Source organism: Vicia villosa, linkage group LG5 (assembly GCF_029867415.1).
Source record: "Vicia villosa cultivar HV-30 ecotype Madison, WI linkage group LG5, Vvil1.0, whole genome shotgun sequence".
In the NCBI taxonomy this organism is placed as follows: Eukaryota; Viridiplantae; Streptophyta; class Magnoliopsida; order Fabales; family Fabaceae; genus Vicia; species Vicia villosa.
Window position 1 is genome coordinate 22,736,191 of NC_081184.1, and position 72,089 is coordinate 22,808,279.

General features: G+C 34.8%; 2 protein-coding genes across 6 annotated transcripts; one reads left to right on the forward strand and one right to left on the reverse strand.

Moving 5' to 3' along the window:
• Positions 1-31,900: 31,900 nt before the first annotated feature.
• Positions 31,901-43,146, reverse strand: LOC131601451 (uncharacterized). Of its 5 annotated transcripts, none has more exons than XR_009283664.1 (9): positions 42,388-43,146; positions 39,188-39,307; positions 38,719-38,778; positions 38,463-38,503; positions 38,281-38,358; positions 38,108-38,192; positions 37,310-37,476; positions 34,397-34,790; positions 31,901-34,262 (listed from the first exon to the last, which is right to left on the reverse strand). XR_009283664.1 is itself a non-coding variant. In XM_058873267.1 (8 exons), exons 1-7 carry the CDS (start codon positions 43,060-43,062, stop codon positions 37,351-37,353), a joined length of 1,185 nt encoding a protein of 394 aa, XP_058729250.1. In that variant the 5' UTR covers positions 43,063-43,146; the 3' UTR covers positions 34,814-36,825; positions 37,310-37,350. The 5 variants fall into 5 exon arrangements, 1 of the variants encoding a protein (XP_058729250.1); XR_009283663.1 differs by having other exon boundaries at positions 31,903-34,262; positions 34,476-34,805; XR_009283662.1 differs by having other exon boundaries at positions 31,905-34,262; positions 34,476-34,790.
• A 20,464-nt stretch (positions 43,147-63,610) lies between these two features.
• Positions 63,611-66,016, forward strand: LOC131604356 (uncharacterized). The gene is made up of 7 exons (XM_058876801.1): positions 63,611-63,705; positions 64,703-64,718; positions 64,824-64,881; positions 64,984-65,098; positions 65,171-65,239; positions 65,451-65,502; positions 65,723-66,016. The coding sequence occupies exons 1-7, from the start codon at positions 63,611-63,613 to the stop codon at positions 65,852-65,854; spliced, it is 537 nt and encodes a 178-aa protein (XP_058732784.1). The 3' UTR covers positions 65,855-66,016.
• The last annotated feature ends 6,073 nt before the right edge of the window (positions 66,017-72,089 follow it).

Here is a 72,089-nt window from a genome sequence, read left to right on the forward strand (position 1 = left end):
AATTGCCATTCCTAGTTTATTTCCTGCTTTCCCTTTTTTTCATTTCCCAATTTAATTTCTGTACTTCAATAAACAATAAACTCTAAAGCCATGTGTCCTGCCCGAGACACATTGGTCCATTTGTAAGGGCTTGTCATTTCATAAGCATATTTTCATTCAATAAAACATTGGACGTTTCGTATTCAAATTGTGTGTTTGCTTTTATTTTTCTTTACTTTTTACTGCTATGTTTTCTCACACACACCCACATAATACACTGCAGATCCACATCCACTCTGGATCCTAATGATAACGACTCTGCTATTGCTAAATATGACTTTGAAAATCCGATCTACCAAGCTGAGGATGAAGGTGAGGAAGGTTGTGAAGTGCCTAGAGAACTTGCCAGATTACTAGAGCAAGAAGAAAAGACTATACAGCCAAACGAAGAGCCAATTGAGGTTGTGAACATAGGTACTGACGAAGAAAAGAAAGAGATAAAGATAGGGGCTGAATTAGAGGATGCTGTCAAACAAAGATTGATTCAGATGCTACGAGACAATGTTGAGATCTTTGCTTGGTCCTACGAAGATATGCCTGGGCTCGATACTGATATTGTGGTTCATCGTCTACCTATCAAAGAAAACAGTCCTCCGGTTAAACAGAAGTTACGAAGAAGCAGACCTGACATGGCTCAGAAAATCAAAGAAGAGGTCGAGAAACAATTCAATGCTGGGTTCCTGAAAGTAGTAAGCTATCCGCCATGGATTGCCAACATAGTACCCGTACCCAAGAAGGATGGAAAGGTCAGAATGTGTGTAGACTACAGAGATTTGAATCGAGCAAGCCCTAAAGATGACTTCCCACTACCCCATATTGACATTCTAGTTGATAGTACTGCGCAATGCAAGGTTTTCTCTTTCATGGATGGTTTCTCAGGTTACAATCAGATTAAGATGGCACCCGAAGACATGGAAAAGACAACTTTCACTACGCCTTGGGGCACCTTCTGTTACAAAGTCATGCCGTTTGGATTGAAGAATGCTGGGGCAATGTACCAACGTGCAATGGTAGCTCTATTCCATGACATGATCCACAAAGAAATAGAGGTCTATGTTGACGATATGATTGCAAAGTCCAACACTGAAGAAGAACATCTGGTCCATTTACAGAAGTTGTTTGATAGGTTGAAGAAGTACAAGCTGAGACTGAATCCGAACAAGTGTACCTTTGGTGTAAGGTCTGGTAAGCTGCTGGGTTTCGTTGTTAGTAGCAAAGGTATTAAAGTCGATCCTGCAAAGGTAAAAGCTATACAAGAGATGCCCGCTCCACGAAATGAGAAAGAAGTTAGAGGATTCTTGGGACGTCTGAACTACATTGCTAGATTTATCTCCCATCTGACCGCTACTTGTGAGCCAATCTTCAAGTTACTGAGGAAAGATCAAGTAGTGAAATGGAACGACCAATGTCAAGAAGCCTTTGACAAGATAAAAAAGTACCTGCAAGAACCGCCGATCATGATACCACCTGCTGAAGGAAGACCTCTAATTATGTACTTAACAGTGTTAGAGAATTCGATGGGGTGCGTACTGGGGCAACATGACGAGTCTGGTCGAAAAGAGCATGCAATATTCTACCTTAGCAAAAAGTTTACCGACTGTGAAACATGATACTCACTGCTCGAGAAAACTTGTTGTGCTTTGGCATGGGCTGCTCGCCGACTGAGACAGTATATGTTGAACCATACCACTTTGTTGATTTCTAGAATGGATCCTATCAAGTATGTGTTCGAAAAACCCGCTCTCTCTGGACGAATAGCGAGATGGCAAATGATACTAACATAATACGACATCCAATATACGACACAGAAAGCAATCAAAGGAAGTGTAGTGGCAGATCATTTGGCCCAACAAGCTGTAGACGACTATCAATCTATGAGCTTTGAGTTTCCAGATGAAGATGTTATGCTTGTTACTGACTATGAACAACCTGGCCCGGATGAAGGACCTGAACCAGGATCCCGATGGATTATGGTTTTTGATGGAGCTTCGAATGCACTTGGTAATGGTATTGGCGCTGTGATTGTCTCGCCCGCAGGTGGACACACCCCGTTCACAGCAAGACTATGTTTCAACTGCACCAACAACATGGCTGAATATGAAGCCTGTATCTTGGGACTCAGAGCTGCTATCGACCTAAGAATCAAGTTCTTGGAAGTATATGGGGATTCAGCCCTGGTAATGAGTCAAATCAAAGGAGAATGGGACACGAAGCATCCTAATCTCATGCCTTATAAAGATTTGGTGCTATCTTTAATTCCACATTTCGAAGAGATTACTTTTGAACATATTCCCTGAGAAGAGAATCAACTGGCAGACGCATTGGCTACTATGTCATCCATGTTCAAGGTCAGATGGGACAACGAGGCTCCTATAGTTATTATTGAGAGATACGACGAACCAGCATACTGTTACGAGATAGCTACTAACGAGGTTGAAGAGAAACCATGGTTTCACGAAGTAAAAAGATACCTCGAGACTCAAGAATACCCTGAAGGGGCATCCATCAACGACAAAAAATTCTTGAGAAGGTTCGCATCCAAGTTCTTTCTGAGCAATGGAACCTTATACAAGCGCAACCATGACTCAACCCTGCTTCGTTGTGTGAACAAGAAGGAAGCTGAAGAGATCATGGAAGACATGCACGATGGTACCTTTGGAACCCATTCCAGTGGACATACTATGGCTAAAAATATTCTGAGAGCGGGTTACTATTGGTCCACTATGGAAACTGACTGTCACCAACATTCCAGAACTTGCCACAAGTGTCAGATATATACCGACAAAATACATGTGTCTCCTGTTCCCCTAAACGTTCTAACTGCTCCTTGGCCTTTTGCAATGTGGGGCATTGATATGATCGGAGAAATTAAACCTACCGCTTCCAATGGACACCGTTTTATCCTAGTAGCCATCGACTATTTCACCAAATGGGTAGCGGCTGCTTCCTTTGCTTCCGTGACTAAGAATGTGGTGGCTCGGTTCATTAAACACAATCTCATCTGTCGGTATGGCATCCCCGAGAGGATTATCACGGATAATGGTACTAATTTAAATAACAAGATGATCACTGAGCTCTGCACGTAGTTCAATATCAAGCATCACAACTCTTCTCCTTATAGACCAAAGATGAATGGCGCTGTGGAGGCTGCCAACAAGAATATCAAGAAGATTGTACAGAAGATGACTGTGACTTACAAGGATTGGCATGAAATGTTACCATTTGCTCTTCATGGTTACCGTACCTCCGCGCATACATCAACTGGGGCAACCCCGTTCTCATTAGTCTATGGTATGGAAGCTGTGTTACCGATTGAAGTTCAGATTCCATCCTTAAGGATCATGAAAGATGAAGAGCTAGATGAAGACGAGTGGATTCAAACTTGACTGGATCAGATAAACCTGATCGACGAGAAAAGGCTTGCGGCTGTTTGTCATGGACAATTGTACCAGAAGCGAATGATCAAGGCATTCAACAAAAGAGTCAAACAACAAGTTTATCAGGCTGGTGACTTAGTCATAAAGAGGATTATCCTACCACAAGGTGACCCTAGGGGCAAATGGACTCCCATCTATGAGGGACCATTTGTAATCAAGAAAATTTTCTCTGGAGGAGCCATGATACTCACTACTATGGACGGAGAAGACTTTCCACAGCCGGTGAACGCAGACATAGTCAAAAAATACTACGCATAAATATGACCCGCTAGGTCGACGTACCTAGGCAAAAGTAAGGGCATCCCGGCAAACCAAAAGGGTTTGGGCAAAAGTTAGGGATATATATAAAAAAATGTACACCCGTCAAGTTGAAAACCTGAAAGGGCGACTTGGGCAAAAAAGGGTATCCTGCTAGACTGAAAACCTGAAAGGGCGGTATAGGCAAAAGTTAAGGATTAAGCGTACAACTATGTCTCGTCCACATCATTCATCAATCGGACACAATTACAACGTCAAGTTCAAAGGGCTCGGATCAATCCAATCATCTTCCTCCAACAAGCAAGGGATGAGACGCTCGAGGACATAATAGCAATAGCAAAGTTGAAACTCAATAGGATTGTTTACACATAGCTACTTTTCTTTTCTTATTATTCCGTACTTTTTCCAAAAACACACAATATGTTCTTTATTCTGCCTATTCATGGCTTTCTTAATACAAGTTACTTTCTCTTTTCCGAGTTTCCATTTGTTTCTTTTCGAATACACAAACGTCTAATGATAATATCGAATGAACATATGCATATGAACATGATTATCATTTATCTTTTCTTTTTGCAAAAATATCTATTAGTTCATTAGGTAGGAAAGGCGAAGAGACAATGTCTAAGGTAATCCACAAAGCCAGATCATATCCCCACAGAGCAATCATTAAAGAAGATATCTTCAAATCCTCTCAACAAAAGACATAGCTCCCCAACACAGAGTTACATCTTCAACACTTGCTCTTCTCCAACATGACTTACTAATATTTCTTATCCCTAGTCAGGGTACATCAAGTTACTGATCATCCCCAAGCAAGAATCATAAATTCCCAGCTGAGCATCTCCAAGAAAAGATCAAAACATCAAACTCACAATGACATAGAGATTTATCTTCTCAGTCAAGATGCTTTGAGTGACATAAATCATAGCCATACATCATATACATCACATACATATTCATACATCGCATGCGGTTATAATTCATGCACAACATACAAAGCGTCCCATTTATTTTTGAGAACTCCATCTCATTCATTACATACATCATAAATATTGCATAAAACTGACATTGTTACCAAGGGAATATTATTTGACAGGTACATTACAAAGGTTCGAATCTCAGTCAAAGCAAAGCCTAACGCACGGCCCTCCAGACATCTACGGATGCAAATCGGATTAGTCTAACACACGACTTATCCATCAACCTAACGCACGGTTTTCCAGACATCTGAGGATGCAATTGAGAATAGTCTAACGCACGATCTATTCTTCGACCTAACGCACGGTTTTCCAGACATCTGAGGATGCAATTGAGAATAGTCTAACGCACGATTTATTCTTCGACCTAACGCACGGTTTTCCAGACATCTGAGGATGCAATTGAGAATAGTCTAACGCACGATCTATTCTTCGACCTAACGCACGGTTTTCCAGACATCTGAGGATGCAATTGAGAATAGTCTAACGCACAATTTATTCTTCTACCTAACGCACGGTTTTCCAGACATCTGAGGATGCAATTGAGAATAGTCTAACGCACGATCTATTCTTCGACCTAACGCACGGTTTTCCAGACATCTGAGGATGCAATTTGGATCTGATCTAACATACGACACATTCTGACTCTCAAAGTATATCAGGTGATGGCATCTTCAAGCCCATCTCCGACAAAAGTCCCTACTGCAGCAAGGGCAAATTTCTTGGTATTCTAGTGTTCAATCACCTTCCACCTTCAGATACCGACTGGCATACAAACCACTCTACATCTTCAGGTTTAAGATAATTGAACAGGGGCAGCTGTCATACCCCAAAATTTGCCCATACATTTTCTCCTACACAAATTCTCCTACATAAAGGCTCTGAACTAGGGTTTAGTTCTTTCAAAGGAAAATCATTGAATCAATGGCTCCAAGACATTTAACATGGCTCAATATATTCTACAGCACCTCTATGACAAGTATCAGGGCCCATCTCAAAGAATTGGACACTCAATTGTTCAGAAAATCAACAATCGACTGGTTGACCTAAAAAGTCAACTGTGGTCAAAGCAAAGTCAAAACTCCTGATTTTTTTGTCAAGATCCTCATTTTGAAGTATCATCCACCATTTGATCAAGATTTGATCATGGTTCATCAAGGAAAGATCAAAAATCAACAAATCAAAAGGTTTCTAAATTAGGGTTTTGTATAGAAAAAGTCAATTGAACTTTGACCAGCCATAACTTTCACATGGTACATCCAAATTTTTTCATCCAAAGCTCAATTTGAAGGAAATTTGATTCTCTACAAAATTGTGTCTCACATGCCAGGTCTAAAAATGCTTCATTTGAGAGATATGGACTAAAACATTATAGGTCCTTTTCAAAAGTCAACAAAAAGTCACTTTTTTCAAAAGGATACACAAGGAGCATGGAAAATAATTTTGATATGAGACCAAAGACACTGGTTAGGGGACTCTTTAAGGTTTTTAAAAAGTCCTAGAACACTTCCATACCTAAAAAATTGAGAGAAATAGGCCTTGTCAAAGTTGAGCTATTTTGGAGGGAAAAATATGAAAGAACTTGAATATTTTTGCAAATGGGCCTAAGATATTTTCGTTCAAACTTGACCCACAAGCCATCTAAAGCCTCAAATCCAATTCCCACGAAATTTTGACTTTTAATTGATTTTATATGAATTTTGTATCATTTAAATATGATAATTAACTTGTATAAATCATGAAAAATCAAATATTTTCTTAAAAGACCTCTTTCCAATCAAATTCAATTTACATTTACACCAAAATATCAATCAAATTTCGTGCAAGGTAAGATTTGGACAAAAAGATTGAAATTGGCCCTAATTGGAAGTTTCAAAAATCAAGAATCAATCAAATCTCCAATAATATGATTCAACAAGATTCTTTCAGTTTTATTGACCTAATAGCTTCCTCTATAAGTACCCCAAGAAAAGCAGATCACAAGGGTTCACAAATTTTGCCTCAAGAACCATCAATCCCGAGTTCAAAAATCTTCCAAAAAAACTCAACTTCAATTCTGAGATTTAAGCCAAGTCAGGTGTTGCAAGTGATCAAGAATTGTTCCTCGAGCATCACTAGACGATTCCCAATCGTTTTCGAGTTACAAAACTACACGAATCAAGCACTGTAAGTCATTCTTAACCGATTTCTAAACCAATTCGATTCCCTGTATTCATGCATCCATTCTTAAATTCAATGGCATATTCATGTTTAGAATGATGTACTTATCGTTCCTGGAGAATTTGGTACGTTATGATGCTGTTATGAACGCATCACCATATTAGGGTTTGTACCTTCGATTTGGGGGTTTTTGATACAGGTTTTAGTAGATAAAATTGATGCCGTCATCAGGATCGTGAGAATCGGGTGAGCTTAAGGGCACTATCGCGATTTATTTCTGTGTTGGTTTGCATATATTCGCTATTTTCAGGGCAAGCATTGGTAGCGCTTTTTTACAAAAGCGCTGTAAAAAAGGGGTAGTTGCAGAAGCCCAAGGTCAGGGACGATGGCGTGTCACAAGACCATTGGTCCGTTCAAAACAGAATGGCGCGCGAAGGGTTTTAGAATCCAGGGTGATCCGGTGCATCAAGACGCACGCGAAGCCATGCTCCCTCATCCAGTCAGCCCTCTGATCATGATGTCTTCCAATCCAACGCTTCCAAATGTGAGGGTCTATCAGAAACCACCATGCATGCGCCACACCAGATCATAACGCTAAGTTTTCAAATTTTTTTTTTAATTGCATAAATCCTTATTTTATTTTTAATATATATATATATATATATATATATATATATATATATATATATATATATATATATATATATATATATATATATATATATATATAGTTTTAATATATTTTTCACCTTAATAATAATAAACTAATTATAAAAGTTTTTTTTGTTAATTATATATACTTTTTCTTTATATTTATTATATATTACTTGTATTAATTTTATTTTCTTAATCATATATTTATATGTTTATTTTAATTTATTTTAATTACATATTTATTTAATTATATATTTATTTCTTTTTTCTAATTTTAATTTATATTTAATTATTTAAATATTTTCAAAATTCATATATATATTATTTAATTCACAAAAATTCCTAAAAGGTATATTTCACACTCGATTTTATTCACGATTAAATTAATTAGGTCGCGAGACCAATAATTAATTCAAATTGTTTGTATTTTCTTTTTTAAATTCGTACCCTAATTAGGGTTTACGACGAACATGCCCTGCACTGATATATTTCTTTTCTGTGTCTTTTCAGGGTTGTCTTTTCAGGTGCCTTCCGACTATGCGTCACACCCTTCACAAAGCTAAGTATTTAATTTATTTTTAAGTATTTAATTTATTTTATTTTAAAAGCCTATTTGGTTTCCTTTTGATTTTAGGGTTTGCCCTTATATTTCTGAACCGTGCATACATTCACCTTTCTCTATTACTTGCTTTGCCATTTTTTAGGGTTAACCCCGAGGGCTCCCCGCCAACCATGTCAGATCAAATTCAAAGCTAAGTATCTACTCTTTATATTTATTATCCTTTATCCTTATATTTTTAGGGTTAAACCTAATTGCCTCCGAACCGATAATGCACTCACCCTTCTTTGTTTATTCTTTCTTTTCCAAATCTTCAGGGTTTGTCAATTGTCGAAGCTACAGTATTGGTAACCCTAAACCCTAACTTTAATATTTTCTGTTTTATTTTTTTTAATTATATCCCGCTGGTTTCAATTCCCCCTTCCTCCGCTGGTTACAATTTCCCTTCCCCGTTATTACTGTTTATATTATACTGCGTGGTTAGTAATCTTAGGGAGTGCAAGCCTTGAACTGAATTAGCATCACTAATTATAAGATTAAATTTCTGAACTAATCACGTGATTGGTGCACACACGCACACTTTTGGGGTAACCCTCTCGGTTGCCTGTTGCCTTGTTGCCTGTTGCCTTGTGTTTTTTGCAGAATAGCCATGTCCCTCGAATACGAGGATACCTCAGCCATGTTGCCTCGATAAATAAAGGTCATGCGACCCTAATGATGCTGCCTTCGATACACTAACATGACCTCGACCCTCGGAAGTTGCCTACGGAAAAGGCTGAGGTATCCTCTGGTTGCCTACGAAAAAGGCTATTCTGATCCTTCCTCTTAGACTAGCTGCCTCTTTATGGCATGGGTCAGTCTTTGAGCGAATGATAATTCGATGACCCTTCTACCTCTAAACGAAAGGCTTCCTGCCCTCTTATGGCAAGGATTGACCCTTTCATTCTGAAAGGCTAAAAAGAGACCTATCATCTGAGTTTGAGGTAATTGCCCCTAATTGCCTTGCCATGCTCTATTTTCTATATTCTTTCTCAAAATTCTTCAAAAACTGGCTACGCTCATTTTATGAGCTAAAGTCCATTTTTTCCTCTTTCATCTACATTTTCTGAAAACGAGCAAGCAAAGCAATTAAGAGCCCATGGAAAACCATGGATGCAAAGGGTGCCTTACACCTTCCCTTTGCATAAATTACCCCCCGAACTTAGATTTCTTTAAAAGGTTTTTTTCTGTTTCTTTTAGCCTTTCTGAATTTGTTTGGATAAAATAAAAGTCGGTGGCGACTCATGCTTAACCGCGACATTTCGATCGATAAAAAGTCAGTTCACCGTATTACAGCGACGATCGAATCTATCGATCAGAGTAATCAGCAATGCCCATTAAGCCGTTAACTATAATGATCAAACCTATTGATCATCGCAACTAACGCTGACATATTAAATCAGGGTTGTACGCCCAAATCTCAAAACACACTAAACCACGACGCCACAAAATTCATCTCTTCAACACTGCGATGTTCAAAACTACGATAAGGTAATTCAAAATACCTCCGAACTTCGCATTTCAAAACCTACGATAGGCCATTCAAAAAGCCTTCAAACAACCTCATACTAATTCAATGGCGTACAACCCTGTGCCCGAACTACGTTTGTTAGAACAAGATTTGTTCTGATCAATATTCTTAGTTTTGATGATAACAAGGATATGAATTTTGTATGAGATAATGTGGTACTCTAATACATTGCAATTTCCCTTTCAGGAAATATATAAAGAGTATGCACAAATCAGCGCTTAGAAGCTTCGTCTCAGAAGGTTCAGCATGCAACATCAGAACATGGTCAAGGCAGAATCAGAACATGGGTCTATGGAAGCATCAGAAGAACTTGAGATCAGAAGTAGAAGCACTAAAGTTCTCATGGTATCACGCTCAGAAGCACTTCAAGGTCAGAAGACAAGAAGATGCTATGCACCAAGCTGTATGACTCTGATGATATACAAACGTTGTCTTCACAAACATCAGATCAGAAGAAAGTACAGGTGGCAGGCTACGCTGACTGACAAAAGGAATGTTGGAAGCTATTAAAGGCAAGGTCAGTAGACACAGCATGAACAAGGCTCGAGGTAGTTGACAAAAGCGTGAAACATTAAATGCAATGCTGTACGGAATACGCAAAGCATTAAATGCTCCCAACGGTCATCTTCTCAAGCGCCTATAAATATGAAGTTCTGATGAGAAGCAAGGTTAACAATTCTGAACAAAATTATTCTGAAAAACTTGCTAAAACGCTGTTCAAATCAAAGCTCAGAAACTTCATCTTCATCAAAGCTCACTACATTGCTGTTGTAATATTTTAGTGAGATTAAGCTTAAACGTTAAGAGAAATATCACTGTTGTGATTATAGCTTTTTAGAAGCATTTGTAATACTCTTAGAATTGATTACATTAATTTGTAAGTAACTAGAGTGATCAAGAGTTGATCAGGATACTCTAGGAAGTCTTAGCTTGTGTCTAAGCAGTTGTAATTAGAGTGATCACGTGGTGGTCAGGATACTCTAAGAAAGTCTTAGCTTGTGTCTAAGCATTTGTTCCTAGAGTGATCAGGTTGTGATCAGGATACTCTAGAAGACTTAGTCGTGGGCTAAGTGGAAAACTATTGTAATCTGTTGCGATTAGTGGATTAAATCCTCAGGTGAGGTAAATCACTCCGTGGGGGTGGACTGGAGTAGTTTAGTTAACAACGAACCAGGATAAAAATAACTGTGCAAATTGTTTTTATCATTCAAGTTTTTAAACTACACTTATTCAAACCCCCCATTTCTAAGTGTTTTTCTATCCTTCAATTGGCATCAGAGCGCCGGTTCTAAGGTGCAAGCACTTAACCGTGTTTAGAAAAGATTCAGGAAGAGAAAAACGCTTCAATAAAAGATGGCTAGTGAAGTTCAAACAAATCCAACTGCATCTACATCTGACTCTGCTGAGCAATACAATGGTAACAATGGTTATACTAGACCACCAGTATTTGATGGTGAAAATTTTGAATACTGGAAAGATAAACTGGAAAGTTACTTTCTTAGTCTAGATGGTGAACTATGGGATCTTCTGATGGATGGTTACAAACATCCAGTGAAAGCTAGTGGCGTAAGGCTTACAAGGCAAGAAATGGATGATGATCAGAAGAAGCTTTTCAAGAATCATCATAAATGTAGGACTGTTTTGCTGAATGCTATCTCTCATGCTGAGTATGAGAACATATCTAACAGGGAAACTGCCCATGATATATATGAGTCATTAAAAATGACCCATGAGGGAAATGCTCAAGTCAAGGAGACTAAAGCTCTTGCTCTAATCCAGAAATATGAAGCCTTCAAGATGGAGGATGATGAAGATATTGAGAAGATGTTCTCAAGATTTTGTAGCAACCTGCCCTAAAAATTTAGCTTTTAGAGTCGCCACCTATTCTGAAGGGCGAATAGGAAACCCTACGCAGTTTAGAGATTCAGGGTAAGTTATTATAATCAGGTCGAGGGAAGGTGTTACGCACCCTCAACCCTTTCCTATTGGCTTTGAATCTAAGGTAAAGGTTTATGGCTAAAATTTAGATTTAATAGCTAAGGGAGTGAATAGGGCGAAAATTGAGATTTAGAACTGAATTGAGATTTTAAGGGGGGAGACTCGCCTTGGTTATCCAAGTGCCTACGTATCTCCTTATGGAGAATCAGAGTCAACGTAGTTCGGGCACCGGATTGTACGCCTTTGAATTGAATTTGATTTGAATGTATTCGAATTGCCTAGGATAAAAATCCGAAGTGTCGTGGTTTAGTGTATTTTGAATGTTTGTTTGGGCGTACAACCCTAATTTGATATGGCACCGTTAGATGCGGTGACCAATGGATTTGGTCAGTATAGCTAACGGGTTAAGGGCATTGCTGATTGCTCAGATCGATAGATTGATCATCGCGGGCAGCAAATTGAAAGTGTTTTAATTTGTGTATTTTTATCTCTCGTCTAAAGCGACTGATAGCTTCAGTCGGGTCGAGGAGAGAATTAATAAGAATTAATTAAATTAATTAAAATGTCACTTCTCGTCTAATGCGACCAATGGGTTTAGTCGGTTCGAGGAGAAGATTAAGCTTATTTGAATTACTAATGAGTATATTAATTCAATTAAAAAATATTATCAAAACATCAAATAATGAAATAATTAATATTTACAAATTAATTAATTGGATGTTTTATTAACAAACTGCAGGGGGGTGTATATTGTAAAGGTTAGTGATTAAAAGGGGTGTTCATAGCAACTGGGACAAGTCCAACTAAATTTAGATCTGTTTGATCGTATGTAGCGCAGGTGTATGGAGGTTGGGTGATCACTCAGAGTAGGAGCGTAGGATCTAATGTTACAGGTATCAACGACCTGCATGTGGCTGAGGCGAGGGTGCACGTTAAGAGAATGGCATGAGATCATAGTCTCATCGCCTGCCAAGTGGCTATCGCGAAGCCACTTGGCGTTGATCCAGCGCGGGTGAAGGGTTAACCCAAAAATCCCCATATTTCTTTTCATTTCCTCCGATCTCACTCTCTCTCCTCTCTTGCTTTTCTCTCATCTCCCCTTTTTTATCTTCAACAAAACCCAGAACACCACCCCCCCCCCCCCACCGCCGTGAACCACCGTGCGAACCTCCCTCCAACCCAGGTTTCTTCATCTAAAACCCAGATGAAGATGAACATTCATCTTCAATCTTCGGTCACTATCCCAAAATGCCAGAACCCTAACACCTTTTATGAACCCCAATCATGAACCCTAGCCACTTAATTAGACCCAAATTCACAGATAAACATACACAATCATGCCATCGAATACACCCTAAGCTAAGTTTAATGTTCGATTACCTTGTGTCTTGCGTTCTGGTTCGTATTGGCTTCCGATTCCAATCTAATCCCCTTCGTCTTTTGTGTTCGCAGGTGGTCGAGGATGAAGATCCAGACGTTCAAAACTTCCTCCGTGGCGGCGCCAAGACTACTCAAGTTTCCAGAATTTCTCCCCCCTTCTGTTAATTTCTTTTTTTGTTTTATAGTTAGGTTAGATGATTAGTTTTAGGAAAGATTTGATTCAATTGTAATCAATTTGATTCAATAAAATATTTCATCTATCTTTCAGTTTTTTTCAGTTTTGATTTTAGTATTAAGTTTCGATTCAGATTTGTTAAGATTAGATTGCATTTTGTTGATTGATTCTGTCCGAGATTGTGTGTTGAAGATTCAATTGCGTTTTGCTTGTGATTCTGGGCCTGGGCGTTTCGCTCTTAGATCTAGGGTTTGAGCTTGTTGCAGCGGCGTTGTGGAAGCTAGGGGATGATGAACAGTGGCCGGGTCGGTCTGACCCGGTCCACTCCTGATGCAACCTGGCCCAAAGTCCATGACCCAATACTGAGTCCCGTAACCGGTTCTCTTGGCCCACCAGAATAACAAAACGACAACACAAAAACCCAATAACTTCAATTAACCACTTAACTAATTACCTAATCAATAAAATTTAGTTAACAATATAATCCTAGTAATAACCTAATAAAGATATTAATTCTAATAATAATAATTAACATCAATTAAATTAGTACTAATAACAATGCTTGATTAATCTTAATAACCCCAATATTAATTTTAAAACTAATAATAGGAATAATAACATTAATAATACATAGTTAGTAGCAATATGAATATGCAATGGTTAAATGGTGATAAACACATGGGCCTAAATCAAATTGGATCCTAAGCATTTGCTATTCATACCTTCATTTATTTTAAATCAACCTATAAGGAAGTTTCATAGGAGAGCGGGTTTGATAATAGATGCATCAGACCCTATGGCTCCTAATTTTTAACATCCTTAATAAATTGAAACGGGAATCACATCGGGTAAATTTTGGGGTATGACAGATTTCAAACTCTAACTGCTGGACTGAGAGTTCTGGATAAAGGCTACACCAAGGCTGATCATGTAAAGAAGATCATCAGAAGCTTACCCAGAAGATGGGGTCCAATGGTGACTGCATTCAAGATTGCCAAGAATCTGAATGAAGTTTCATTGGAAGAGCTCATCAGTGCCTTGAGAAGCCATGAGATAGAGCTGGATGCAAACGAGCCTCAGAAGAAAGGTAAGTCTATTGCATTAAAATCTAATGTTAAAAAATGCACTAACGCTTTTCAGGCTAGAGAAGAAGATCCTGAAGAATCAGAATCTGAAGAAGAAGATGAACTGTCCATGATCTCCAGAAGGGTAAACCAACTCTGGAAGAGCAAGCAAAGGAATTTTAGAAGCTTCAGAAATTCAAAGAAATTTGAACGTGGAGAATCTTCTAGTGACAGAAGATCTGACAAGAAGAAGGTTGTCTGCTATAAGTGCAATGAGCCTGGACATTACAAGAACGAGTGTCCAAAACTTCAGAAGGAGAATCCCAAGAAGAAGTTTCATAAGAAGAAAGGTCTTATGGCAACATGGGATGATTCTGAATCAGAATCGGAATCAGACTTTGAAGGAGAACAAGCCAACTTCGCGCTGATGGCTACAGAAGATGATGGATCAGAATCTACATCAGAATCAGATTCTGAAGAGGTATTTTCTGAACTATCTAGAGAAGAGTTAGTTTCCAGTTTAACAGAACTTCTAGAACTCAAGGCTCATCTTAGTATCAAATACAAAAAGCTGAAGAAGCAGTTTGAATTTGAAACTAAGAAGCTGGAATTGGAAAATTCTGAACTGAAGGAAAAAGTTTTAAATCTATCCAAAGATAGTGGATCTCCTTCTGAAACAGAAAAATCCATTCCTAGCATGAATCATATTCTGAAAGAATATGACTCGAGCTTCAGAAAGTTCTTATCTAGAAGTATTGGCAGAAGTCATCTTGCTTCTATGATATATGGTGTTTCTGGAAACAGAAGGTTTGGCTTTGGCTATGAGGGTGATTCCTCACATAAATTTGAACCTATTGATGATCTGAAGATCACATACAAGCCAGTGTATGATCAGTTCAAATATGGCCATGCTCATGATATTAGGCTCACTTCACATGCACAAAAGTTTAACACTGTTCACACCAAGAAGCATATGACACATCCTAAGAAATATCATGCTGACAAACCTAAAGAATATCATGTTGTTCCTCCTGTTAAATATTTTGCTAAACCCAAGTTCAATCAGAACTTGAGGAGAACTAACAAGAAAGGACCCAAGAAATTGTGGGTACCTAAAGAGAAGATAATTTTTGTTGCAGATATCCTTGGCGGCAAAGAGGACAAAAAGCAAAATGTCATGGTACCTGGACTCTGGGTGCTCGCGACACATGACGGGAAGAAGGTCTACATTCCAAGACCTGGTGCTTAAACCAGGTGGAGAAGTCAAGTTTGGAGGAGATCAGAAGGGCAAAATCATTGAATCTGGAACCATAAGTCTTGGTAACTCTCCTTCCATAACTAATGTACTTCTTGTAGAAGGATTGACGCATAACTTATTGTCCATAAGTCATTTAAGTGACAATGGTTATGATATAATCTTCAATCAAAAGTCTTGCAAGGCTGTAAGTCAGAAGGATGGCTCAATCCTATTTACAGGAAAGAGAAAGAACAACATTTATAAGATTGATCTTTCTGATCTTGAGAAGCAGAAGGTGACTTGTCTTATGTCTGTTTCTGAAGAGCAATGGGTCTGGCACAGAAGATTAGGACATGCTAGTTTGAGAAAGATTTCTCAGATTAACAAACTAAATCTGGTCAGAGGACTCCCAAATCTGAAATACAAATCAGATGCTCTTTGTGAAGCATGTCAGAAGGGCAAGTTCTCCAGACCTGCATTCAAGTCTAAGAATGTTGTTTCTTCCTCAAGGCCGTTAGAACTCTTGCATATGGATCTGTTTGGCCCAATCAAAACAGCATCTGTCAGAGGGAAGAAATATGGATTAGTCATCGTTGATGATTATAGCCGCTGGACATGGGTAAAGTTCTTAAAACACAAGGATGAGTCTCATTCAGTGTTCTTTGAATTCTGCACTCAGATCCAATCTGAGAAAGAGTGCAAAATCATAAAGGTCAGAAGTGATCATGGTGGCGAATTTGAGAACAGATTCTTTGAGGAGTTCTTCAAAGAAAATGGTATTGCCCATGATTTCTCTTGTCCTAGAACTACACAGCAAAATGGAGTTGTAGAGCGAAAGAATAGGACTCTACAAGAAATGGCCAGAACCATGATCAATGAAACCAATATGGCTAAGCATTTCTGGGCAGAAGCAATAAACACTGCGTGTTATATTCAGAATAGAATCTCTATCAGACCTATTCTAAATAAAACTCCTTATGAATTGTGGAAGAACAGAAAGCCCAACATTTCATATTTCCATCCTTTTGGATGTGTATGTTTTATTCTGAATACTAAAGATCATCTTGGTAAGTTTGATTCTAAAGCACAAAAGTGTTTCCTTCTTGGATATTCTGAACGCTCTAAAGGCTACAGAGTATACAATACTGAAACATTGATTGTAGAAGAATCAATCAATATTAGGTTTGATGATAAGCTTGGTCTTGAAAAACCAAAGCAGTTTGAGAATTTTGCAGATTTTGATATTGATATATCAGAAGCAGTAGAACCAAGAAGCAAAGCTGCAGAAGCTGATAGTCTCAGAAAAAATGGATCAGAAGATCATGTTGCTGAATCAGTTCCTGTTGAGGAAATCCCTGCAAATGATCTATCAATGGAAGTTGCTGATCAAAATGCCATCCCATTGGATAGAAGCTGTGAAGCTTCTTCTGATGAACCTTCCCGTCTTGCAAAGACTCTGGAAGTTCTTCAGAAGAACCAGGATGAGCAAAGCTCAGTTAATGTTGAGTTTAGAGCTTTCATAGAGAAGCAAAATGAGCACAACAATGGGGTTCAAGAGATGTTGGCCAAGATCTTGTCAAGGCTAGGGTCATCCTAGATTGAGTCTTAGTTGTTTTGTTTTTTGTTTTTGCTGCATCTGTTTTGTGCCTCTTCTCTTCCTTATCTTCTTGTACTTCTGTTCTGTACTTTTGTCTGCTTGAACTTCAATGAAAATTATCCTTTTCTTCCGTGTGTTTCTTTTTGTTTTTCATCTGAATCTTTTATGTTTTTGATGTTATGACAAAAAGGGGGAGAAATATGTGATAAATGATTTGATTTAATCAGTTGCATTACTAACAGAACTTGCAAAGTTCTATGCTTTTAAGTTGTGTTGTTGCAGGAACTGAAGATCCTCTTTAAAAGATCAACATAAGAAGCAACAAGATGAGGAAAAGCAATTCTTTAGAGAATCAAGCTCTTGGATTCTTGAAGCAAGCTGAGTGCTATGAGGCTTCAGAATCAGAATCAGAAGCAAGAAGGAAGAATGTTCAGATATTCTGATGATAGAATATGATTTGAAACATTATGTCTATTTGTTCTGACACATACCATATGGGTCTGATACATATTATGTGTTATGTAACATACTCTATGATCTGACTCATTCATGCTGACTTTTGTCGTTTAGTTTTGTTTTGTAACATTTCAGGATGTAGAGATGCTCTGATGATGCTCTGGTACATTCAACAATGTTCTGATACAATCTAGCATGAAGTGATGTAAGAAGAAATTCAAGCTCTGAAGCTGTCCCGATGGAAGCAAGAATCAGAAGCTGCGAATGTTCTGAAGATCAAAGAAATTCAAGTTCTGAAGCTGTCCGATGGAAGCAGGAATCAGAAGCTGTGAATGTTCTGAGGATCTAAAGAAATTCAATGTTCTGAAGCTGTCCTATGGAAGGAGAAATCAGAAGTCATGAATGTTCTGAAGATCAAGCATATGTGAACGTCTCTACTGAAATACTCAGGGAAGTCTTTTATTTATAAAATTCTTCTAGTATTAATTTCAGGGGGAGATTATTCATCTCAGGGGGAGATTGTTAATCTCAGGGGGAGACATATTCACATGCTTATGCTATAGCTGTGTAAATTGTCTTTAGCCGTCTGCTCTTTCTGATCGCAAATTCATATCATTTATATATGTTTTTGTCATCATCTAAAAGGGGGAGATTGTTAGAACAAGATTTGTTCTGATCAATATTCTTAGTTTTGATGATAACAAGGATATGAATTTTGTATGAGATAATGTGGTACTCTAATACATTGCAATTTCCCTTTCAGGAAATATATAAAGAGTATGCACAAATCAGCGCTCAGAAGCTTCGTCTCAGAAGGTTCAGCATGCAACATCAGAACATGGTCTGGCAAGACATCAGAAGATGGTCAAGGCAGAATCAGAACATGGGTCTATGGAAGCATCAGAAGAACTTGAGATCAGAAGTAGAAGCACTAAAGTTCTCATGGTATCACGCTCAGAAGCACTTCAAGGTCAGAAGACAAGAAGATGCTATGCACCAAGCTGTATGACTCTGATTATATTCAAACGTTGTCTTCACAAACATCAGATCAGAAGAAAGTACAGGTGGCAGGCTACGCTGACTGACAAAAGGAACGTTGGAAGCTATTAAAGGCAAGGTCAGTAGACACAGCGTGAACAAGGCTCGAGGTAGTTGACAAAAGCGTGAAACATTAAATGCAATGCTGTACGGAATACGCAAAGCATTAAATGCTCCCAACGGTCATCTTCTCAAGCGCCTATAAATATGAAGTTCTGATGAGAAGCAAGGTTAACAATTCTGAACAAAATTATTCTGAAAAACTTGCTGAAACGCTGTTCAAATCAAAGCTCAGAAACTTCATCTTCATCAAAGCTCACTACATTGCTGTTGTAATATTTTAGTGAGATTAAGCTTAAACGTTAAGAGAAATATCACTGTTGTGATTATAGCTTTTTAGAAGCATTTGTAATACTCTTAGAATTGATTACATTAATTTGTAAGTAACTAGAGTGATCAAGAGTTGATCAGGATACTCTAGGAAGTCTTAGCTTGTGTCTAAGCAGTTGTAATTAGAGTGATCACGTGGTGGTCAGGATACTCTAAAAAGTCTTAGCTTGTGTCTAAGCATTTGTTCCTAGAGTGATCAGGTTGTGATCAGGATACTCTAGAAGACTTAGTCGTGGGCTAAGTGGAAAACCATTGTAATCTGTTGCGATTAGTGGATTAAATCCTCAGGTGAGGTAAATCACTCCGTGGGGGTGGACTGGAGTAGTTTAGTTAACAACGGACCAGGATAAAAATAACTGTGCAAATTGTTTTTATCATTCAAGTTTTTAAACTACACTTATTCAAACCCCCCCTTTCTAAGTGTTTTTCTATCCTTCAACGTTGACTCTAATTCTCCGTAAGGAGATACGTAGGCACTTGGATAACAAAGGCGAGTCCCCTTCCTCAAAACCTCAATTCAGTTCAAATCTCACTTTTCGCCCTATTCACTTCCTTAGCTATTAAACCTTAACTTTTAGCCATAAATCCTTACTTTGAACATAAAACCTTAGGAAAGGGTTGAGGGTGCCTAACACCTTCCCTCGACCTGATTATAATAATCTTACCCCGATCTCTTAACTGCGTAGGGTTTCCTATTCGCCCTGGTAGAATAGGTGGCGACTCTAAAACATTAATTTTTAGGGCAGGTTGCTACAGCTTGCGACTCTGCTGGGGACCACTAAAAATGGTGAATTATTATGCTCCTAGGTTTTGGCAGGGTTTAGGGTTTTGGCAAACTTTTTTAGGTATTTGGCGAACTTTTTTAGGGTTTGGCAAATTTGCCAAAATTAGGGTTTTGGAGTAGGATTTAGGTTTATTTCCTTTTTTATATTTAATATTTAAATTTTTTATATATTTATTTACAGTTTCTAAGATTCAGGGTGTTATATTTAAATATTTAAATTTTTATTTATTTACTTATTCATTTACAATCTCATCCATTTATATCAATTTATTTAAATATTTTTGAATATTTGTGTTTTATCGTATTCTGCTGGGATTATAAATTGCGTTAAAACCTAAGCGTGGGAATTATATTTAAGACCAGAGGGGAATTACATCCCTACGAGTCTTATTATAATTCCACTCAGAGTGGGTTGAATATCCGGAAATGTCTGATACGAAGCTTGACTTTGTTGAGGGCAGGACTTGGTATTTAGATGATCTCTCTGGGAACCTACCCCTAAAACTCGAACCTCATGGATAAATGAGTTGTTCTAAAATCCAAAGAGACAAAAAGTCTCGGCGGCTACGAACGACCCCATGAGACCTTCTAGAACATACCAATGGGAAGGGTAGGCACCCTAAGTCGTTACGTCGAACCTATGAACCTAGGGCTTATGTGCTTATGTGCTTATTATGTGTTTGCAATTTATATACTGCAAATGTCTTGCGTTTTAAGTTTTGCAGGTATTCCTACGCGTTCCCTGGCCCGCAGGGACTCTGTTTCTAAGACCATGTCCTTCCCACGAAGGACACCTCCATTTATGCACGTTGATTAGCCTCTCGATGGTCATGAGACTTAGTGACTGTCATGAACAGTCACCCCGCGCCTACATCTACGCACTCCCTAGCCTATAGGGAGTTTCCTTTTATATCTTTGTACTCTTACAACTATGTGTCCTTCCCATGAAGGACATCTTCGTTTACGCACGTCAATTGGCCTCTCGATGGCCATGAGATCCAGTGACTACTTTGAACAGTCACCATGTGCTTACATCTACGAGTTCCCTAGCCTGTAGGGATTATATTTCTAAAATTGCATCCTTCGTACGAAGGACATCTTTGTTAGCATACGTCAATTGGCCTCTCGATGGCCATGCGATTCAGTGACTGTCTTGAACAGTCACCCCGTGCTTACATCTACGTACTCCCTAGCCTATAGGGATTTTCTCTTTCGTCCATATATTTTTTTACAACGACGTATCCTTCCCAGAAGGACACCCTCACTAACGCACGTCGATTGGCCTCTCGAGGGCCATGAGATCTGGTGACTGTCTCGAACGGTCACCTCGTGCTTATTCTCGCGCACCTTCTAACTTGTAGGATTTGGATTTCCATCTATACATACTTCACCCCTAGCCTATAGGGATTTCACTTTGTTCGATATTGTCTTTAGACAGGTTGTGTTCCGCATAGAGAACCTTTCTACGAGGAACAACTTCAATGGTGCACGTTGAACGGCCACTCGGTGGCCATGAGACTTGGTAACTGTCTTGAACGGTCACCAGCCGCTACCTTCTACATACTCCCGAATCTAAGGGATTTCCATTGGCATGTCATAACGTTTATCTTGCAAGGATTTCATTAGGGTCAAATGTCTCCTCTAAGGCTATCCCTAGGATTATATGTCACACGTCTGCATCGCATACAAGGAGTTATAATACAGGGAGTCTTTTGCATAAGCATGCATTGGCATTTTCATGCATCCATACATTTGCATTTCCATCTTCGCCCGCGCCCTTACTTACCGTGCTAGTCGATTTCCCGAGACTCATGGAGAAAGATCAAAGGATCATAAACTATGGAGAAAGGAGGATAAAATATTGAGAATGATCTTGGTCTAACAAAGAAAAAAAGGATGTCTTTCATCATGCCAGCCGCATGTCCATCAACACAACCAAGGTTATCGTCGAGCAAGGATTAGTTCAACAAAGAAGTTCCCTCATAGATACACTCAAGGGGTATCTAGTCATAAGGGGGTTCATCTTAGAACATAGCAAGCATTACAAGGACGCTCTATGATAACTTGAGGGGCAAGGGTTTGTCCAACTGGGGCAATATCCTGAACAAAGATGCATGACTACAATGGAGGGAATGCAACATATGTTAATTCCTCATCAAGGGGCAAAGAGGTCATAGGGGTTCCCTATCAATTTACAAACTCTGAAGTTCGCGAACGGTGTGATACTATCCTTAGAAAAAGCAAAAGAGGTTCAGTCAAAGGAAACTCGTGGAGTTCCGATATGACGAAAACTCGCCGCTAACAATTCATTCCCGACAGGTTGGACGTGCCCAAGGAGAGTTCGAGGTTACCCTTTACTTCTACAAGCCCATAAACTAAGGAGTAAAACCAGGTCGACGGATTTATAAAGGAGATTGTCCCTAAGATTAATAGGTGTTTATCATGTCAAAATTTCAACCCCTACGATCGCTAAGTGTCACTCAGGATAAGAGTTGTACCTTCGGATTAGCAATTCTAATGGGATGACCATGCAGGTTTTGGAGTCAATTCATTCGCTCGCTACTACGAATTTTCACTCGCACACTTCTATTTTCAATTTTAACAAACTTAAAGGAGAATGACGAATACGAATAACTAAGTCCAGCTAAACATATGCTTTCAAGGTAAGACAAAACCGACGATGTACAGGCATTGTTTCAATTCCCAAACAGTGGAGACATATGGAGGTTAATCCCTCGTCACCCCCTCGAGCCAGGAGTTGGAGTTTGTTTCTACTTTTCAGATAAACCTTGATTTTAACCAGGGGCAGGGTAGATTTCGATTAATCCAATGGTGTATTTTGGTTGTCAAGAGAATCATTCAATTGAGCAAAGGTTCAAGCAAAGGTTCAAGCATAAGGATCAAGCAAAGCAAAGATTTAAGCATATCTTCTTCCTCGCGTTCATCCAAGATTGAGGAAGCAATGGAGATAACATTCACAACATCTTCTTCCTCAATACATCATTCAAGATCGAGGGCGTATCAAAGACGAAACTTGCAAATCAAAGTCGACATGGCAGTCACAACATGCAAAATCCAAGGATCAAAAGGAGCATTCAAAAAGGAGGAAAGCGCCCGCTAAGTCAAAATGGAAAATTCCATGAAAGAAAACAAAACGACTTAGGCAAAAATTAGGGCATCCCGATGGATCAAATTCGAAGGAATTGGTTCATGCAAAAATAAGGGATAAAAACAAAGGCGAAAAAATACGAAGGATAATCTTGTGACTGCTAAATCATCGAAGCTTCTCATCAGTGCTTGGATTTCTACTAAGGCTTCTGCTTAATATTAAAACTGAAGCGATTCTCTTGCAAACAAAGCACATTCATTGGATTAAGCGAATTTTTAGGATCTAGAGAACATCAAGGAGAAAGGGGTGGGATAAATAAATTTTTGAGCCTTATATCCATTGTTTCTTAAAACATGAACCAGGCCAAGTTACAACATTTAAAAGTCCTAATTGAGGCAAGGTTAACCACGAAAGCATATTAAGCAGGATTTTGTTATACTGACTCCTAAGTTTGTTAAAACTATTTCTAACCATTGCGCTTCTTCAAGCATTCATTTCTAATCATCCAGTCCTAATTCCTAACGGACTTTGATTCCAAAACTTGCATACACATTGCATTGGAGTTACTTCTCAAAGGGTACAACATCATCTACAAACATACACTTAGCACTTAAGGAGATCTCGAAATTGGTTAATCAAGGGCGATCACTTCTAATAAAGACTCTGGAATAGGGGGAACCACATCTAGAGGGTTCTCCTAAACAGGGGCAAAATTTCAAGGATCACAGGGGCATGCAATCAAACATCCTATTAACTAGGGGAATTCTTCCAAAGGTTCGATCGACTTGGGTCACATCTCGAAGCAATAATAAACAGGGGCATGTCAAACATGGGAAGAATTCAAATTCAAAAGGATAGAACACTATGGATAGCCCTCCATATCCTGGGGATCAAGGGTGTACCCTTCAGTCTAAACGCTGGAGTACATTGGCACGACAAGGTTATTTCTCGAAGTACTTCCTTCATGGTTATGCAATCAGGGGCATCCTTTACCACTAAACATCGGGGCATTGGATATCAAGTCCATAAGGTAAACAATTCGAAAGGGTAAAGGTGTGGAAAACCTCAAGAGGTTAAAGGAGTGGAGAACCTCAAAAGGTTAAAGGCATGGAGAAACTCAAAAAGGTTAAAGGCGTGGAGTATTCCAAAAAACCAAACTGGGGCAAGGCGCACAGCATAAGGAAAAGGCGTTCTCACACTTTACAAACATCGAACAAATCTTTCTCCTAACTACGATCTTCAAAATTAAAAAAAAGGGGGGATTGGGAAGTCGCGCTAGCATCACACCCCACCTCATCAAACAAACCTAGAACTCCAGCGAGCTATATACGCTTTGGTTATCAACAACCTATCATTGGAGCATCATAAAATACACATAAATCATGCATACATTGGTCGATACATCACACCGCACCTTTTTAGGTAGTCTTCTTTAAGATATTCTTTTTCCAAGAACCTTTTTAGGTGGTCTTCTTTAAGACAATCATCGTCCTTTCTAAGAACCTTTCTAGGTAATCTTTTTTAAGACATCTTTCAGCCTTTTCGGGTAGTCTTCTCTAAGACAAATCGCACGATCCTTTCTAGGAATCTTCTCAGGTGGTCTTTTCTAAGACAAATTGTCATCCTTTCCAGGAACCTCTCCAGATGGTCTTCTTTAAGACATCCTTTTTCTAAGAACCTTGCTAGGTAGTCTTTTCTAAGACAGTCATTGTCCTTTCCAAAAACCTTTTTAGGTAGTCTTTTTTAAGACATCTTTCAGCCTTTCCAGGTAGTCTTCTTTAAGACATTCCTTATCCTTTGATTAAAAAAAAACCTTTTCAGGTAGTCTTCTTTAAGACAAATCTTACGATCCTTTTCAAGAACCTTTTCAGGCAGTCTTCTTTAAGACAAATCTCACGATCCTTTCTAGGAGTCTCCTCAAGTAGTCTTATTCAAGACGAATTGTCATCCTTTCCAGGAACCTCTTCAGGTAGTCTTCTTTAATACATTACTTTCCTAAGAACCTTTTTAGGTAGTCTTCTTTAAGACAAACCCTACGATCCTTTCTAAGAGCCTCTTTAGGTAGTCTTCTTTAAGACAAATCTTATCTTTTCTAAAAAAAAACTTTCCAGGTAGTCTTCTCTAAGACAAATTTTATCCTTTCTAAGAACCTCTTCAGGTAGTCTTCTTTAAGACAAATTTTCATATCCATTCCAAAAAAAAAAACCTTTTCAGGTAGTCTTATAGAAGACATTACTTCGTTCCACTCATCAATCAACATATACATAAGCATTACCCGCATACATAAACATCACCAAGCCGGCATAAGCATAGCCATGGTGTAGGGGCAAACATGGATTAAACAGGTTCAATGGGTTTAAGGAGATCTTGGAATTACATCAGCATACATACATACGCATTAGCATATGCATATCATTTAATGCATTCACACATTACAAAAGCCTAGTTTCCGACCTTCAAGTCGTGAGTTTCCAACTCTCGTGTTGTGATTGGTTTATTTTCCGAGTCTCGAGTCGTGAGCTTCCAACCCTCGTATTGTGATAGGTGTATTTTTCGACCCTCGAGTCGTGACTTTCCAACCCTCGTGTTGTGATAGGTGTATTTTTCGACCCTCGAGTCGTGACTTTCCAACCCTCGTGTTGTGATAGGTGTGTTTCCCGACCCTCGAGTCGTGAATGTTTGACATGTTATTTTCTCCGACCCTCGAGTCGTGAGTCTCCAAACAGGTGAATCATTTTCATGCAGGTAAGCCTGTCAGAACCATGGCAGGCAATTCCTTTGATACAGGTAAGTTTGCTAGAACTATAGCAAATGATCTCTTCTTATGCAGGTACGCTTGTCAGAACCATGGCAGGTAATTCCTGTGGCGCAGGTAAACTTGTCCGAACAAGGGCAACTGACTCCTAATGGTGTAGGTGAAATTTATCCGAACCAGGGCAAATGATCCAAATGGTGCAGGTGAAATTTGTCCGAACCAGGGCAAATGATCCAAATGGTGTAGGTGAAATTTTTCCGAACCAGGGCAAATGATCCAAATGGTGCAGGTGAAATTTGTCTGAACCAGGGCAAATGATCCAAATGGTGTAGGTGAAATTTGTCCGAACCAGGGCAAATGATCCAAATGGTGTAGGTGAAATTTGTCCGAACCAGGGCAAATGATCCAAATGGTGGAGGTGAAATTTGTCCGAACCAGGGCAAATGATCCAAATGGTGCAGGTGAAATTTGTCCGAGTCAGGGAAAATGATCCAAATGGTGCAGGTGAAGTTTGTCCGAACCAGGGCAAATAATCCAAATGGTGCAGGTGAAATTTATCTGAACCAGGGCAAATGATCCAAATGGTGCAGGTGAATTTGTCCGAACCAGGGCAAATGATCCCAATGGTGTAGGTGAAATTTGTTCGAACCAGGGCAAATGATCCAAATGGTGCAGGTGAAATTTGTCCAAACAAGGGCAGATGATCCAAATGGTGCAGGTGAGCTTGTCAGAACTATGACAAGTAATCCTATTGGTGCAGGTGAACTTGCTAGAGCTATAGCAAGTGATCCTTTTGGGGTTCACAAACTACAGAAACTTACTAGAACTATAGTAAGTGGGGTTCACAAACTACGGAAACTTACTAGAACTATAGTAAGTGGGGTTCACAAACTACGGAAACTTACTAGAACTATAGTAAGTGGGGTTCACAAACTACAGAAGCTTGTTAGCGCTATAGCAAGTTAACTATCTTCTACACAACAAAACTGTGAGTCATCGCTATTAATAGTTACGTATACCCATCACGTTAGTTCCTCGGCAGTGATCACAGGGTTTTACGAAGGGTTCCTCAATGGGGTTTATCACGTTAGTCCCTCGGCAGTGATCTTCTTCAAGACTACAAAGGGTTTCTTCAATGGGGTTTATCACGTTAGTCCCTCGGCAGTGATCTACTTCGGAAAAAAACAAAGGGGTTTTACAAAGGGCTTCACAAAGGGTTTCTTCAATGGGGTTTATCACGTGAGTCCCTCGGCAGTGATCTACTTCGAAAAAAACAAAGGGGTTTTACAAAGGGTTTTACAATAGGGTTTTACAAAGGGGTTCCTCAAATTGGGTTTATCACGTTAGTCCCTCGGCAGTGATCTTCTCCAAAATATCATCAATAACACACAAAGGTTTTATCTTTCTTTTTCAAAGTTACTAACATACTTTAACTAACAATCATGCATCATTCAACTAACATACATCATTCATACATACATCGCTCTCATTTATTTTGAGAAGCTCACTACATCATACATTACATGCATCATAACATTGCATAAAATCAAGATTGCCTTTTTAGGCCATGCTACAATCAAAGCACCTGGTTCCTTTCAAAAGCATCTGCTTCACATCCGAAAGAGAGGGGTATTTATCTTGGGTGGCATCTTTAAGCTCATCTCCCACGGAAATTTTTCCTGACAAATGCAAATTTCAGGGAATTTCAGTGTTCAATCATCTTCTACCTTTAGATCACGATAGACAAACGTGCCTATCTGACTCTTCAGGTTTAAGATTGAACAGGGGCAGTTGGCATACCCTAAAATTTACCCAATCAAATCTATGTCCGTTAATCCATCAAGGTTCAAAATTAAGAGTCATGGGGTTCGACATTTCTATTGTCAAACCCGCTCTCTTATAAATCAGGTTGAGTTAACACAAGGGCGTAAGTAACAGATGTTTAGGACCCAAACGTTGGGCCCGACTATTACAAGGGTTTTATCATTGTTTGGGGGTATTATGGGTTTTATTAACATTTGTTTCGATTATTGTTATTATTTTTTAGCATTATAAATTTTATTATTAATATTAATATTATTAGAATTATTATTAGGTAGTATTAGAATTAATATTAGGTTTTAATTAATTGAGTTTACTATTTGTAATTAGGTTTTATTAATTATATATTATTAAAATTAGAATTAATATTATTTATTATTTAGGTTAGAATATTATTAGTATTATTATATTATTATTAATAATTGTTATTATATTAGTATTAGTATTATTGTTAACTAGGTTATTATTATTTGTTAGGAGGGGGTTTTATTAGGCTAATTATTGGGTTCATTGTTTTGATATTGGGCTGAAGAAAAAGAAAGGAATCAAATTGGCCAAGCTATGTTTTGTTCACGTTTCAGGTGAGAGGATTAGAGGTGCAGACCCCACAATATCACTCCAAAAATGGAAATAAATCTCAATCATCCTTTAACAGGATTCAATCAAGAATTAACTTTCAGAAAAAACCCTAATTGAATGATATATAACTGAACAACAATTGCAGACCAAAGGGGGGCCGCAAAAATCCTTGTTCAAGAAAAGAAAAATCGTGAGGTTTCAAGCAAATAGTAGCCAAGGATTCTGATTGATTCAAGCCAAACCGGGTCCAAGACCTTCCTTGATCTTCTCTGATTCGTTTTGGACATTCACAGATCATTCCCACGCTCAGAAACATAAGTCACGGCCACGGTTTAAGCACCCCTTGATCTAATTTCGATTTCGGATATTCATGCAAATTCAATTGGATTTGATCGTATATCCGGGTTTGTATTGATGTCCCGATGGTTTCTGGTTATTTTGATTGAAGTTCCAGTACAACAATGGGGTTTCGCCATGGATAGGGTTCCAAGCTTTGAAATATGGCTTTTTAAAATAGGCAAAATTGGACTATGTGAAGGGTACCATCGCGTTCAGAAGGGTGATTTAAGTAAAACCATGGTGTTATCTTCCATTTATTGATCGTGTTTCAGGAAGAGGGAATTGGGACGGAAAAGCTACGCGAAGAAGACAGCCATGGCTGCTGGGCGTGTTTTCCTCTATTTTAAAATTTGTTTTTTTTTGTTTATATCTCTTTTGATCGCTCCCTTTATCAGCTGAAGCAGATAGCGCAGGTGGCATAGTGGAGCACTGGGTGACCAAGGGAACGTGTGTTCGATCCCTGGTGCCCCTTGCTCATTCTTTTATTTTTCTTGAATCAACATGCTGCAGGATTTGGTGCTCTACGCTTATGAAGGATCCTCGTGCACCTGCGTACTGAAGCCATTGGATCTCATCAGCGCTTGAACGAACGTCCCTAAGGATGCGGGTACACCGCGGGCGTTCATAGAGCAGCAGCATACGATCGTAGCCAGGTTTCTCTAAATATATTTTTATTTTTATTTAATTATTTAGATTGGATAGTAATACATTATATTTAATTTTATTAATTAATTTATTGTAGGGTAAGTATAAATTAGGATTAAATTAGGATTTAGGATTTTTCCGATTATTTGACCATCTCGATTTAATTTATTCTAACCATTTTTAATTATTATAAAATCACAAAAAAACTATAAAGGTTATAAAAATTATGGTTTGTCCAATCCCACTTGCCCATTTGGCAAAAACATTCATTTTTATTCAATTGATTCGGGATTAATGTAATTTTCTCCTTGATCCGACTAAACCTATTAGTCGCATTGACGAGAAATAATTTTAATTGATCCTTGGTTTAATTCTCTTCTCGACCCGATTAAATCTATTAGTCGCATTAGACAAGAGATAAAAAATATCAAATCTAAAATACATTCAATTTGCTGCCCGCGACGATCGAATCTATCGATCAGAGTAACCAGCAATGCCCATTAATCCGTTAACTATAATGATCAAACCTATTGATCATCGCAACTAACGGTGACATATTAAATCAGGGTTGTACGCCCAAATCTCAAAACACACTAAACCACAACGCTACAAAATTTATCTCTTCAACACTGCGATGTTCAAAACTACGATAAGGTAATTCAAAATACCTTTGAACTTCGCATTTCAAAAACTACGATAGGCCATTCAAAAAGCCTTCAAACAACCTCATACTAATTCAAAGGCGTACAACCCTGTGCCCGAACTACGTTGAATCTGATTCTCCGTAAGGAGATACGTAGGCACTTGGATAACCAAGGCGAGTCCCTTTCCTCAAAACCTCAATTCAGTTCAAATCTCACTTTTCGCCCTATTCACTTCCTTAGCTATTAAACCTTAACTTTTAACCATAAATCCTTACTTTGAACATAAAACCTTAGGAAAGGGTTGAGGGTGCCTAACACCTTCCCTCGACCTGATTATAATAATCTTACCCCGATCTCTTAACTGCGTAGGGTTTCCTATTCGCCCTGGTAGAATAGGTGGCGACTCTAAAACATTAATTTTTAGGGCAGGTTGCTACACTTTTAAATCAAACTCTCTTTAATACTTTTCACCAATTGATTTGATAGGAACTAATTAGGGCTAAGATTAGTCAACCTTTAGAAGAGAAGCATGATCCCTTAGTTGATTCAGTTAGGGTTTAATTTAAAATTTTGTGAATAAAAAATAAGATGATTAGGTTTATGTGTACATACAAAATCCTAATCTTGTGATCCCTTGATTTTTTTATCCATAAGCAATACCATGTTGATATTAACTTGTTGCTATGATCTCTTTTTGTAGTCACTCGTATATATGTTTGTTAATTTACATCTTTATATATTTATACATTGTTAAACTAACCCTATATCCATGAAATATTCATCTATCATCATATCATATTCATTCATACATGAAATGATCTTGAGGTATGTCATTCTTTTATTCATCAAACTTTTACACTTGAGTTTATACATTGATGTGTTGGTTTATCTTGAACCCGCCCTTGATTGTATCCATGATACACATGTTATATCACACACACCACATGAGATATTCACCATGAATGAAAACTTCAGATGTTGCCTAAACTCCAAAGGAATGGGAATGGTATTGACTAAAATGTTGCCTAAATTCCAAAGGAATGGGAATGGTATTGACTAAAATTGTATCCAAGGTACTCACTCTCTTTTCCAACTGTTTTACTTTGTGCTTTGTATTGTTAAAGCTTAGCACTTTTCTCCTTGTTTTAAAAATGGTTTTGTGTTGTTAAAGTTCAACCTTTTTAAACTTAAACCCTTTGGATTTGTATTGTTAAAGCTCGACCAACCTCTTTTAAAATCAACCCTTGCCTTGTATTGTTAAAGCTTGACATCTTTTAAAACTTGTTAAGTATTGTTAAAGCTTAACATTTTAAAAACCCGTTGAGTATTGTTAAAGCTCAACACCCAAAAATATTTTTCCACTTGGCTCTTTATTTTCCTTTTTAGGGGAACTACAAATATTCTGACTTCCCTACTGCACTTAAGGGGTATGTAGGCACACGATGTGATGTTGTGCCGAGCACATTTTTAAAAAAAATTTTTCTCATCCTCCCACTATATTTAAACAAAAACACAAAAAAAAAAACAGTTTTATAACAATAATAACAAATATGTATTTCAAAGAGGTTCCTACGGAGTACCGTAGATGTGATGGGTGCTAATACATTCCCCTTACATAACCAACCCCCGGACCAAAGATCTCTGATAAGTTTATTAATTTTGATTTTAAAAACTTCTGTGGATTTTATTTCGCTCTTTTTCCTATTTCCTTTGGAAACACTAAAGCGTGGTGGCGACTCTACTAAAATTTCTGAGTTAAGTCAATCAATGACTCTAGTCTCAATTTTTCACCGCTACAGAAAAGTGGTGACTCTGCTGGGGACACTACATTATTCTTAAGAGGGTTGACACTATCTTTAACTGTGAAAGTTAAGGGTGTTCATGGGTACGGACCAACCCGCAAACCCACTCACCCAACCCAACCCTTACTTTTACCCAACTCAATCATGTACGAGTTTAATCTGAACCAACTCATTCAAACTCATTAGTATTTGGTTCGGGTAATGGGTTTAAAGCTTTAAACCCGCGAACCTAATTCATTGACATTTCACTATTTTTATTTTATTTATAAATTATCTAGCATAAATCTTACAATGCATTTTTTTTAATATAATTATAATTTTTATTAATCGTAAAAGTCTAAGTCTAAATTGATTCAAAAAAAAAGTCTAAATCTAAATCAAATTTGAGACCAAATTTAATTATTCGAAGAAAGATATAACTTACCTTTTAAATTATACTTTACACCATTTGTATATTTTAACTTTGTCTGAATCGTAAAAGAATTTTTATGTATTAAATAATAAATTTTATTCAAATTAAATACAAAATTTTATGATTTTTTTAATATTTTTGTAAAATAAATGTGTTAATTAAATTGATACTTTATTTAGAATTTAAAAATTATATTTAATGGGTGACCCACGAACCAACTCATTGATGAGCGGGTTAGTTTGGGTCGGATTATTTCTTTTTAGATAGAGTATATGATTTAATCAACCAAAACCAAAGACTATTTGTTAGATAGAGTATATGATTTAATCAAATTATACTCAATCCAACCCGGAATCCCCCTGGTGAAAGTTGTCTTTTTATCTTATAAATCTGGCTAGGGCATGACTCATCAGTTTAAAATTAAAGATTTTATTTTCTCTTGTAAAAACTTTTTTTATCATTTTCTAAAATGTGTTAAATTTACTTGCTGAGATATTAAGGGATATGTTGTTACTAATAATAATCCATCTGTCTCATAATAAGTGTCTCATTTGCACTTTTTTCATGTCTCAAAATAAATGTCTCTTTAGAAAACCAATGCAACATTTATTAATTTTTTCCGCTACTATACCCCTATTTATTAACTTTCACGTTTTTCAACTACTCTACTACCTAAAAGAAATAAGGGTACTTTAGTAAATGATATTAACTTTATCATTAAAATCAACACATCCAATCATTTTCTTAAAAACCGCGCAAAACTCAAATATGACACTTATTATGAGACGGAGGGAGTATTATAATAATTAAAACATCCCCACTCCTTCACTTTGGGTTCGAATAAGTGACATCATTTTCAGCATAAGTGTCACAAAATAAATGGAGATCCAGTAAACGAAACAGGGACATGTCATATTCATAAAAATAAATTTGAGTTAATAATAAGATTATTTATTCAATGAGTTGAAAGGCAACAACTATCTTAATTTCAAAATGAATTTAGACTACGAAATTGCGAAATTTAGTTAAAGTGCAAAATAAAGTTGACAACAATTGTTATGTTTTGCTGTGTTCAGAGTTTATTTTGATATGAAAATAATTACAGAAAGATAAAATATCTAGAGAAAAACATGCAATAAGATGATTGGGACTTGAGTATTAAGAGGTGCCTAAGTCCAACATCATGTAGCAAAGGGCCCTTAAGTTGTTTGATTCTTCGCTCTTGACAGTTGGCGTTAGGGCTGGAAATGAGTCGAGTCGAGTCGAACTCGCCTCAGCTCAGTTTGACTCGTTAAGAATTGGCCGAGTTCGAGTTGATGACGAATTATTTTTCCAGCTCAAACTCGACTCGTTAAGAATTGGCCGAGTTTGAGTTCGAGTTTATCTCAAACTTTTTTTTCAGATCAAACTCGACTTGTTAGAAGTTCACGAACATCTCGTTTCAGCTCGTTAGGTTTATCTTGTTAGGTTCGACTCGCTTATTTCATGGACTTAAAAGTAATTTTTTAAAGTCTACTTTTTTACATATACATTTGACATTTTAAATTAATATTTTTTAAATAAAAAATATAGAAATAAATAAAAGTTATAAGATTGAAATTTATACGATGTTTATTTGTATAATTATTTGTAGAAATATTTTGCTCACTAGAAAATATAAATTATCAATTAATACCGTTAGATTAAAATAAAATATGATACTAAGATTTAGAGCAAATATTTAAACCTACTATTAAAGATAATATAATCTATCTTATATATAATCGAGTTGACTCATGAACCTAACGAGTCGAACTATGTATAGTTCAAACTCAACTCATTTAGTTAACGAACTTAGTTTTTAGCTCATACTCAGCTCATTTGGTTCATGAACATAGTTCATCGATTTAATTTTCGAATCGAATTTCGAACTATTTTCGAGTTAGTGTGGTTCATTGCCAGCCCTAGTTGGCGTTTATGGGAAGGAATACCAAGTGTTTGGATGTTTATCATATGGTATCAGAGTTGATTATCAGTGTCGCAAAAAGGGCTACAAATATAGGAGCTGACTTGAAAAATATGAAGCATTGTAGAGTGCCGCCGCAAAACGTCGGCTCTCAAAGGTAGCATTATGGTAGGAATTTGGGCAATAAGGAGTGTCTAAATCCAGCATCATGTAGTCTATGATGCTTGTTGGAGAGTACTTGGCGCATATTTGGGTTACCACTTACCAGTGAGATTGGCAGAATCATGATGAGCCATTACCATTTTGGCAAAAGCTAAAACTTCAACACTATCACTGTGCAACAGTGATTTTACCAAATTCACCGACCATCCAGACACACACTTAAATGGCTTGATTCATTGTCCTTGTCTGCAAACTTTTAAGATAGGATTTCACGAGAAGCAGTGGTTAGGTGGTTATCAGAAGATTTCCTTCCGCGTGTCAGCTCTTCAAATCCTGAAATTATATAAATACAAAAGAGCTTAGATGTTTAGAAGAAAATGTCCAAAAGAAACTAAAGATAAAAAAATTAATAAGCAAATGACACAGAAACTGCTTCCAACTTAGTACAAAACAATAAGTATGCATACAATTGTGGTGGCATCAGCAATATGCCTTATGTTCTGAGAAACTCCACTGATGCTATTCACTAGGAATTAAAGAACTCACCGGCAGAGGACAGAGAACCAGTAATCAAGCCAGTAACAAGTTTAAAGTCCATAGATGATCCACCATACCAGAATGATAAAGTCCTAAGCTAGTTCTTGGCACCAAGTACAGTGAAAAATCTTGTAATCATCTTAGGCAGTGCCTGGAGATCAACTCATAAATATTTGCATTGTTTAAGTTTTGACCCACCCGCATGGAATGCAAGCCTTTGGATAGTGATTCAGTTTCCATCATTCCATGTATACTCCAAGTCACTAGAGTAACAACCCAATATCTTCTTGGCATGCACAACTTTGCACAAACCCAAGAACGAACCTGCCCAACAGAAAACTGAATATAATCATTCAAATTATGTGAAAGAACGTATGTATATAAATAAAAATCAATAAATCTTGAAAGCTATGGATCCATGGTAATCAATAAGTTTTCCACTTCAAAGTATATGCAGACTAGAATCATGTGAGCCAACACACATATCAAGGGCAACAATTTGTAATGTATATCATCATCATATATACCCATGTACTCCCTCCGTCCCATATTATAAGCAAATTTTACTTTTTAGGTTCATTGAATAATTAATGTATCTGATCAACACATAGCCCAAATACATTAATTATTCAATGAACCTAAAAAGTGAAATTTGCTTATATATGGGACGGAGGGAGTATATCACAATGTAAAACATAGGGAAACATTATAATAAGTCATGAACATTCCATCTGGAGACAGAAGATCAAATCATCTCATAATAACACTCTGACTTTAGGAATAACTTGATTTAGCTTGTATTTGAGTTTTCAAAGTAAGCTTCCATATAGAAGCAACAACATGATAGATGCGCTACATGCATGATTAGCACTACTGTTTTTTTATTGTATGGACACCCAGAATTTCAAAAATTGTTTTACACCAACAACGAAAAAATGTAGGTTAATGTATATCATAATATCAGGATAGTAATAGATTGCTAGCTTATTAATCAAAAATACATACTACCCAAAATAAATGTTAACCAGAATAAAACAAGCTGTGGGTGTGCAAAGATCTAATGAACTGTATCCCAAAGACGTGGGGGTGAAGATTTTTTGGTTTGCATGGGAAGGGGAGACTTCCCCTTCATTAGGGGTCTGCTTAGTCCAATAGAGAGGAGGGATTTTAATGGATTGAAGGGGAAAGGAGGTGAGAGAAGAGATGGGATTTTAAAATTGTGTTTGGTTTGCCGAGTGAGATGGAACTAAAGGGAATAACGTCATTCCCACAAATCCAACATGAAGGAATGATCCTTATTTGAAGAAAGTGATGGCTGATTTGCAATAGAAACCTACATCTCAACCGGGTTTCCAGTTGATCTAAGAGAGGCTGTTCTAGCATGGTAGGTTGGTGTTGCCTTCAGACTCTGAGTACGTACCCTTAATGTTGAAGGAATTCCATTCATCCAGTACTGGTGGCCACTCAAGTTTTTTGGTATATATTGGAGATATTAACAGGGAATCTTAACTAGATAGGAATGAGGAAGTCAGCTCAAAATTTTCTACAGAATCGTGATGTGTGCAAACGTCAAAGGTACTCTGCGTCTTCTCCGATGGGTCTGTTGCAGCCACTGCGGATTCCAGAGTTTGGGAGGTCATCTCAATGGATTTCATAACTGGTCTTCCAAAATCAAAGGGGTATGAAGCTGTTTTTTGTAGTGGTGAATAGACTATCTAAATATGGACATTTTATTCCCCCAAAACACCCAAATACAACACGAAAAGTGGCTGAGATTTTAACTGAAGAGGTGGTGGTGCATCTCCATGGTGTTCAGATTTTAACTGAAGAGCTGGTGGTGCATCTCCATGGTGTTCCATGGTCTATTGTTAGTGTTCGTGACCCCTTAATTGCAAACGTCAAAAGTACTGTGTCTTCTCCGATGGGTCTCTTGCAGCCACTTCCAATTCCGGAGAGTTTGGGAAGACTTCTCAATGGATTTCATAACTGGTCTTCCAAAATCAAAGGGGTATGAAGCTGTTTTTGTAGTAGTGGATAGACTATCTAAATGTGGATATTTTATTCCTCCAAAACACCCATATACAACATGAAAAGTGGCTGAGATTTTAACTAAAAAGGTGGTGCGTCTCCATGGTGTTCCATGGTCTATTGTTAGTGGTCGTGACCCCTTATTTGCAAACGTCAAAAGTACTCTGGGTCTTCTCCGATGGGTCTGTTAAATCCACTGCCAATTCCAGAGAGTTTGGGAGGACATCTCAATTGATTTCATAACTGGTCTTCCAAAATCAAAGGGGTATGAAGCTGTTTTTGTAGTAGTGGATAGACTATCTAAATATCGACATTTAACTTCCCAAAACATCTGTATACAACAAGAAAAGTTGTTGAGATTTTAACTAAAGAGGTGGTGCGATAGAACACACATAACTCTGATGAAAGAATATATTTTCTGTAAGTACTATCAATTTGTGCATATTTCTTTCTATAAGAAACACACATAACTCGGATGAAAGAATATATTTTATTTGTTTTCAATATATTTTTTAGTATAACTTATTCCACCGGCGACTCATTGATTCAATCAGAGGCCCATTGATCCAATGCCTAGATTGAGTCAATGACCGGTCTACGTTTTATATAATAGACTACATTCTCAACAAAAAACCAGTATCCTTAACTTCAAATAAAAAAGAAAAAGTGACAGACTGTCATACACCTCTAGTCCAGTTATTTCATTTCTAACAAAGATATTACTCTAAATTGAACATTTATTTTTGTGAGGAATGAACCAAAGCGAGTCGAAATATCATGATGATTGTCACAAGTTACTGGTGACATGAACGTACCTTTCAGACAAAACTAATCGGTCTTCATGTAACAAGAATCTTTACGATACATCAAGACTAGAGATTATTTTTGGAAGCAGTCTGTAAGATGGTTTCGAGCATGACTCGCCATCACCATTTATGAGCGTCAGTTCATTTTCAAGAACAATATAAGCTTCTGAAAATGCCTGCACCATTGTTAAAATTTATGAGCTGCAGTACCAGTAAAAACAAATTCATTAAGGCATATATCTTAAGATAAACATGGTGCAGGAATAAGATGAATTGGCAAACAACAAAAGCATAAATAACAACAAGAATCATGTGTGTTACCAAATTAGCATTTTAATTTCCTAACCGTAAGAAAAATATTTAGCATGAGAATCCTCAAAATAACATACTTCTTCCTATCACTATTATAAGCAAATTTGACTTATTCGGTTCATTGATCAGCTGATGTATCTGATCTATATAGAGACCGGATACATTAGTTTTTCAATGACTCAAAAAAATCAACTTGGCTTATAATAATGACCGGAGCAGTTTTGTCGATGGCGGTCTGTGGTGGTGGTGGAGAGCCAAAATCCCACTTTGTTGCGCCATTATAGCGAACTATGGCGGAAAACCCCGCAATATCAGTTAACTCAAAAAAGTAATAATACCACAATCCGCTAAGCATTATCATTCTCAGCATTAAGCACAAGACAGATTAGCATAAATGCCAAAGGATAATTTACACCACATGTTTCTTTTTGTCAGAGACTTAGCCAAGGAAAATTTGTAAATAATGTCTGCATTATGTTGTCTGCATTATATTACCTTAATACATTGATGGATTCTGAAGCAATTCCTTCCCACATTATTTGTTGGAAAAAGAGGATCATCTATGTGAATTGGATCAATGCTGCAAATAAGGCAATTTTCAATTAGTTGGAGAAAAGTAAATTAAAATGATGTCACACTGTACACAGATTGTTTGATTTATCTATTACCTGCAACCTCTTTCTCTTTTTATATAAAGTCCACTTCCTTGCACTGATATCCGCATTTGACGGGGATCAAACACATTCCTAGAAGAAAAATAATTGTATTGATATTTAACCAAAAATTGTTCATGATTATGCAATGCCCAATAGCAACAAGAAAAAAATAAAATTATATTTAGTTCTCTCACCCAAAAAAATAAAGAAAATCAACCATAAGACTTCCGTAATTCTGCAAGAAAATGGAAAAAAATCCATTCAGTGGCAGTAGTGTAACTGTAAGTAAAAAGGAACCGAGAAAGTAAGAACTACAACACTTTACAACCCAGTTAGGGTCACAGTCATTGATTAAAAAATAACAAATTCTGGATTGATGTTCCTTTCTACTTGGTCCTAGGTGGCTATCAACATATATAGACTTAAACAAATAAAAAGCTCAAAGTTTACTTGGTTGATCGGCCGGCCAAGATGGTGCTCATGCTGAAGAAAACGTATAATTAGTAGTACCTACATACAAAATAAAAATAAACAAGATTATAAGATACAGGCAGCCTCCTTAAATCCTGAAAGAATACTTCTCAAGAAACATAGTGGCATAGAGAAATTAAATACAACTGATGACAAAGGCAATTGATAAAGAGCATGGCACTAAGGATGACAAACACACATATAACAGATGTAGAAAGAAATTGATGACATATTTGCAGTTTGATCATATGAATAAATTATAACCACAGATTGTTGGTAACCATGTCCTAATGAGAAAATAAAATCATTACTAGTGTACAAATTAGTTACAATCAAGTAACAGAGAATGGCATTACATTAGCCGTGGCAATTTATTACTCTAACATAAAGGAGATATGAGTAATTCATTAAGGGATGAAAATTTTATGTAAAGGGAGAAAATACATACCAAACAGTAAGAACTTAAGCCACCAGAGTAGGACTGGTCAAGGCTTCGATCTGCCAAAAACTGTTTCAGCACCAAAGCAAGAGGAGTAGCAGCAGGAAATTGTTCCGTCAACTCCTTAACCTACAGGCAGAAGTATCATAATTTGCATGGTTAAGCAATGAAATTGTGAAACCAATAATACTTTCAAACTCAATATTTATGATTGAACCAAATAGGTTGGAGAACAGAATATGAAGGTGATCCTACGTGCAGCCTAGAACCTAGTCAGTCAAGCTTCACTTTAGCTCAAGGGTGGAGATTGGTTTAATGTCCACCCAAACAGAGAGCTATAATTACGGTTGTCAATCTCAAATAGAAGTGTGGAGTGTTCGATCCCAAAAGCATACACTATATACCAGGTTAACTTCTATACCAATAACTGGAGATTTTTTATACAGGACAAGTAATTTATATTTATATTATTATACACAAATGTTTTTAAAAATTCAAAATTTCAGGCATAGATGACAAGTCATTAGGATAGAGCTTAAAATTGTAAAGTACGCAAACCAGAAAACATATGTGATAATCAATAAGTCAACTGAAGTTTATATAAACAACATGTCAACAATGAGTAATTTACAATACATGCACTTAATGCTGAAAAGTTAAAGAATAAATTGAATGCATAATATTTTTTTGGCAAAATGGAAGGCATGAATGTTAACTCAATAAGATTAGTAGGCTGCTATGTGCAAAATACAAAACAGGTAAGGTAGAAAAAATAATAGAAAGAGCGGAATAAAAGAGGTCTTTTAATAAAACAGAGGACGTAAAAGACTGCAAAAACGGAGGGCGGTGAAGTTTAAATTACACAACACTACACACAAAAAAAGAACATAAGTTATGCAAATATAGAATAAAGCTCACAGACATGTGACAAGAAAAAAACAGTGGGAGAGATGGCCAACAGACCAGAACAACCAACAGACAGTAACAAACCATGTACAGAAATTGAAGTAGGCAAGAGAAATTAAATAAATATTTTTCTATGGGAACTAAACTAAATATTTGAGAGGTGATTTTATTCCTTCTTGAAAAACTGTCCATGTAGAAAGAAAAAAATGATTGAACTCTTGATGAGAAATCCTATCATGTAGAATAAGATGATGAAACGGTGAGGAAATTTATAGGCATAATCTTTGGCACATTTATATGCAGTTTCTTTCATAATTAACTCAAACTGTAGCAACAAGTTATTGTTAACCATTTACATTATTCCATTCTCATTCCATTAATTTATGGTGGAAATCACAATATAATTTAGATATTTTTCAAAAAGCTTTGCATTTGCAAATCATGATTACTGATTCTGTCATTCCTTCAAAGTGAAGGTAGATAATGGTTGTGATTTGTGATTACGGTTTGAATCGATCCAGATAGAGAGATGATGGAGAATCACAAATTTCTGTTAGAAATACACCACAAACAAAAGGTTGGGTTTGGTTGGGTTAGGATATGGACCAATCTATTAAAACCCAAATTAAAATTCACCCATTTTTCAGTACCAGCATTCCTAGTACTAAGCCTAAGCCATTAATCCTGTAGACAACGAGATAACTGAGTTGGATCGTGTTAAAAAAAGAATCAAAAGAGCGAAATATTATAAAGTGGCATATATATTTCAATCAGAATACGTGGGAACTCAAAAAAAAGCATATATATTTCAAGCAGAATATATGGGAACTCAAAAAAGGATATATAATTGTAAAATTGGAGCACACATTCAGTTTGCAAATATCACAAAGACCTAAACCTATAAAATTAAATTGATAAAACAAGATGGTGAAAACAAGAAGAAACTAGTTACTTGATCCTCCAATCGAAAGACGGCTTTCCTTGTAAAGACCGATATTAACATAACATTCCTCTCCACCACTAATACCAATCTCCTCAATTGTTTTGGTGCTCAAATCAACATAGGCAAGTTCATAATCTCTTTTTTTAAGGTATATATATCCCATCTTTCCAAATCCAATTGGGGGCCATTGGATGGAAGGGAAGGCGCCATAAGTATATAGTTTGATCCATGATTCACTCACACCGAGTTCACCCAGAATAGATATGTGAAAGACAAAGTCATCGACATAACTTGAGATTAAAGCAATCGATCCGTTTAACACTGCCAAGTGTTGTCTAGTGTATGATGCTTTCCCGATGGGTGTTGTAAGGAACATCTCAGAACTCAGGTCAAATGACAAGAGAGATATTTCAGGTTCAGGTTGATATAGGATCGACTTACTAACCAGCCAATGATAAGCTCCATCCACATAAACTTCGTGACCAGAAAATGGCCAAGGATAACACGAATGATGAGACAGAACATTGTCCATGTCGAACAATCTCCAAGAATTACTTTTCAAACTATATATCTCAAGAAAAGTTTTTGATGGCAGAGCATCGAAGTCAAATGATACACACTGAATGACCTTATAGTCATCTTTAAGTTGGTCATAACCAAACCCGTGAAAAACACGGAAATTGGGGGAAGGGCTTTTCAAGAATACGTCTGTGTCTGTATCGGGGCTAGAAGGGCTGTTCATGAATTCGTCGGTATCGTCGGTATCGGGGATAGAAGGAATGACCATGAATTTGGGGCCGGAGCCAGGGGGGCAGCTAGAATGAATGACCTTGAATTCCTCAGGCGACGAGTGGCTAGAAGGAATGACCATGAATTCCTCGGGCGAGTGGCTAGAAAGAATGACCTTGACAGTGGTAGTGGGGCTAGCAGGAATGACCCTGAATTCATCGGTAGCAGGATTCCACAATACATATTGGACATCATCAGGATCATAATTTTGCCAAAGGCAGAAAATGCCATTAACACTTGTGGAGCCCAGAATAGAAACTAAACCTTCATAGCATTGAAGTGGAGATGGTAAATTTATTTTGACTTTGACTCTGTTATCATCGAGCAAACTGATTGCAGACTGGCAACTACGAGAGTTTCTATCATAGTGATTTGTGAGAACAAATGTATGATAATCATCTTCAGAACCGTGACGAGATATGAAATGGTTGGAGTACATGGTCATGAAATCAGAATTTTCAAATAAAATGGACCATGATTTGCGTACGGATTCAAAGCGCTTCAATGATTTTATGGACAGTTTCGAAAGAATAGAGAAAGCAATTTCATCGGAAATAGAGTTTATGCTAACCTTTGATCCGGAGGACTTGGTTCCTTTATACAAGGATTTATCCATATTTGAATCGGAGGACTCGGTTCCCTTATCCACGGATTCATCCATATTTGATTCGGAGGACTTGGTTCCCTTATCCACGGGTTCATCCATATTTGATTCGGAGGACTTGGTTCCCTTATCCACGGATTCATCCATCTTTGATTCGGAAGAATTGTTTCCCTTATCCATCGGATAAGGGAGGGAGACAGCGATCGGATCAGGGAGGGAGACAGCGATGGTTTTATCATTTGCCACAAATATATCCATTTTTGATTCAGACGGATTGTTTTCCATAGTGTGGGAGTCGGAGTCGGTGGTGATGGATTGAAACCATGATGCAGTGACAGGATTGTTTTCCAAACACATCGGACCACCAGGGTGGGAGTCGGATGCAATGACGGGATTGTTTTCCATACACATCGGACCAGGGTGGGAGTCGGAGTCGGTGGTGATGGCTTCAAACCATGATGCAATGACGGGATTGTTTTCCATACACATCGGACACATCGGACCAGGGTGGGTGGTGATGGATTGAAACCATGATGCAATGACGGAATTGTTTCCCTTATCAATGATGGAGTGATCAGCGTGGGAGACGGCGGCAGAATACACGATCGACTCATCAGCGTGGGAGACGGCGGTGGAATCCATGATAGTTGAATATAGCTTCTGTTGATTTCGCTTCGTTTTGTGATGACCACGGCTTCTGCTTTATTTTCTCTACTAGTTTGTATACCCGTGCGAGGCACGGGTTTAAATTTAGTGTGTATCGTGCGAGACATATGTTTAAATTTATGAGAAAAAAATATTTTAGATTTTTTTATAATTTACAATTTAAAATGAAAAAATTTTAATTATTAATATATATAAATCTAAAATATTTTTTTAAGATGTAAAATTTAACAATTAAAACTTGTCAAAAACTTTATTATATTGTATGATATAATTTAAAAAAATAGTTCTTTGGCAAATTTATCATTTGTCAATTAATTAGATTGCTTACTATTTTAAAAACTACTATTATTAGTAATATTATTATAATTATCTTTAATTTTTATTTGACTTTTGAATTTTCTATTTCCTAATTATTATATTTTTTATTGTTAATCTAATCAAATATATGTTACTTACATTTCTATTTATTGTACCAATTAAAACCGATTCAAGTCTTTCATGCAAAACTGGATATATGCATTTCAACTTTCAATAAAAATTTAATTTTTCACTATGCTCTATGGATACTCAAAAGGCACGTTGAAAAATCGAGAATTGTTATATTATTATTATTTTTAAGTAAATATTAAAGATATTTACTTAATAATAATAATAATATAACAATTCAACAATTGTTATTTTTTTTTGTAAGATCCTTTAATTCATTTTTATTATATGAAATTAAAAAAGTACATGAAAAAGTATTTGAAAGTTACTTTATTATTATAAAATAAATATGGAACTTTATAAAAATGGTTTTAACTTTAATAACCTTATAAAAACTATTGAAAGCATAAAATTTAAAAAAATTATATTATTCAAGTAATTTGTGTAATATTTGTGATACTAAAATAAATAAAATATATTAAAATTTTGTGAGATTAATTATACACAAATATTGTTAATAACTATAAATATTTACAAATACTTTGTTGATTAAAATAAAAAATTTAATGTAGTTAGCGACCCATGAAAATAGTGAATTAAATTGTTGATTAAAATAAAAAATTTAATGTAGTTAGCGACCCATGAAAATAGTGAATTAAATTGTTGATTAAAATAAAAAATTTAATGTAGTTAGCGACCCATGAAAATAGTGAATTAAATTGACTTCACTAAAATATTTGTTACAAAACTACAAATATTATCATACATAATAAAATATTAAATATAAATTATTTATAATCATAAAAATTCATAAAAGATTAATATCATTCATTCAAACATATAATTATATTATACACAAATATTATTAATAACTATAAATATTTACAAATACTTTGTTGATTAAAATAATTGATTAATATTTGCTCATGCTTATTTCATTTATATTTATTTTCATTTAATTTAAATTTTTTAACTATATTTACTTAAAGAAATGTTAACATATTATTTATTTTATCTTTTACCCATAATATTTTTTACTTAAGAATATTAATTTAAACTCTTTATAATGTTATATTTGTCCTATGTGATTAAAACTTAAATTTGATCAACAAAAATATTTTACAAAATATATTATATACACATGATATAATCAATTATATTTTTAATCATTTTAAAAATAGTTTTATTGTGTCTTTAGCAGTGATAACCATAATCCATATGATATAATCAATTATTTTTAAATTCAAATTTTTCTATACCCTTAAATTTAGCTAAAGCTCCTAAGATTAGATCAATTATAAGTATGCAAGTCACAAAGTCACATGATAAGTAACAATGAGTTTATTTCGGTGACATGTTACCAATATCCTTTTAGTTTAATTTATACAAACTACCAAAAGTCACAAAAACATAAACTTCACTTAAAATACACACCTAGCAACTCATTTATAAAAGACTTTTAATTGACTAATTAGCATAAATTGTATAAAAGGTAAAAATAGTTTTTAAAATTTAGTAATAGATGGAATTGAAATTTGCTTGAGAGTAGTAACATTTGAAACGTCTATTAAAATTGCTTATGTATAATTATTTTTTAAAGATAGTAGAAGAATTGTGTATTATAAATTAACTAAGATTATATTAGTTTTTAATTAAATTGATAAATACTCCTTCATATTTTATTGGTCTCTAATAAATAAATAAAAAATCTCTTTTTCAAGACCTATAATAAATAGAGAATACATATTTTACTTTATTTTAAAATAAATTTTAACTTTTTTTATTAAATATCAATCACAAACACATAAAATTTATTGACTCCAAACAAATAGAAATTTATTCGGTTACTTAGTTTAGACTACACAATTATTAAATATTTCGAAATTAAAATTGTTGCAACAACCAAGTTACTTTAAAATGATTCATGATAAAAGTGATTAAGAAAGCATAGTTATCAATTCCCCCATTTTTGACATATCGGCCTTATATTCACAAAGAATACCAATTTCCAATCAATACACAGCATATCACTTTCACTTTAAGTGTTCAATAATGTGTCTCCTTTTTCTTCTTACTAAACTTTGGGAGTAATTGTATTCACTTATGCACCTCCCAAAAATGCTCAAGTGTAATCCCTGTGAGAGAATATCTATCAAAGTAGCACTTGATCATCCCTACATAGACAATTTTGACAAGTCTCAATAATAATGATGACTCTAGCTTGGAAGGTTTAGGATAAAAGTGTCTGTTAAACAAAAATGTATTTGTTGTTTAAAAAACAACAATATTAATGATGAATCTAGCTTGGAAGGTTTAGCGCAGAAGTTTACACTTTTATATATTTTTGAATGCATTTGACTGAGTTTAGAAATGGATATTGGTGGAGATTCTTCAAATGCAACTTTAACTGCATCACTAAGGACTTTATAAAATTGTGTATTTGATGACGTTTTAACATATCTATTTTTTGACAATGAAGGATAATGTCAAGAGTATGGTTTGGAAGTTTCTTGAATATACCATGAACAATTACATGATTTGTACAGAACCATCTTCTTGATTTTTCTTACACCTTGTAACAGTGCTCAATAATGATCAAAACCAACCAATATAAATGTAAAAGATTCATTTAACTGTGGAATGAGTCATTATGTTCTTGTTGTTTATAGATATGCTTTTGCTACTGCAGCTATTGCACCTGTTTCAATTGTTCTGAAGGATCTTACTAAAATTGTGTGTGCTTGGAGAAGATAGTGTAATAAGTATTTATAAATCCAAATAAACAATGTTGTTACTTTGAAGTGCTAACACAAAAGAAAAGGAGAAAAGGATAAATCAGAGAGATATGCAAGGAATACACTTACAGCTTTGAATAAGACTTTTTCCCTTGTATGGGTTGATAACTTTAAGCAATGCCTTCTATACACCTGGAGATTATCCACCTTGTGTTACTCTAAATGCCTATGAACAGAAGAAAATATGTCAAATACATAAGGTTGATATTTAATCTGGATAAACCAAAAAACATACCTTACACATGCATATAATAGAACGATATCACACAGTCAAAGGAAAATTGTAAATATTAAGATAGCACAATTCTCATCAAATTTCTAAAATATGAAATACTTTTCTTATTCCGTACAGTGTTTTTCAATAGGAATCATAATAACAATAAGTAAATCATCTAACACAATATCTACCAATTGCACAAACATATTGAAATGAAAAGAAAAAAATAGTTAAAGAAATTTGCATATAAAATCAGAACAGTAAGCAACAAATAGAAACAAAAACACACAGCAAGTTATAATATCATACCCAGAATCCATCTTCATGTGATGAGCATTGAAGATGCAATGATAGTTTCCAAATAATAGAGAAAATTTCTAAATAACAAAGAAAATAAATACCATTTTCTCCAACTAATCATCACCATTTTCCAGTAGTCTTGACTACAACAAAGTGTGTAAACTCAATGAAAACTTTATTTAACAGTGGACAGTGATATTCTCCTGCACGTTGACAAAGAAAGGTGATTTAATTCAGAGCAACAATAAACTAAATGAATATTCAGAGCAAACATAATCGAGAATTAGAAAGGGGAAAACATTCAGAGGTAACCTTATCAGAAGGGGTGTGATTAGGAATCGATGAAATTGTTCCTATTTATATATGTTAAAACATTGATACAAAATACCTGGAAAATTGGAGTGAAGAGTGACGTTTCCATTGTCCAATATCAATTGAGAGAAGAAATTAATTATGAGATGACTAGTACTTAGACCCGTGCGAGGCACGGGTTAAATATTTTTTAAGTAAAAAAAATATTTATAATTTACAAATTTTATTTATAGTAAGACCATCATTGTATAGATAAAATATTATTTTTTTGGAAATAATTGACTTTTATTTACTAAAAACAGTGAATACAAAGCGATCACAAGGATCCAGCAGCAAACCGGACAAAAAACAAACCTAACTAACCAATCATAAGGTTAGCAATCTGAGGTTTAAGGCCTTTACAATTCCAACCCCTATAAACTATTCTGTCAATAATTGTCTTAATAGTTTGAGAAGTATCATTAGGAGATCCAAAAATCTTCTTGTTACGATGAGCCCAAACACCATAGATTACTTCGGCAGCAGCTAATTTGAGAAGAGATGCCCTCTAGCCTTTGCCTTTGGTCTTGTACATAAGCCAAATAACTTCTTCATCCCATTGTTTAGGCTCACGATCTATATGTAACCATTGGAGAATGGCAAACCAAATCTTGCGAAATTCCATGCATTCCATGCATTTCTTATTTATTAATCAAAAGACCAAAAGGGGAAAGGGGCGCTCAGGTTCTAAAAAGTTTGATTATTATTTTTTTAAAAGAAAGTAAAAGACCAAATTCAAAACTATTATGATTCATTTATTTATCAATAATTAAAATTTATTAATAAAATTAAATTAAATGAATAACAATTAAATGAAATAGAAACTATCCTACAAAAGGGGAAAGAAGCACCCCATTCTTTAAAAAAAAAATTAAAATTTCTTTAACTAAATTTTTTAAAAATTTTATTTGATAAAAACAACAAATAATTTAAAAAAATATTTAATTTTTATTTTATTTAAAAATAACTAAAAAACAAACTTAACCTAAAAAAGAAACAAAGAACCGTTCATGGCAAAAAAAAAAATATTTTGACTGATTATTATTTAATTAATGAATATCTATAACTAAATAAAAAACAAATTAAAATAAATAAAAAAAACAAAAACAAAATTAAATCTACAAAAAAAAGTTAAATCTTTTAAAATAAAACCAAAAAACAAAAAAAAAACTACAAAGAACCGTCCATGGTAAATAACAATTATTTTGACTGATTATTTTTTATTTAATTGTGTCTTTTATTTATTTTTAAGTGAGACATAAAAAAAATCTATTAAAGAGTATATGAACTAAATAATTTAAAATAATATAAATTATATTCTTAACAAAACTATGAAAGAATATGTCTTTGTATTTTATAATTTTAAAATATGTACTCTTTTTAATTATTATAAAGTAATTTTTTTCACATATTTAAGAAAAGGTCGATAAATTTAATAAAATTATTTTATTTATTAATCTTTTAAAAATATCGTAGATATATTAATAGGTGTAATTTTTAATTTGTAAATTAAATTGTCTTATAGTCATAAAAGATGCATTTTAAAAGTAATTAAATATAATTTATAAAGGACAAAATTTAGGAATATTTTTATTGGAAAATAGTAAGAACCATACGTATAGAATTGTACCTAAGTTTTGTTCATTTATAAATATGATTTTTAGAAATATCATATTAAGATTCATTTTTTTTAAATAGAGCAAGGTATACATTTTTTTTTAACAAAATTGTGGAAGAGCCTGACATTTAATTTTGAAAATTTATTCACTATCTTTTAGTGATGTTTTAAATTGAAAAAAATGATAAATTTGTATTTTTTTTATTATAAGAAATTTGTGTATTCACCATTTATATCTCATATTTTTTTTAATAAAAATAAACATTTGTAGCATTTTGTAGTGTGAATACTATCATTTTATTATTTGTTAGATTTAAAATCATACTAAATTGATTGAATCAATTTTATAGAAGCAAAATGATTTTTTATTAGAAGGAGTTAAGTTAATTTAATTTTTTTCTTGTATCATATCATAATATCATATATGATTTTTCATCAAGTATATATTTTTCTTATTTAAAAATTTATTAAAAAAATCATTTTGATTGAATCAATTTTTATAGATGCAAAATGATCTAGTCAAAAGATTTCCCGTTTTAAATCAAAACAAAATTTTAAAAAATAAAATAACACCAATAAATTTCACTTATAATTACATTCATTTATAATCTTTAATGATCATTCATTTATAACCTTTAATGGTTCATAAATGACCGTATAGTGACACACATTATTTCTGAATTAATCTCATTCTAATTTTGGTAATAAATATATTTTAATTTTTTCTATTCACAATTAAATTATTTTATACTCATTATTATTATATAAACATTTTTACATGTTAATTGAAATGTAAAACAGGAATAAATAAGGTAAAAAAAAGGAATGAATTAATCGAGTTTTTTATTATCATTGCTTTGAAACATACAAAGACAATGAATATGATGCATTGAAAATTGAAAATAAGTGTACATTAAACATAAAACTATTTTATTTTTTAAAAAATAAAACATAAAGTCTCTATTATTTTTAAAAAAATAAAAAATGAAAGAAATAATAGAAGTAAATAGAGAAGTAATCCACAATCTCAAGCATCACAGCCACTTGATCTCTAGCAACAACTTTTTGATCTCCTTAATTGAATTCAGAATCTCCTTTAAATCTTTATGTCTCACTTCCATCTTCATCTCCATTACCCTTCACATATTCATCTCCATTATCCTTCACATATAATAAAAAAATATTAAAAAACTAAAATAATCAAATCTTGTCATACCGAAAAGTATCATCAAGCCTATCAGTTTTAATTCCCTTTCAAGTATTTCACCAAAATCTTAAAACAAATATTGCTTATGGATATTTTGGATTTCAATCTTCTTCATCGTTGTACCATCAAGGAACGCGTTTTTTTTTAAATGATCACATACCTTGCAAAAATCATATGAATGAGAACCTGAATCCCAAAAACAAATAATGTAAATAACAGTTAAATTAACATAATTGTAAAGTTATGTATAAAGATAGAAATACCTATGAGAGAGATTGAATTTGTCTATTTTGTATGGAGTTAGAAGAGGAATAGGATTAGATTCAACAACATAGACATTTCCTTTTGCTTGAGAATTCTGCATTTACATAGAAATTTTGACGGAAGCAGAATTAACTCAGATAACAAAAATCAAAACAGGATTGAAACACATAAGGTATGTAGAACTAAAATCAAAGAACTATCATCTTCTCCTGAAAACATGCATCCAAATTCGACTTCTAATCACCAAATTTTGATCTTAACTTGTTTTGGTTCTCTTTGAGTCAATTTTAATAAAAGTTATTCAACAAAGTAGATAAGCAAATATATATATCGGTACGACTCTTTCTCTGGCCCATTTTTTGATCAAATCCGTTCTTGCTACCCACTGTAATCATTGTAATCACCGCACCGATGTTACCATACTTGAGGGAATGAGGATGAGTCCTGCAGATAGAGTGTTCCACAACTGATTGCAAAATAATATCAAGCAGATAAAAATTAGTAAAATTTAGAAAACCATGTTATTACATTAGTAATCGATAAATAAAAATAATTCATATTGTAATGTGATTGTAAAAATCAAAGTGTGTCTAAGTAAGCACTCTTCTTTGTTAAAAAAGGTAAAAATCTACATATAACTCACCTTATTCTTCACAGATTTAATTCTTCACATATTGAAGGATTTTGATATTTTCGTAAACCCCTTCAATCAATTTCCCCTACCAAACTTCCGTACGCCCCATAATCATAATCCTGCTTACTGAAGAAAAAAACACACCAAATCAAACAAACAAAAAACGAATCACACAAACAACAAAACCCTAGAACTTCATTCACAAAACATATACAAAATCAAACAGAAATTAAAAGAAAAGAAAATCAAAATAGGTAAAAAGAAAAACAGATTATCAATTTATAGTTACCCCACTACTTGAAATCAAAAAATACTTGGAAGAATAAAAAAATTGGAAATTGTTTGAATTCATTATAGCAGAGGATGGGGAAGATGAAAGAAAGGAAATAGAATGAGACCACACATGAGTGCTTCAACTGTTTGCTTTAAAAATTGAAATGAATAGCATTCCAATGTTGTTTCCCCTTCCTTTGAGAAAATACGGTGCATTTAAAATAAGTTATTTGAAATTATTTAATGAGTGTAGAGGAATGGCAAGGGTTGTAATTCTTTTCAATAAAAATATCAAATTTCAAGGGTTTAGAGATCACGTATATGGTAACCAATATGTGAATATTTGGAATTTGGAATATAATAAATAGAAAGCAGTAAAATAGGATTTTATTATTGAGTGTATCAAGAATCCCTCCATATACTTTAATTAATAAATAAAATAAAAAAACTTAATATAAATAATTAAAAAAAATTTAAATAAAAGATTTCCTTTTTTAGAAAGTTTGTAAAACATGAGAATTGATGTGAGCATGACACTTGTCAAAATTGCCCAAAAACTCATTTTGCTTTATTATTATGTATGATTAGGGACGGTAAAAGAGAAGGAATTTGTAACAGAGTATGGATTGGGGGAAGAGAGAATTTACTTTGCTGTTGTTTTTGTTGAAGAGGCGCCGATTGGAATTCTTGGAATACAAAGCGTTTGGAATGAGTTTGCAGAATTTGATTATTTATGAGAAATAATTGAATATTGAATGGGAATGATTAGTAATGAATAACACATAAGAATTGGAAAGATTAAATTTTTTATTTTATTTAATTTAAAAAATTAAAACAATTATATTAATAGAAAGTTTCCCGTAATAGCAAAATATAAAAATAGCTAAGGGCCTTATAGCATGACATGTGTCAAATTTGCCAAAATACTCATTTTGCTTTATTATATTGTATGATGTATGATCTTACAATTAGGGTTCCAAAACCCCCCAACTTATAGGTTGGAATTCGGGCTCCAAAATCCCCCAACTTATTTGTTTCTCTTACCAAGGTCTAAGGCCCATTATCTCTAGAAAAATGCTATTTGTTAGCACAACAATTTCTTTGAAATTGTGCGAATAATATGGTTGTATATTTGATCCAAATTTCAAACTAGTTTTTTAATCTGGCTTCACCTTTATTCAGCATAGTATTAATTTGTTCCGAAATTATTTTTATTTCTAGATTAATACAAAATATCACACTAGATCAAATTATCCAATTCAACATTTTTGTTTTACTTGATTGTATTAGTATTAAGCGGTAGTTGGGTGGTTGTGTGACACGTAAATAACAGAGGATTTGCATACTCAATAGTGATAAATTACTCATTTGTTATTTTCATGCGAAAGTAAATTCGTATCATATAGCACCACTCATAGAGAAATCTAATTAATTGTTAGATTCGTTGTGAAAATAAAGAATTATGCCTCTTTTTTCTTTTAGGTTTATTTATACATAAATTCTATTCTTACACCAAATCATATGTAACACTTCATAATTTCCATTATTTAATTTAATTGAAATTTAAATTATTAATTAGATCATTTGAAGTTTTTGTGATTTATTTGAAAATTATGAAAAATAGGGTAATTGGGTCTAGTGTGATAATTAGTAAAGGGGAGGTGTAAACAAGTGGGCCTCACTAAGTTTGAGATTCCAAGTTCATGAGTCGGTTAAACGGAGGGAAGGTGTTAGACACCCTTCGTCTCCCTTGTATTTAAGGGGACCCCTTCTATGTTTAGGCTTTTATACAGACTTAAAATTGAGATACGGTAAATATACATCTACCAATATCAAAAAATGATTTGTTAGAGCTATTAAATCAAATGTTAGTGTTTTTTATAATTATACTCGCTAGGTGTCATACCCTAATTTTGACCCCCCCCCCCCCCCCCCCCTGAGATGTCACATCTCCAGAAATTTCATCAACTTAAGACAAGTACCCAAAGAAGTCACCTGCTTACCTAGTACTCAGTTAAGGGTGCTCAAGAACAAAGAAGCTCAGGCAAAGGATCAATCAATAAAGAAAATGACCTCTAATACAATCATATGACTCAAATGATTCATTTATCCATCTATGATTAATTAGACACCAGTCATCAGGACTCAGAGTTGCTCAGGCCACCAGATTAGGGGTTTTTTTAGCCCATCAAAGACTAAAATCTGGACTCACATTTGGGAAACCCTAAAAAGCTCCACGACATCACTCAAAGGGTTCAATCATCTTCAAATGATCCATATGACAATATCCACTGGACATTGTACTTCAATTCAAGATCCACAGTCATCAATTTCATCTGACCTACAAATTAGGGTTTTTGACCTAATTCACTTGGACAGTTGACTTTTAATCAGGACATGGCTCCACAAATCAAAACATGGTTCAAAAACTTCTATTACCTCAATATTTTCCCTCCATATCATTCATTTGAGGAGAAGAATTTGATTCATCTCAAAGGGCCAAGATTTCACTTCATTTGGAAAAAGTCAAATGTACAAGAACACCTTTGACTTTTAAGGTTTTGGACCAAACCATGACTTTTAAGGATCAATATCATCAATATATGATTATTAAAGTCATTTGGCCAAAGAAACTCAAGAAAATCCATCAAGGATAAAAAAGTCAACAAAAAGTCAAACTAGTGCCTTTTGACCTAGTTCATGGATCTCAAAATTTCACCTACACAACTCAAAAAACTTCCAACATGAAAGTTGTAAATCTCACCAAATAAAATAACTTCTCACACTGGAACTTTTTTCAAGAGATCAATCATTTAAGAGATATGAGCTTTGAAAGTTATAGGTCATAAACACTTAGAAAAATTATAAAGTGTTTTTTAACCTAGTTTTCTTCAAACTTTAGGCCCATTTTACACAATTTTCCCAAATGATTTTGAAGAAACTCCAAACTAATGAATTGAAGTACATATTAAGGGATTAAAGTACATATTAAGGGGTTCTTTAAACCAGAGCTTTTCCTTTGAAACTAAGCATTCAAACATCTCAAGGGGGATTAGTAAAAGTGATCCAAACACCTGGAACATTTTTGGAAGTGGAAGAACACCATCTTCACTTTAAATTTGAAACCAAACTAGTTGGAGGAGCATAGAACAATTCAGAAGGTGTCAAAGCTATTGAGGCATATCAAGACGTTCCTTAGGGTATAGTGAAGCTATTCAGATGCCTGCAGCACATCTGTAACCACATAATCACTACCCTCCATGTTCACTTGAAGCTCAAATAGAAGGTATTGAGTAGAGAAATTCTGAAGCATTCAAGTTGCACTGAGCATTCAATTAGCATCACTGAGTTACCAGGAAGCTTTTGCATTCATCCAACCATAGCCAGAAGCTCTCCACCATCATCACGGCCTCCATTTTCAGAGGTATTTTTTCAAACTATAACACTCTTATTCAAGTACTCTTTGCAATATATCTCGACACCAGTTTACTCAGCATCATCAGAGGATTAAAAACCCTCTATCATCATTCATTTATTCATCTTCATCATCATTTAATTTTTAAATTAGGGTTTATGTGTTCTTCGTGTTTTCTGAAGAATTAGATAGTTGTAGTTAATATAAATCAATATCAGTTACATATCTGGATTCGTGAAGAAATTTAGAACGAAATTCATGTTTACATCATCCCGTTTGGTTGAGAAATGAGCAAGTTCAGAAATTAAAAAATGAAGAGCTTGAGGTTGAAGATGAAGATGGTGGGTGGCGCCATTTTTTGAATTCTCAGAGGGAAGTCTCAAATATAATTAATTGGAAGTGTGTATTAAACGAATACATCGTTTAGCTCACTTGGTCACATGCGCTTCTTGCCTTTCTTGCCATAAGGTCTGGGGTTCAATCCCCCCTCAGACCTTTTTGTTATTTTTTCCCCATTTTTTCACACTTGTTTCATATATGATCAAAGGCGCGCGTATGTTATACAAACTGAGCGTGTAGCTCAGTTGGCCAGGTTTTGTGTGTTGGTCATGAGGGCGTGGGTTCAAACCATGGTGAGGCCAAAACTAATTTTTTACCACTTTTTTTCTTCATTTTCTTCACAACTTCACACAATTAATTAACCAATCAAATTAAATCATTTCCTCTTGATTTTTCACACACTTGTCATTAAACATATCTATTTTATGAATAATCAAAAAAATCACAAAAAATATTAATTATTTGATACATTTTTATTAGGTTTAAAATAACATATTTTTAAGTATTTAAAAATATTTTAAATATAGTTTTCACTTGATTTTCAAAACCTAGTATCTTTGTAAATATTTTGTGATCAAACCCTAATCATTTAGGTCTTAATTAGGTATAGATTTTGTCTTTACCTTAATTAAGTTGAATTTTTGTCAATTTTCAAACTGTTCTCTAATCTCCGATTAAACAGACGATCTAGGTTTTCAAACAACAAAACCTTGTATCTTTAAAAATCTTTCAACTATTTTTCACAAACAGTAAATAATCTCTTGGGCCTCTTGAATATTAAAGAGTGCAAGTCCCATACCTTTTTCTTTTTATAGTTTGTTTTCAAAACTGTATTTACAAAATCTTCTCCTCTGTTTTCAAAACATTCTTCTGGTATTTGAAGGGCATTATTCCCGGTGAAACTCTTCATATACCTATGTGACTCAGTGTCCATCTACAATTTTTCTGTTTTCAAAACAAAAACATTTCAAAATTGTTTTCAATGAACATTCAACTATTCATAATTAAACCTTCAACTGTTGCCAATAAATAACCAAGCTGATGGTAAGTCTTTGTACATACATCTTTCAAAGGCCTCCTCTTCATCCAGGTTAGGCTTTACCGGCTTTCAATTTACAAGATTTTCATTTAAATTACTGTCAAATATAAATTGTGTATATATATATATATATATATATATATATATATATATATATATATATATATATATATATATATATATATATATATATATATATATATATATATATATATATATATATATATATACACACAAGCTGATGGTAAGTCTTTGTACATACATCTTTCAAAGGCCTCCTCTTCATCCAGGTTAGGCTTTACCGGCTTTCAATTTACAAGATTTTCATTTAAATTACTGTCAAATATAAACTGTATATATATATATATATATATATATATATATATATATATATATATATATATATATATATATATATATATATATATATATATATATATATATATATATATATATATATATATATATATATATTATAGGACTATGGCCTAGGATTGAGAATGTCTTCCCGGTGAAGGCTCTTTCATAATTAGAGATCTTTAGTTCAAACCTCAAGATGAATTATTCCGGATGAAAAAATAGCTTTCTCTTGAAAAAATAGAAACAACTCCAACTCCCTGCTCAAGGGGGTTGTGTAACACCATTCTAAACCCCGCGGCAATTTAACAAATAAATCAGAGTTACATGCACAAGGGCGTCACAATTAATAAATAAAATAAAACAACATCCGTCATAGTCATGCATTCACTGAAGAAAACATCTTGACATAACTCATAAATCAAACTCATGTTTACACAGCAGAATAAATCATCAAAACTAGCATTACATCATCAATGCTTCAATCCTCAAATAAAATAAACAAAACAGAGTTAACGTCATAAACTTAAAAACAACGTTCCCCAGTGTTACACCTATCAGAGCATGACCCGACGCTAACAAACACATTGACTCATGAGCTAATCCTCACCGAGTCGAAGCCGCTATCCTCAATCTGAAAAATATAGTGTAAGGGTGAGTCTCATTCGCAATTAACAAATATTATTGCATTATAAATAACAGTACATCAACAGTTATACTATTCACCCAACTCATCTATATCCAGATCATCCATCAAACATACAAACACATACCATCAAAACAATACAAGAGCTTACATATAGTCATGTTATTAATTTTATGCAAATGAATGTCACTGACTCTATGCATGTGGTACCAAACATCACCAGTGGAATAATCCACCGACCGATCTATCATCATCCAGATACGGCCCTGCCAGCACAAATTCCGCACAATGGGAATTCTGCCCTTCACTGAATCCTCTCGTCATCTAGGATTCAGCCCTCATCAATGTTTATGAATGCATGCAACATATATATAACATACTTTCATCATCACCATTCTATGAGTAGTATCATCTATACTCATCTCATCATCATCATTATTAAGCATGTTCATATATACATTAGCATCATTCAATACAATCAAATTATCAGTAAACCACAAGATTACATCACAATGTTTACTAATTCTCAAACAGCACACAAAACAGGCCTACAGATCGAAAGTTACGTATCATAGAACTTTCCAGAAAAATCACAAAACAAAATTTTGCACACACAGCGACCATACGCGTATCATCTGGCCCATACGCATCTATACGCGTATCATCAGTCCTCATACGCGTATCATACGCATTTCATCAGAATCCAAAATGGCCTAAAAACCAACTCATACGCGTATCAGCCTTGCCATACGCGTATCACCAGGACCAATTTCCTCTTTCAAAATTTCCATGCGCGTATGAGCATCCTCATACGCAAATCACCAGTACAGGGTATTTGGGACAGGGCACCTGCGTATCATACGCGTATAGCCCCTTGGGAGTGTCCCTCGTACGCGTATCAGCATCATTCCATACGCGTATGGCACTGTTCATACGCGAAAAACCAAAAAACGCCCGGAATTTCTACAGTTTCGTAACAGTCCAATTCTCACTCGTTTCTACTCATACCAGTCCACGATTTTGAGTCTAAAACAGTCCAATTTCATAGTTTCATTCACAGGATTCATTCATACAAACTAATATATCATCATATATCAATCAACACATCAAAATCCCGAAATCTAACCCAATCCTTAGACCCAAAACCTATTTCTGACATACAAACAGAATTGACTCAACAACACAACTATTCATACACTATTCATCTATAATCACGATAAGAGATGATAATTGGAAGAGTCCCCCTTACCTTAGCCAAGTTCTTGAACTTTGGTCTCCTCTTCCTTGTTCCTCTTTCACGTTCTTCGTGTTCCAACTCCTCTCTTCTTTTCACGTTCTATTCTTTCTTTCCCAACTCTAATTATTTTATGAAAAATAATATTAAAAATTAACAAGGCTTTACTATACCATACCCCCTCTTCTTACTAATCTCACACATGGCCCAATTGCCATAAACCATCTTTTCCATTATTTTTCACAAAACTTTTAATAATTCTAATTATTAATTAAATATTTCAATTTAAATTAATAATAAAATTATACGGGTGTTACAGGTTGACTACGGATTATCTCCTTATTTCTCCACTATTTGGGATTTGAAACAATGCCTTACATCCTCAGCTCAGTCTTACTTTGAAAGCGTATTTTTTTGGGCAAAAATTCAGTTGTTTAAATTTCGTCATTCTCCCTCAAGTTTGTTAGTAATAGAATCGAAAAATAGAAAATCGTAGTAATGCAAGAACGAGGTGAATGAATTGATTCAAAACATGCATGATTATTTTATTGAATTACTAGTCGAAGGGTACAAAGTTACAACTTAGTGATCATAGAAGTTACAACTTGAAATGATAAAACCTATTGATCCTAGGGGCAATCTCCTTTGTTAACCCAATGACCTTGTTTTACTTCTTAATTCCGTGACTTGTAGAAGTAAAGGGTGATCCCTAACTCTCCTTGGGCATACCAATTTTGTTTGCATGACAGTTGATATCTGAGGCGTGTAGGCCTTCTTTGTGGAATTGGATAGTCCTCTTAGGGGAGTGCGCGTATATCCTATCCTTTGAAGGACCAAATCCTGAGATAAATCTTAGCGGAGGTTTTTTATCACCAGGAACTTCATGAGTTTCCTTAAACTGAACCTCTTTTGCTTTTCCTTGTTTATCCATAAGATCCTTCGTATATTCCAACGTTCGGGTCGTAGGCGTAGGTAGGTGTAATACGGTGGGAGAACTGACTTTTTGAAATGTTGCGGATAACAAGAGTTGCCACCGACTTTTATTTTATCCAATATATAGAAAGACTAAAAGAACAGAAAAAAACTTTTTTAAAAGACTTTGAGTTCGGGGGGTAAGTTATAAAAAGGGAAGGTGTAAGCACCCTTTGTATCCATGGTTATCCATGGGCTCTTAATTGCTTAGCTTACTTTTATTTTCAAAATGTTTGAAGTGTAGTGTGTGAATGGTAAAAACTTTGTTAAGGACTTTAGCTTGTAAATAAGCGTAGCCTTTTTGAAATTGATTTTGAAAAAGAAGAAGTGGGAAAAGAGTTTTGAATTTGAAAAAGAGCAAGCAATTAAAAAGCAATTACCCTTAATTTTAGAAAAATTGTTCTTTTAGACTTTAATGGAAAAAGGGCTATCCATACCATAAAGAAGACAGGTAGTTCTTTCATTGGATTTAAAAAGGGTCATCAAAATTATCGTTCGCCACAAGACTGTCCTTGCCATAAAGGGGGCAGGTAGTCTTAGGGAAGGATATAATAGTCATTTTAGGCATCATGCGAGGATACCTTAGCAATGGGGACAATCATCATTTATAAGGCAACCTCGCGGGACAAATTTGATGATGATAATGAACCGAGGGCAATATTTATTTTGCTTAGGTATCCTCGGAACCGAGGGACTTTGACTATTTTGATTAGTTATTCTAAGTTAATTCAAGGCTTGCACTTCCTAGGATTACTAACCACAGTAGTTATATTGTGCGGAAATTAAAATTCAGAAAATAAAACATACAACTATTACAAGGCTTTGGGGCAGTTACATAATAGAGGAAGAATGAAGAGCGAAAATAAAAAAAATGAACTATTACAAAAAAAACCTTTTGCAAACCTATACATATTTTCTAGAATTTAAATGGCAGAAAAATAAATAATTAAATAAATAGCATAAAATAAAGGCAAATATAAAAGCAGAAATTAAACAAAGGCAGAAATTAAATAAAAACAAAAATTAAATAAAGGCAAAAATTAAATAAAAGCATTCGACAATCATTGGAGCATGAGGTGAGAAGAGAATTGCGTTTGAAGAAATTTAATGTTTAATTACAAAAGGCAAACCTAAACCTTGAAGGATAATGGCTAAAAAAAACCTAATGGGTAAAACAAACCTACAGGGTTAAAAATCCTAAGTTAATGGGCAACACCTACCAATAGGTTTATAGGGTTATCAATGAATTTTGAAGTTTGAGGAAACCTAAGCCTAGGTTAATGGGCAACGCCTACTAATAGGTTTATAGGGTTATCTGTGATTTCTGTAGTTTGAGGGTAGTTACTAAGCCTAATTGCACTAAATCAAACTAATTAACCTAATTATTTTCCTAATTTTTCTAATTTAATTAATTAACCTAATTATTTTCTCCTAAATTACTAATTAAAATTATTAATTATTAAAACTTAACTAATCTTAAAAACCTAAACTAAAATTATTAGCCAAAATTTAATTTAAAGAAAACCTAAATTAAAACTAATCATTTTGGGTTAAACTAATCTATTATTAAATATCCTAATTAAAACTAATTATTATATAAAAAAACTAGTTTAGATAATAAAAATAGGTTTTTATAAAAGAAGAATTTAATTTTTAAAAGAAATCAAGAAAAAAAACAAAGTAATCAAACCTGACGCAGTCGGAAGCCGCCCAAAGGAATAGCAAGCGCTAAACCTTGAATGAAAACAGGGTTGCAAGCGGAAACTCTATAGATAAGATCTGGAGTCCACCAGAAATAAAGAAAACCTTGGATTCTATTATAATAAAAGAGATAATCCTTATGGCCATGCCAAAGGTCTTTTAAATACAGAAAACAAATAAACCCTATTGGGCCTTATGGGCCTTTAATCCAAAACAAAATAAAATAAAATAATTAAAATAGAAATTGATTAAATATTAAAACTAAAATTGCTTAAATATTAAAATGCTTTCCGACGTGTGATTTCTTCTTTGATACGCAAAATCCTCCTACATCAGTCTCCTTCACTTCTGAAGAACTCGACCCCGAGTTCTCTTCTTGATAAAAAACTTCATCTGGCAGCTTGCTATAATTGTAAGTACCAACTGAAAACCTCTCCTTACGCCGAAACGCCATCACATCTTCTCCCACATTGAAAACTTTAACTTCCATGTGTTTATCTCGCATAGGAGGCAAATCGTTTGCCAGCTCATCTGTGGTCAACTCCTTGAAATCCTTAAGGATCCCTAGCAGTTCTTCTGGAATTGTTTCCTCCTTTACAACATTCATCAACCCTTTGATCACCACTGGACAAAAACATTCAGTTTCTTTTACAGCCTCATCAAGCTCCTTTTCACTCTGCGTCATCATCAAGAATCTAGGATCCTTTCCTCCTGGATTCTTATCAAAGTGCAAAACAGGAGCCATAGCAATTTTATGTGTGCCCCATGTAAAAATCATCATGTTATCCCGTCCTCGATAAGTGATATCATTATCAAACTGCCAAGGCCTACCAAGTAAAATATGACAAACATCCATATCAAGAACATCACAAAGTACCTCTTCTCTATAATGTTTTCCGATGGAGATAGGAACTCTGCAGGTTAGTGTTACTCGAACTTGGGAGCCCTTACTTACCCAACCGAGGTTGTATGGCTTCTCATGTGGTTTTGTGGACAACTTCAAATAATCTACCAATTTTTTTGACACCAGATTCTCCATGCTACCACTATCCACAATTAGATTACACACTTTGTTCTTGATAGAACAATGTGTCTTAAACAAATTCTTGCGTTGCCCTTCGTCTCTGGATGCTAGTAACATTCGCTGCAACACAAAATTTACCCTCTCATCAGATTCTTCCACCGCAAACTCAACATCGGCATACTCATCGTTCTTAAGTGTAGGATCTTCTCTTTCTTCATCTTTCCATGCTTCAATAAAAAGGAGTATAAGGGATACTCCGACATACACTTGTCAAAATTGAAAATGGCTCATTTGAACACAACGACATTACGCATCAACCAAATGCACCAAACTGTAGCTAATCTTTTCTGCAATTTCTTTCAGCTATTTTGTGATGTGAAATTTTTTTTATAATGTGAAAGGAAATAGAGTGAACTATGAGAAGAAAAGATTAAGCTAAACAGTTAATAATAGGTTATTTACCTGTACTGAAACATGAATTTAGCCCCCTTGCTAAGTATCGAGTACCAGGGTGTAACCTGCTCCTACGAGCTGTAAGAGCAACAACACCTTCTAGCTGACCTGAACTCATGATTAAAGTGTATATTAAGCCCCTAAGTGAGGGTAAATTGATTTAATTCTTTATATGTACAAGGCGTTGTAATTAGATTCAATTACTTTTATTTTCTTGAGTTATTACTTTATCTACTTGAAGTCGTGTCCATGTCTATGTTTGTGCTTCATAGCTTACTCATGTATTATTAGCCATAAGAATGAATCATAGAATAATTAGGAACATAATCCTATTCTAACCATTAAAGGATGTGATATAGACTAAAGGTTGGAATAAAATAGGCTAGTTAGATTTTAAAAATAATTATGATTCTTGTAAATTCTATTACAATTTATTTGTTCCATTTTATACTATCAATCCAAACTTGTCTAAATGTGATTTTGTTTTTTAGAACAAAGAATATATAAAAAAAAGCAAAATAAAACATATCTTAAGGAAAACGGAACAATTATATATATATATATATATATATATATATATATATATATATATATATATATATATGGAGCAACTCTCTTAAACTTGAGTCCAACTTGTTCTAACAATTTAGAAGTAACTGTAACAACAATGAAAACTCATTGTAACTAACTATCAAACCGTAACAGATTCTTAACATAAGCAAGACTTTGATTCTATGCAAGGCTTTGATTCTCTGCAAGGACATGAGAGTAAATGAGACTTTTATTTAAGATTTTTTTCTTACCAAAAAAATATATTCATATTCTTGGGTTTTCAATGAAGAATAATATTATGAGGCAGAGAAATAGTATATGGATTGTCCATATGAGGAGTTGTAATTGTCATATTGCTTGTGACAAGCTTCTATTCTCAGCTTCTCTACTTGACCTTTCTACGATGACCTTCTTAGTACATCAAGACACCATATCAGGGCCCAAGTAGATTAAAGCTCCTAATATTGATCTTCTATCATCTAGATCCGAGGCTCAATCAACATCACATAATCCGTTGCCATGATTGATCCATATTTGGCTCTTGTGGTCATTGGGTGAGAGTTTGGGGATGAATATGAGGAGGATTTATGACAGGTTGGTTAGAGATGTACTTGCAACAATGGAGCTAAGAGGGACACTTAGGAGAAAGAGTAGATGCATTAGGACCAAGAACAAGAATAAGTGACGATGGATTAGTGAGTTGTAGTATGGGAGCATGGTATGAAGAGTTATTAGAAGCAATAATGTTCAGATTTGTGGCGGGTGTATTTGTGTTAAGGCTAGAATTGGAAGTAGATATAGGGTGAGTATATGTGGGAACAACTGAGTTGCTAATAGGTGATGAGCTCGGTGACATTGTTGACGAGGGAGGTGTTACACCTGAGATAGGTGCAGGAATAGACCAAAAATTGGTGAGGGTTGGTGAATGATATTGGTTGATGATGTGTTAGAAAATAACTCTGAATATGGAAATCTTAGTTCATCGATGATCTTCCCAGTTCCAATGCAAAGCTAGAACACATTAGTGCTTACCTACTTACCTTAAACATCAAATTGTGAAAATTTGAAAAACAGAATGAATCTAATTCACTCTAGATTTTGGCGCTTTTAAATCAATGATTGATATTTTCAGACTCGTGATTTGTTTTGTATTTTGTGTTAATTGCTAACACGGTGCTCGCTTATTTGTGATTCAACCCTTCATATTTAGATATGTCATACACATACCATGTGATGTTGTTTAGTATGTTGAAAATGATAGAATCTGTGTGTTTATTAGTGATGTATGTGATGTTAGGTGTTATGGAAGTTTAGTCATTAGGATACAATGTGCTTGTTGTTTAGCATGTTGAAAGTCTGAGAATTTGTATGCTTACTTATGATGTGTTAGGTGTTCTTTAAGTTGAACATGACAAAATTTATGGTTGGTGCATATGTTATTGCAATCTTCAAGAAACAATTTCCACAACAACATGAAATATATTTGTAACTAAGACTCTTTGGACCAACAACTTAATCAAGTGTATATATCAAAAGAGATTATTATATATGAGTCCGTTTGATGCATAGGATATGATAAGAAACTGAATTAGGATAGAATCTGATAATGATATGAATGACGACTTATCTTATTACGTGTCTGGTGCGCACATGATATTTATAGTGACATGATAAGATATATATTATGTTTAAATTACGAAATCACCTTTAAGAAAAATTATCTTTGAAAACTTGTGAAAATAAGCTGAAAACAACTTATTAACATGTCATAAGATGTTTCCATAACATCTCTCATATAGTTTTACTGGTGGTAATGTCAGTAGATAAGAACTCTCAAACGCGCTTTAAGTGCAATTAAGAATTGTCATATTTGTGTTTCATCATTAGCCATTCATCTTTACATTCTTAAAGTTGCCTTAGGTTTTGGAACTGCGAGGACAGAAACTCGAGGACCGGATATTGATAATTGCCGAACAAGAGGTCTGGATTCATCTTTTATCGTGTTGCAGTGCCTAAAATCTTGTTGATAAAGAACTGTTTTGTAACATTAGAGATACCATAATATGATTTTTAAAATTATAAGAAGCTGATGAGTTTATCATTGGACTTCCAAAATCTTCCGACGGAAATGAAACGACACAGTCAAACATAGTACGTAGTGTTGCTGGAAGGCTGGCTGTTCGAGCTGCTGAGAGGTAATGCATTTTAATGCATTTATTTTTTATCACAACTTTTAATTTTATTTTATATCTCAATTCTAATTCTAGGGGTTGGAGAGTATATCTACACGATGAACATGGAACAACAGCAGATGCCATTGATCGAATGGTCAACATGTAATTGCTTTTAAACTCATACTTTATTTTTTGGGTTGGTAGACGAAGTGACAATAACTGCCATAAACTCTCGCATAATTGTGAGGTTGTGGATTTGAATCTGGGAGAAAGTATACAGTCTAACAATATCGACATTTCTCAGTTGAATTAAGTCTTACGTTTTATTCTTATACTTTTTATTTTGAAATTGACAAGCTTAAAACTCTTTCAGGGGCTTGAGTAAGTCTACTAAACAGAAGAAACTTGATGCATATGCTGCCACGGTACGTAGATATTCTGTTTATGCCAAAAAAATTACGAGCTACGGGTTCGGATTTCAATCTCTAGAAACTATCATAACCACTAACTTGGTGACATTTTCATAGAAAAATTTATACAAGTTTGTGTTTTTGGGATATCTATTTTCGTGTTTTTTCTGCTTTGAAGTGGCAATTATAAGAGAAGGTTGTTATAGATTAATGATCGTAATTTTGTTTTAACTAGATGTTACTTGAGAGATATTTCTCGACATCAGGTAAGAAAGCTGGACTTGTTTTGCCGAAGAATCTTGAATTACAAGAAAAACTTAGAAAGGGTCCTCCGGAAGATGAAGATTTTTTCTTCGACGAAGATTGATTACAGAATAAAAGAGTTCATACCATTCCATCATTCTTGTTCACCAAGTTCAAATGTGCACGAGGAAGTTGCAAGAAAAGTGGAAGATATTCAAATGGCAGATTTGGTATGTTTGGATTCCCAGTATAGGATGTATGCAGTAAACATTGATAGAATACTCAATGCTTATAGTGTGTTTGGATGAAGCATTTTAATGAGGTAATGTAATATTTTGAGGAAATTTAAAATGATTTGCACAAAATGTATTGTTTGGATACAAAAATGAAGAATTGTTAAAATGATGGAAATTTATAGAGTATTTTATCTAAGTTAAATTTAATCATTTTGAAATGACACCAAAAATCAAAGAATTTGAAATTCCTCTCATACTCCATAGAATGTGTTTGTTACTATTATTTTTTTAAAATTCACAAATTGGTCCTCATATTTTCCAAAATTACAAAATTGACCCCAAAAATTTTCAAAAAATTGCAAATTGGTCCTTAATAATTTTTAAAATTTATAATTTGGTTCTTTAAATTTTTAAAAATTGCAAATTGGTCCCTACTTTTCAATTTTTTAATTTGGTCCAAAAATTTTAAATTTTATAAAAAATGACTCCAAAAACTTAACAATGAATTATCTTAATACTCCATCCAAACAAATAATTTTAAAATGAATAGATTTCAATTGAATCATTTGAATTGCTTTGAATTTTAAATTCCTTTAAAATTTTCAATTACCTCATCTAAACACACTCTTAGAGTTTTGTTCATGGCATTGTGAATCAACCATTCAGTAGTTTAGATTCACAATCATATAGTAACTTATATTAAACCAATTATATTGTGCAAATTGAGACATTTAAGTATGCCATAATTCCTCAAGAGACCAACTTGTGCTACTTTTTCTGGACTAGAGGGATACGGATTGTCTGACGTTTAGTCTACCTTTCAAAAAAATTGGTTCGTCGGATGCATCTAACGTTTGAAATCAAACCAGGTGTTAAATTAATTTTTTATTTAAAAAATTAAATAATCGGTCTCCGCCGCTTGTCGATTACTTACCAACATAGCTCTCTTCTCCGTCAATTGCGTTTTCCTCATCTGAATCAATTTTGTAGAGGCTTTTACCATCACTATTCTAATCCAGTGATCCTAAGTAGATGCCAATAGGTTGCGGAAGTTGTGGTGGTAGGTGGCTTGAACATGGTCGATGAAGAGATGATGAAAGGGCACTGCAACTTGCATCCAAGGTTCAAATTCATTTCAACCCCATCTAGTAGTAACAACTGAAGAAGACAAAGAAGCTGTAACAGCGAATGAGTGGGGACGGCGGCAAGTAACAGCTATTTCGGATCTTGAGCTAAACTTTAATGGTGGAAATGCTCAGTTTTTTGAAGTTGAAGATGATGATGTTGCAGTGGAGGTTGTCGATGGCGGCATTAGAAGCGAGAAGGTGGAGGCTGAAACATCATGCTAGCAGTGGAGTGTGACCCACCCAACCTCTTCTCTGTGTTTTACTATGTCCTTTTGGAAGAAAAATGCTAAAGAGAAAACAGGTGGCAAGTTATGCATCTTTAGATAAATCTAATGGACAGATAATTGGGAAAGTCACTCTACCTTTGGCGCTCAAACGTTAGAGGATCCATTTCCGGACTAGAGGAAGAATTGGTATTGGTTTTGATGATTACCGCAACTAACATCTCCACATTCATATTTCCCAACTCGGACAGATGTGCATCACAATAATTTTGTACTCCTTTACATTCATCTCTAACTCATTACACTTGCCTTTGGTGGATGTTTGATACCTGTTACCCATTTGCACATTCAACTCTTGGGTTCCTTCATATGTCCATTCCATTTTTTAAACTAGCCTCTGAGAAACAAAATCATGTGATGCTCCACTGTCTACCAAAATCAGCATACGCACCCCTTCATAGTTTGAGGCTTTCTAGTTGTTTTTTACAACAAAGTTACACAAGCCCAACATTATCAATCCCTCCTCCTCTTCAATCTCATTTTTCTCCATTTCCACTGCCTTTAATTTCCCATCCATTTCCTCATCGTCCCTTTCTTCAACCACCATGACTCAAAGTTATGAGAATTGTTCATTAGACCCTTATATAAAAATACCACATCTTTGAAAATCTAAATATGTTCTTTATGCATTTAGAGATGTATCTTTGGACACACCAAAATCACAACCAAAATGCGTTATTCTTAGACCCATCACATTTTTGAACAAAATATGGATAGGAGAAGCATCTCTGTATGGGTATTTGGTGTATTTAGAAATACATCTCTGAAATGTCTTCTGAATTTTTTTGAAAGCGTGGTAAATATAAAACGGAAATTTTTTCGGAGATGCATCTCCGGAATCTTCACTAAATCATATCATAGCAACACCATTGTTCAATCATTCAATTTTTATGAGACAACTTACATTTGAGATCAACTTATACTAACGTAAAATTAAAGTAAAATCCAGTTATACTAAAGTTAAAGGAGAATAAAATTTCATACATAAATAAAAAAAAGTCAAGATAATTTATACATAACATTTGTTCGAAAATACATATGAAAATACCAAAAGAATAATACATCTCAATATAAACTATTGAGTATGTCTAACCGCCTGCCTTCTCTGCCGTTTGTATTGTACGACATTTGTAACTTGGAAACCATGCGCTGCACTAGGGACAACTGGAGACTACCATCCTCAAAGAGTCATGACTCTATGGATGCACTACCGATCTCTGGAACACACCGATATACCGCTGTCGCGCTCTTTTCCTGCTCATCTCTAACCTTAAGAACCTCCAGGTTAGCAGGCCTAGGTGGTTCTTCAGGATCATTTGTGAAATTCTGGCACTTACACAACAGATGTCAAGACAGTTGTTCTAACAACACACAATGTCAAGACAAATGTTATAACATCTGCTGACTTACAACATAATTATCAAACTGAAATCTAATTGCAGAAAGATAAATAACATAGTAATTATTAACCCAGTTCAGTGCAACAACACCTAATCTGGGGGCTACCAAGCCAGGAAGGAAATCCACTATTAGTATTACTAGTTCAAAGCTTAAATAGTCCTAGTTTACAACTTATCTTCTAATCCCTACCCACTGCAACTTCTACCTAAAAATCAACATCTAGATATGAGAAATCGACATCCCACCTCCAATCACCGCAATGATAGACACAACCACATAATCCGTGACCAGAGGAACCAAATAAAAAGATTACACTTTCAAATAAATAATACATAGTCTTGCTTTACAGCTTCAGCTAAAACAATACTCGATCTTGCTTTAAAACTATGATCAAGAACAATACTCAATTTATTTTTCTTAAAAGCTTCAAGAGTGAGAACACACGTCCACACCAATTTACCAGAAGATACATGAGTGACACAAATAACAGAACACAAGAAGAACTTTAAAGACTCCCAAAATAACAACCCTTATTGCACCAACAATGTTCCTTATATGAATGCTTGCAAAACTAGGTTTCCTAAGTCCTTATTTATAGACTCTTCTAGTATGGGCTTGAACTCTGAAATAAATCTAATCTTCCTCCTTTTTGAAAATACCTGCAAGATCTTCATACAAGGAACAAATCAAATCAAATCAAATCTTAGCTTTCTAAAAGAAATCTCAAATATTCTTTTTCTAAAAACCGAGACCAATCTGCATTTGTCATAAACAATCCTTGATTTCCTGCGCCTGTAATAAGTATCTGAATATTCCATATTCTCATATTTTTCAATCAAATATTTCAAGGATTAAAAACCAGTATGGACTGTCAGGATGTTCTGGAGTAAGATGTCACAACATCTGGAAGAATATCTATCAAAACACATAAGAGCTGAACCTGTTATGACAGTAGGACAAGATGTTTCAACATCTTGGTGAACATCGGTTAAGAACCATATTTTAGCAAAAATATGCCAATCACAAAAACCATGGAAATAACAATCTCCCCCTTTGACAAATTTTGACTAAAAGAACCAAAACACAATTAAAACTTGGAGATAAATCACATTTACATGATAGCATGTAAATTAACATCAAACTGCAAAGATATATCAAAGCCGCCCAACAGTTATACAAAAGTCTTCTTTAAAGCTCTTTGGAACTTGTACAAACAGAGAGGTTCATTACTCCCCTATCATACAGAACCAGTACCCCCCCCCCTCAAAGGGATACCAGGACATGAACTACTCAAGTTCACACATGAGAGGCATATGCAGGAAAAGATAATAAAAGGCCTCACATTAGGTAGGATTTCAGAACATCTTGCACATATTCTTGAGTCTCCAGTCTTCAGTCTTCAATTTCAACAGCAACACAACAAAATCAAAATTAACATGACACACTATCACACTCTCCCTAAATATTTGCATTTATAAAGCAACCACAACAAGCATAGTCAAGATGTATGTCAACCAACATGTTAGGACATGTGGTATAACATCAGGACAAACAAAAACACACTAACACTTTACCCCCTATTTTTAGCCAAAAGTTGACAAAAATAGAGTAAATGTAAACAAATGGAAACACACAAATATTGCAATTAAGCAGCACACATAGATGGAAGCATGCATTTTTATTGATGGAAGCACATTGTTCATGATTACAAAAGTATTAGCACAAAAGTGCATACAAAAAACTATTGGTCACAAGCCCTTATAAAATGTTCTTAAAACATACAAACAAAAACATGACTGAGCATATTCAGTCAGACCTGGAACTGCTGTCTGTTTATCCTTCTTCACCAGTCTCATTACTGCCATCATTATCTTCCTTAGCTTCCTGGTTGTTTTTATCTTCATCATTCACACCTTTGTCTTTCTTCAGGGCTCTAATCAGGGTTTCCAATCTGATCTTTCTCTCAGTGCTTCTCTTGATAATCTCATTTAGGTCATCACAGGTTTATTAGAGTTCAACAATGGTTTTCTCTTTTGAAGCTAGATTAGCAGCTTCTTTCCCAGATGTTGTGACAGTGTCTGGAACAATTGTCCCTATAAACAACTTGTAGTGCAGGGATAAAGGAGATCCCCTTTTGCTTATTGTATATGAGTTATTCATAATCCCAGGATATTGGTTGAGGATTATTCCACAGATGAGAGTAGGAAAAGCAATAGGCATTTTGACAGCAAAGGAATGAGCATGTTTGATGGTTTGTTCAAAGATGCAGGTACCATAATCAAAATTGATTTTAGTGCCAATAGTATAAATGAACTTGCTTATTCATGTAGTTGTTGAAGAGGCGTGATTTATAGAAACCCACTTGGTAGCTCCTATCTTGTTCAACATAACATACTTTACACTTAGGCAACTCACAGACAATTTCTTTTTCATTGGCCATTGAGTTATTTGTACTGCAGTAATTTTTCTGCAGATATCATTGTCTGTTACCTCTACCTCACTTTGCTCAGGTTTACTTCTTCCTAGATACCTGTTAATTATATTGGGAGATAAATTCACACATTTGCCTATGACAAATACCTTCATGTAGTCTCTGCTTTTTCTGTTATTATAATCACCAGAGATGTTTACTATGAATTCCTTCACAAGAGTTTCATAGTCGTCAACAATTCCAGAAACAATCTTCATTAGTCCTGCTTCCTTAATGAGGCTGATGACTTCCTTGAGCTCAAGATCATCCTTTCCCAATTCTCTTTCAAGGGTTATCCTTCTATGACTTGCAAACTTCCATTTCATCACGTTTTCAGTAGAGTGAAAAGAGATATTGTCAGTTGCCACCTCTAGAATATTACCAGGAACCTTATCCTTCTATGGCATTTGTGTTATAGCTTTTGTAAAAGGCATTGTTATGTTTAGTTGTTTCAGAAGTTATATAAATTTCTTAAATTGTTACATCCCGGATAAAAGGAGAAAATCCGGAATGTCATCTGGTTATCACACCAGATGACATTCAGTTGAAGGATGATCTTTCGTTTGAGGTTCTTCCGATGAGTATTGGTGGCCAATCAAGTAGACTTTTAAGACGCAAGGAAATCCCATTGGTCAAGATAATTTGGAACCAGAAAACCAGTGATGCTACCTAGGAGCGAGAAGATTAAATGTGGGAACTCTATCCGAATCTATTTTCGACTGTCTAGTTTCGAAGACGAAATTATTTTAAGAAGGTAAGAGTTGTAACACCCTCTATTTGTTAAGTGGCTATTTTAGAGTGACCCATGATAAATAAATAAAAAATTAATAATAATTAATTA

Excerpts from the sequence above, each read along its gene's own strand:
- LOC131601451 (XM_058873267.1), bottom strand. The coding sequence starts at position 43,062 with ATGGATTCCACCGCCGTCTCCCACGCTGATGAGTCGATCGTGTATTCT. Across the intron at positions 38,504-38,718 it reads TTGGCCGGCCGATCAACCAA|AATTACGGAAGTCTTATGGT; the intron begins GTAAACTTTGAG and ends ATTTTCTTGCAG. Across the intron at positions 38,359-38,462 it reads GATTTTCTTTATTTTTTTGG|GAATGTGTTTGATCCCCGTC; the intron begins GTGAGAGAACTA and ends TTTTTCTTCTAG.
- LOC131604356 (XM_058876801.1), top strand. The coding sequence starts at position 63,611 with ATGGGAGCATGGTATGAAGAGTTATTAGAAGCAATAATGTTCAGATTT. Across the intron at positions 64,882-64,983 it reads ATTGATAATTGCCGAACAAG|AAGAAGCTGATGAGTTTATC; the intron begins AGGTCTGGATTC and ends TTTTAAAATTAT. Across the intron at positions 65,503-65,722 it reads TTGATGCATATGCTGCCACG|ATGTTACTTGAGAGATATTT; the intron begins GTACGTAGATAT and ends TGTTTTAACTAG.